Raw genomic sequence first — 72,089 nt, 5'->3', positions numbered from 1 at the left:
TCACTTCTTTTTTTTTTTTTTAAGATTTTATTTATTTGACAGACAGAGACACAGTGAGAGAGGGAACACAAGCAGGGGGAGTGGGAGAGGGAGAAGCAGGCTTCCCGCTGAGCAGGGAGCCCGATGCGGGGCTCCATCCCAGGACCCTGGGATCATGACCTGAGCCGAAGGCAGACGCCTAATGACTGAGCCACCCAGGTGCCCCGAGTCCTCACTTCTTTAGAGAGCACTTCCCAAATTCCTGAACGAGCTCAAACTTCCCACATTTCTTTAGTACCATCCTTGCCATGATTCTTATCACACTTAATTGTGATTAGCTGGTGATAACTCCAAGAGGACAGAGATAACTTCCATAGTAATCAGCTCTAATCCTCAATGCCTACCACAGTGTTAGCACATAGCAGGTACTCAATACTGATTGATTGAATAAATGAATGAATCCGAGGCCTAAAGAACCCTGCAAGGAGCAAACACAGTGTGTTTGCCAACACATCTAATATACTGACTAGCTGCAGCATGATGCTGAGATAGAGACTTCCTTCAGGTTCTGTCGTCAGACTGCCCACCCCATCAGTCCCAGGTTGATCACATTCTAGCTGTGTGACCTTGAAGAAGTTAATTAATCTCTCTGAGCCTCAATTTCTTTACCCATAATAATAATAATAATAATAATAGCAACAATTATATTTTCCCCCTAAGGCTGTTGGGAGAGTTCGATGACATAATCTGTGTGAAGGGTTTATCATAGCTTCCGGAATATAGTAAGGCATCAGTAAAAGCTATCTATAATTGCCACTTATAAGTTCTTAATATTCCTTAAAAAAGAAAAATATTAGGAAAATTTTTTATATTTGTTATTACAATGCATCAAAATAGTGGAAAAATGGGGCACCTGGGTGGCTCAGTCGGTTAAGCGTCTGCCTTCGGCTCAGGTCATGATCCCAGGCTCCTGGGATTGAGCCCCACATCGGGGTCCCCACTCAGCGAGGAGTCTTCTCCCTCTGCCTGCCACTCTCCCCTGCTTGTGCTCTCTCTCTCTCTTGCTATCTCTCTGTGTCAAATAAATAAATAAAATCTTTTAAAAAAGTGGAAAAATTAGAACTTTATTGATTTCCCTAAACTTACTTTATGATTTAGGATTAGTTTTTATTTTATCTGTAGGGGATGGAGAATAGCATTATCTTCTCATTTACTCAGGATTTTCTAAGGTTTTAAATAAGTCCTGTTCCTGTCCTCTCCTCACACAACCGAGGCGCCTAATTCAGTTTACTGACTATCTTGTACCTCACAAATAGTGTTGTGGGGGTGTGGGGGTGTGAAACATGCCTTTGCTTATGTCTAAAACGTCTTTTCCTACCTTAGAAGATATCTGCTTCAGTATGAATTGACTCTTCAGCTCAAAAAACACCTGCTGAATGAAGTCTTCCCTTACTTCTCCCATGGTACTCCGCCTTTTATAGCAGTACAAGCTTTTACAGGTAAATGGCCACAAAACCATTTACACACCTGGACTGTTGTTTTAATTGCCCCAGCATCACATCTCCCCACTAGACTGTGAGCTTCTTGACAGTTGATCTTCTTCATCTTTTGTATCTGGCACATTCAGACACTCAATGTTTGTTGAGTTGATTTGACTTCGAAGAAAAACACTAGATCTCTTCAGAAAGATACAAATGATAAAGAGGCTTAGGTAATCTGTGATATGCTCAAAAAACAAAGTAGAATTTAAAAAGCAAGAAGTCAAATATTTTCTTTTTAATCGAAACATAACACTCATACAAAGAAAAGTGCCTGAAATATTAACGTACTACACAATGAATTATCACAAAATGCTTATTTGACCTCGGACCAAGTTAAGAAATAGAATTGGGGTTAGGGGTTAAATATTTCCCCTAATAAAGAATTTAAAAAACTAATTGTCCCATAGAAACAATTATTTATTTATTTATGGAAATCATTTATGGGAAAAAAATAACTGCCCTACCCTGCTTTCTTTATGGGCTGCCATTGCAACAGGATGTTAGTCACTTACCTGCATCCTTTCACTGGTGTGGACTTTCACATTCTCTCATCCTATAAAGAAATACACTGAGCAGCCCATTTCTATGCCTTTCTGACTCATTTCTGGGGGGTTCTACTTCCTCCTTTGTCTCCTTTTACTGTGTGTTCTCTGTCCCCATGTTCTTCCCAATTGAATCTCTTCACCCGGGAACTGTGACTCATCTGACCTCTCTTCTTTCTAACTCCACCATTTGTTATATGCTTTAAGAAATCTCCAACAGGAATTGAAGTTTTCATGAGTACTTAAAATAAGATCCGAATGTGAATTCCTTATTTAATCCAGCATGTAAAGATTAAGAGAGCACGATATAGGCAGACGGGTCAATGACATAGTAGAAAAGATGACGAATTTGGAGAAAATGATTTATACTTTTCTGAGTGCGAGGTGTAAGAACATGAAGAAACAGAAACCACCAGCAGTCTCAAAAGGGTTAATGGTAAGGGTTGTACTCAAGACACATATGACACAGGGACATAAACAACAGTACTACAGAAAGCTTTAAAAGGTACAATTAACTGAAAATGCTATTTATTAGTCAGCTAGAAGAAAGAAAATTAATAATCAGAAGAACAGACTACTTCTCTGGAAATGTCTCATTTCTTTATGTGTCATTGCATGTTAGTTTTTTAAAATTATTCTTCTCAACGGTTCTTTCCATTTCTTGTCAATCTTATGTCATTTAAAGAACTGGTATTTGCTGAGATTTGCGATTACCTTGCATGCGAGGAATCAAAGTGCATCTTTTAAATCTTAGTGAGATGCCTCTCATTATATTCTTTAAAACATTTGAAAAGTTGCACTGGTATATATGTTTGAGCTATCCTTAAATATTAGGGATAAATAATTGACCTGGGAAATTCAGTGCTGAGAATACATGGTGACTACAATTAAGAATGAATTCTGGGATCTGATAGCACTCACATAATTTGACAATAGTTCAAAGTGTCTTCAAAAACTTATTCCTCCCATTTGAAAAAAAAATCAAGGGTGATGTTACAAAATCCCACCTAATTACAAAAATCCCACCTAGAATAGAAATCTTTCTACTGTGTCTATTCATATAAGTAAATATTTCTCTGATAGATTTTGAAAACTTCAGGGAAGAAAATGTGATGTGTCTTATATTCATCCACAGCACCCAGAATGATGCTTAAAATGTAGGTGTTTCAAGCCTCCTAACCTAAAAATCTCAGTGTCAGCCTCAGGACCTCTCTCTCTCACTAACTACTTCCAACGGCCACAAAATGTTTTATCTTGGAACAGAAGTGTCTTTGAAATCTTCTTCACCATACCCAATTCTATGCTAAAGTCTATGCCCTTAAGGTCAATTACACTGGCCTCCTCCCTGGTGCCTATTCTTCTCTATCTTTCCTAGTCTATCTTCCTCATCGCCCTACCCCACAAGGGAAAAAGGAAACTTTTCAAGTGTCAACTGTGTTAAGTACCATGTCAAGCATTTCAAATACATTATCTCCTTTAATACCCACAATATGCAGCAGAGTTGTATTGCTGTGGTATTTCTACTTGAAGAAATTAAGGGAGATTAAGTAATTTATTCTAGCAAATATGGTTGTTAAGTACTCAAGCTGGCATTTACACTTTCCTCTTTCAATATACTTGAATGCAAGTATATTCTTGCATTCAAAATCACCACTGAAAAGAGTTTTTGCTACCAGATCCTACTTATAGAATAAAATATAAACTCTTTGACTTAACATATAAAGAAAAAGAAATCCTCCCCAATGTAACTCGACTCACATGTCAAGCCTCCTATACGCCTACTCCTGTAGTGTATAAGAAGCCCTAGCTGGTCTGGACTTCTCACAGTTCCTCAAGCTTCCAGGTCCTTCCGCAACTCTGTGCCTATGTATGTTTCTGTCTGGAATGATCTTTCTCACCTTTGCCTGGCACCTTCAACCTTCAAGACTCAACTCATATAAAAATCGATTGCTTAGAGGAGATTTCCTTGACTTTTCAGGCAGCTGTTTGCTCTATCCTATTGATCACATGAATATAAAAACATTCCACATCACATTACAACCCCTTAGAGAGACCTTGTGCTTCTGACCCCTTCACCGTGAGATCTTTATAGCTATAGGCTGTGTGTTTATTCAAATTGGCATCTGGCTTAGTTCAGGCTGCTATAACAAAAATACCAAAGACAGGGTGGCATAAAAACAACAGAAATTTATTTCTCACATTTCTGGAGATTGAGATGTCCCAGATCAAGGTGTCAGATGATTTGGTTGCTAGTGAGAGCCTTCTTCCTGTTTTGCCAAAGGACGCCATGCTGTGTCCTCAAATGCCTGAGAGAAAATTATCTCTCTTCTGTCTCATCTTCTAAGGACACTAATCCCATTCATGAAGGACCACCCTCATGACTTACTGAGCTTCCAAAGGTTCCATCGTCAAATACCATCATAAGAGGGATTGGGCTTCAACATATGAATTTGAGGGTGGGAGGAACATAAACATTTTGCCTATATTAGTATCTCTAATACATGGTTTAGAATTTTTGCTGAAGGATGGAAGGATTAAATAATAGTAATAGAAAAAAATGTTCCTGACTTTCTTTTCTAAACCCCCAGGAAGCAGCTTAGAAACAAGTTGGTTGGTGAAAGCAATCTGCTTAGTTTTCAAAATGTGATTGCTTCAGGAGGAGTTTAGTAAAATCATTAAGAAGACGATACAATTAGCAAAGAATAAAAACTATTAAATCTAAATAAACAATGCCACAATAACAGCAGCTAACATTTATTGCTCAATTACTGCAGAATTCTTCTATTTGTTTTCATGAGCAAACTCATTTAATCCTCACAACAATCCTATTAGGTAGTTATTACTATTGCAAGCTGCCTTTTGAAACTGAGGAAACTGAGGCACTGAAGGTTTTGCTGTGAACACTTGAAGCTAGTAAATGGCACGACTGAAATTTGAACCCACACCGTCCAGTTTGAGAGCCATATGCTTAACTTCCACGGTAGATGAATAAAGAGCCACGGAAAGAAACAGATGTCAGAGAGAGAGATGTTTCAAAAGATTAAAATTTCCCATCTCTGTTCTTAGGGGAACGATTCAAACGAGAAAGACCTATGTACAAACGACTGGTAATGTTATTTAAGACTAAGCTAGGGGGGCGCCTGGGTGGTTCTGTCAGTTAAGCCTCTGACTCTTGGTTTCAGCTCAGGTCATGATCTCGGGTCATGAGATGGAGCCCCACATCAGCTCCGCACTCAGTAGGGTGTCTGCTTGAGGATTCTCTCTCCCTCACCCTCTGCTCCTACCTTTCCTCACACTTGTTCTTTCTCTCTCTAAAATAAATAAATAAATCTTAAAAAAAAAAAAAAAAGACTAAGCTAGGCCAGGAAAATCTGTAATGTTTCTATAAAGTGTGGTTAATGAAGGCAAGTAAGACTCAAATTATAAGAATTAAATTGAAAGAATATCACATAAACACAGATCTATCAAGGGAGATTTTACACATACACATCTAACACTGCAGTAAAGTTTTCAGGGATACAAAATAACTGTAAAATATGATTCCTGCTCCAAAGAACAAACAAACACTGTTGTTGCACAAGATGTGACTGTCATACACAAAGTAATTAGATAATAGATAATAAAATCTTAAATTTTGTGGTACAGGTAATAACTGCAATTATAGAACAACAAATGTACATTAAATAGTCAAGTTATTTATTTTTAAAGGTAATTTTGAAAATTAAACTGGGAATTCTTTTTCTCAAGTGCTTCCAGAATCATCCCCTCAACAGAAATTTTATAAAATAAAATTGCTACTCCTATAAAATTCCACAAAAATTAAGCTTAAGAGACAAAGAACAAAACTGAAATCCACAGTTCTAGACTGAATTTTGATTAAAAAAAAAAAAAACAACAACACAACAAGCTTTGTTTCATGGTCTGAGTAAAATGGAATAGCATTAGGAAAACTGCCTCAGGAAGTCAGAACACAATATAAATCAGTCAAACTTTCCATACCTTTCTAGTTGCAGGAAATCTTAAAATATCACTCCATTCTGCCTGTGTGTGCAGCAAAGGCAAAGTTTTTAAGGCATTCAAAGTATGTTGTTAAGGTAGAGGTTTTAGGTTTTATCAAATTAAAGTAAAAACTTACATGTTAACCTTATTTATAAATGTCATTTCAAGGAAGGGGCATACACTATAAAAGACATAGGAAGTCTTACCGACATGGAATGAAAGAAGAAATCTACAAGAAAAGGAAATTAACGAAAGTAAAGGGAATAAAGGAAAACAAGATATTTTCTGGCTGCTCAGGATGAAAAGGTTTTAAGCTCACTGAAATAATAATTAATTAACTACAAAATCAGAACAACATAGATTTGCCAGTGTACCACTCATGTGGAAGGGAAGAGGGTTTTAGAGACCCAAGGACTCCCAAGACAGACTGGAAAAACAGAGGCAGCCTTGCAAATATGATAGATGATACCTTGGCCAAAAATATTATGGAACTTAACTCTTGAACTGAGAAGTCCAGAGTTATTCGGGTTTAATTAGCTGGCGACCAGATAGTTTGGAATGACTTGCTTAATTAGGCATATCAAAGGTCAGGGTAGTTATTATGTCCTTAACCCCCTGAGAAAACTTGCTAAAATAATTTGATGTCTTTGATTAGAGACCTCTAGGAGTTCATCTTACTTGTCACCTTAATTATCAAGACCTTACCTTCACATATTATTTTATACTTGAATATTCATTGTCATTATTTTTTTATAGGAATATATATGTTTATCTCTCCATATTGTGTGTGTTTATCCTCCAGATAAATTGTAGCTTGTTTCCAGGATGGCTACCATCAATTTCTTCCATCCCTGTATCTACTCCCTTGAACCTGCGCTAGTTTGTAACATTTTTGCCTAAGAGAATACAGTGAAATTGATGCATGACTTCCAACACTAACTCCCAGATCTTGAAGTCTCTCCTTGAATCTCTTGGAATGCTTGCTCTTTAAGTTGTCATGCTGTATGAAGCCAAAGTCAGAAATGTAGAGTGGCCACATAGAAGAGAGAGAAATGCCCCCTCAGTCCCCAGTTCCTGTAGATATCCCAGCCCAGGAGCGAGACACTTGAGTTTCAAAGAAGCTTTCAGATGATTCCTACCTCAGCTGACCCCAACTGAGAAGTGCCCAGCTTTGTCTGTTAGCCCCAAGAGCCGTGAAATGAAATAATAAATTATTTTAAGCTACTAAGCTTTGGGGTCGTTTGTTAACACTGCAATAAATAAGATGTGCAATTAGCATTTACAGACAGATCTAATAATTCTTTACTCATTCATAACAGTATAAAATTCTGCACCACCGTGTTATTCTTAAACGTAACTAATTCTACATCTCTATCATATGTTAAACTGGACCATCATACTCTACTTATTTCATTGGGCCCCAAAATAAGTTTTTATTTTGTTGAAATTTGTAAGGGCTATCAAATAATACAGTAAAATTGATATATACACGAATATACTCCAGAAGTTTATATTAATGAAAAATGGTTATATATTCTTTTTTGTAAATAGACTTTATTTTTTAGAGTGGTTTTAGGTTCACGGCAAAATTGAGCAGAAGGTACAGAGCATTGCCATATTCCCCCACATATTCACAGAACTCTCTCACTATCAACATCGGCGTCACACTAGGGCATTTGTTATAATGGATGAACATACACTGACACATCATTATCACCCAAATCCACAATTTACATTATGATCATTCTTTTTTTTCTTTAAGATTTTATTTATTTATTTGACAGAGAGAGACACAGCGAGAGAAGGAACACAAGCAGCAGGGGTAGGGGAGAGGGAGAAGCAGGCTTCCCACCGAACAGGGAGCCCAATGCGGGGCTCGATCCCAAGACCCTGGGATCATGACCGGAGCCGAAGGCAGATGCTTAACGACTGAGCCACCCAGGTGCCCCCGTTATGATCATTCTGGTGTTGTATGATTTATGGGTTTGACAAATGTACAATAATGACATGTATCCACTATTATGGTATCATACAGGATGGTTTCACTGTCCTAAAAATCCTCTGTGCTCCATCTATTCATCCCCGCCTCCCTTCTAACCCTCAGCAACCACTGATCTTCTTTCTGTCTCTATACTTTTGCCTTTTCCAGAATGTCATACAGCTGGAATCATACAGTATGTAGTCTTTTCACATTGGCTTCTTTCACTTAAAATATGCATGTAGGGTTCTTCCATGTCTCCTCGTGACTTGATTATATATTCTCATTGAAAGAATACTCGGTCATATTTCCTTACCCTTGACTCATTCTTTAAATCCTCTCACATTTAGTTTCTGTTCTTACTCCTCTATGGAAGCCCACTTTCTTAAAGGTCACAGGAGATTTCCTAATTCCAAAATCCAGCCTTTTCTGCAGCATTGACTATTACTGCCCACTACCCCTTTTAAATTCTTGCCTATGGTTTTGTGAGACTGTTCCTTTCCTTCTCTTCAATCTTTCCGTTCTCCTTCCTTTCCAATCACCGTCCTACATAGTCTTCATGGGTAAGTATTCCCCAAAAGGCTGCCCTTGGCCTTGGCTATACTCGCCATTATCACCTCAGCATCTCTTTTTCTCACACCCATATTATCTTCCATGTAAAAATATCTAAGAATAATTTTTGATAGTTTCTCTTCCTTCTCACATTCAGCCAGTTACCAAAACCTCTCAATTCTCCCTCCTTGTTACATCTCCCTCCTTCTTTCCATTTCTTCAATCTCTCCCCTAGTTGAGGACCTCATTAACTCCTGTTTAGATAATGACAATAGAGTTATAGCCACTGTATCTCTGCTTTAAGCCTATTTCCTTCTAACTCATTTTATTCAGTCCTGCTAGATTAATTTTCCTGGACTGCTTTGCTGATTAATGCCTATTTCAGTGTCATTTGAAGTATAAATGTATATTTAGGATGATTGTGTAAACTGTTGTTTTTCTACATAATTATGATAACTTGTAACTAGATGAAAATAGTTAAATAAATTAACATCTGTTGAAAATGTATCAGATGAAGTAAAAGGACATCATATTCAATAAATTGAATATCAGGAGAGGGTGAATTAGATGACACAAAGAAGAATATTATATCCCCATCAAGCCAACAAATATTTATAAAATTTTGAATTATAATGCAAAGCAGAATAATAGATAATAATAATTATAACATTTATAATAGTACTTGTGTACTGGTATTCTAACTTTAATAAAATTTTTGTTATTTTATTCAATTTAGGCCATGAATGTTTTATGAAAATGTCCTCTTTGGTGTTATTTATATCTTGACAGGATGTTTTATAAAGCAAAATTTTATTCCTTCAGAATTTCCTCAAAATATAGAAAAAGCTACAAAGTCATGCACAATATACATAAGTTATCTTTAAGGCCAAATAAAGCCGGTATAAAGAAAAAGAAGTTGAAAAAATTAGAGAAACATCAATATTCAAAATACATTTATAAATTTTTTTAAGTATATGACTAATTTTAGTTTAAGTACGTGGAGGCTACAAATTTAAATTAAAATCTTGCCAAAATTTTATCATTTCTATAGTTGATGAAGACCATTAGAGATTTTTCCCAAATATAAGTGCTAGGTATAAAATTCCTTCTAGAAAATATATACCAGTGAAAACCTTTTTTCCTTAATTGTATTTGGTCTTACACGAAAAGGGTAATGGGGATATTAAATGTGTTACTTCAGCTTCATATGCATCAGACATTTTGATTTTTTTTTAATTTTTATTTTATTTATTTATTTTAAAGATTTTGTTTATTTGACAAAGACAGACACAGCAAGAGAGGGAACACAAGCAGGGGAAGTGGGAGAGGGAGAAGCAGGCTTCCCACTGAGCAGGGAGCCCGATGCGGGGCTCGATCCCAGGACCCTGGGACCATGACCTGAGCTGAAAGCAGACGCTTAATGTCTGAGCCACCCAGGCGCCCCTGCATCAGACATTTTGAAATGAAGAACCAACTAGCAATAATTTTTAATGAACAGTATGGTATATCAAGGATGAATTCAGTTGTACTTCTGCCTTACTTGCTTGCTGAGAGATTTCTGGATCTCAGTCTACTAATAACATAGTGAGTTGGGCTGAAAGAATACTAATCGAATGGAAAATCAGCAAAGAAAAATATCATCTAGTTGTCATCGACACTGAAACAAACATGATTGTCTGCTGTCAACTTGGCATCCCTACTTTCCCATTTATGATCCATGCATCTCAGAGGAAAAATAGAACAAGAGTTCCCAGAATCCTCCTCCCCAGATGGTTCCAGGTCAGTGTCAGCCAGGAACAAGCACTTACGTGACATTGGAAAGGGAAGGAGCCAAAGCTATTATTCAAGGAGGGCAATGACAGATAGATGTGTGGGCTGACAGTAGACATGAGGTTCACAGCAGCTTCTGGATCAGTTCCAGCAAATCCCTCTTTGGGATTGTCCATAGACAACTGAGATGGCTAGTGGTAGCTGCTTGAGAATCACCTGTTTTAGTGCTATAAGTTTATATAGCTGGTAGAGCTTCCTGGAGATTGGGAGAAATAGAGGCTCTCAAGAAAGTTCTTGGAACCAGTCACCTTGGCAATGCAAACTGAGATTATTGGCATAGCTTCCCTGATCTTTAACCTCCTAACCCTTCCAATGGTTGTGGAAGTCACTAATTTCCATATTCAAATTCTTTATATTTCATCTACATACAGTAGCTTTTGTGTTTTATATGAACTTTATTTAAAACAATGTGCAGGTTGTTATGCATAATCGACACTGTTTTGGTAGGGTCTACAAAAATTATGATGCCTTGTAATATAGGAATAGAATTATAACCCAAAACCAACAAAACGTACTCCATATGAGAAATTTTTAAACTGCCTTGTCATACACTTATACAACATATTTAAACAAGATGGAGTAGGAGCTATAACGTTTAAAAGGGCTGTTTGAACAAAAGAAAGCTTTAAGAACTTTCCATATAAAAATATTAACATAGAAGGCCTTACAGAACTAAAAATATTGGCTGCTTTCAGAGAAAGTAACTGCTCTGCTGAAATCTCCTAAAGAAATAACCAAACTGATATGCCTCAAGAACATAAATGTTTCTTAGGTAATATGTGCTAAATATTCTCCTATTAATCTACGGCAGACATAAACTCTAACTTTCTTGATTCTACTGTAAAGGACTTTCTGGACACACTCTAACAATCCATACTTCTACTTGCATCGTTTGAGAATGCCCCTTTCACTATATACTCGTCTTCATTACGATAATTTTTTCTGCTTTTTAGCTAGTAAGATTTCAGAGTCCAGAGTGCTAACCATTACACTAGCTAGTAAGATTTCAATAGCATTTTAAAGTTGTTTCTTTTGGCCTTTGATTTATCTGGCATTTATAATATTAGTCTTATCTAGGTAAGAAAACACAAATATTTGGCCAGGTTGAAAAATCCACATGAGAACCAAGAATAATATCATGTTTCCTGGTTTTTAGATTTGTGTTTTCAGTTAAAAAAAGAAATTTTTAAAAAAAGATTGTTTGCCCTGACTTTTTTTTTTTTAAGTAACCTCTATGCCCAACATGGGGCTCAAACTCACAGCCCTGAGATCAAGAGTCCCACAATCTACCAACGAGGCACCACAGCACTCACTCTTCTTTCTCAAAGTAGCAATATTTGAAAAATAAGAACAGAGGAAAGTTGATACATTTAAATATGTTAACCTGAAAGCAAATGTTCACTGGCTTATTTATATTTGTTGGGTCACTCTAGGCCCTGGGCAGGTACAAGGACCCAAGGCTGACTGGAGGCCTCCCCCTCTGGTGGGGACACAGACTAGCAAGCAGGCACCAGAGGGGCTCCACTGGTCTTTGTCCAAAGCCCTTGGGCCACAGGTGTTTCAGAAGCAATGTTCTTTGTGGAGTTTTAGAAGGGTAAAAGTATATATATAGCATTTAATACATAACACCCTTGATAGAGCCTAGGGCAGCCTCCCATAAACAAATACGACATTTCTGCAGTAAAACATAACATTATAAATAGCTTCATGTTAGTTCAGGTCAGATCTTGCTGCCAAATAAGACTTGGCATTAATCAGAAAATAAACTTTTGGTTTTCAGAAATGCAGATAAAGGACTGTGGACCTGCAAGATGGCATCATATGTTCTAGAATAAAGGGAAGAACAGAGTACTATGGGAATGTGTAGGTATGGTACCCAACCCAGGCTGGCAGGAGGCAGATGCGCTGGTGGAGAGAATGTATAAATTGGCTCATAAGTACCAATGAAATAAAAAGATCTATTGTATTATTGTTCCAGAGAGTAGTGAGAGAAGTTGAGGAAGAGATTATTGCCTGATAATGAACTCTGAGAGACTGCTTTTGAGTTTTCTTACTTTATTATTTATTGTGTTACAAACTGTCAGATACCCTCTATTGTTGTGTTACAAAGTTGACAATGAAAAACATTATTGTCTGGTCTATTCAATTCTCCTACTGATAGAATGAAAAATATTGCAAACAACATATTAAATAGCAATGTCTTCATTTAAACACCCAACTATTCCTTGTGTGTCTAGGCCATAGTTCAAGGTTTTTATACTTTCTTACTGTTCAATGGGTCTCTTTGGCCCTAGCCAAGCTCTCTCCTACCTCACCATACAGTTGATCATCTCACTTTCATGCCTGAAAACTTTAAGAGCTCCTTGTTGGAAAAAATTCTCTCTCTCTGTCTCTCATATATATATATGAGAGAGAGAATTTTATATATATATACACACACACATACACACACATGTATATATAAATGACATATATGACACACATATATGACATGTATCATGTATTACATATATATGACACACACATATATATGATATATATATATATACACAAACACACAAACTTGGGGTAAGAGCACAAGTACTAGGAAGCTTTATCAGGATTGCAAACTGGATGGTAAAAGGGCAGGAAGGGCAAACAGGACAAAAGCCCGAGCTCAAGAGAGATGTACAAAGCAACGTGATCCAGGCCAATCAAAAGCTTTTGTTAAACAGGCCCCTTGGAACTGAAGTATATGGAAAGCAGATTCAGAACTAGAATCCTCTTCACATGAGCTTAGAATATCTCAATGTGTGAAATATTCGTGTGTGAAGAGTCATTTCTAAAGTTTGTTTCCTACAGTATTTTTAACATTCCTTTTTTTCCAATCTTACTTGCACAAATTATTTGCACTGTTTTTCAAGGTGGGCTTTACTAAACAATGCAAATCAAGGACCTGATCAGTTATACATTAATCAATCAAAAGTATCTGTTGCGAATCTATTCAAATTGACCAGCACATAAGAGAAATCCTGAGGGTAATTGTTAGAAAATAAAATCAGGAATATTTGAGCAATATGGTTTTATTGTCTATTCAGCTTATTGGATGCAAAAAGTGTTTTTAAAAAATCATAGAAACCCATAAAACAGCTTAATAGATGTACCTTTCAAACATTTAAAAGCTTCAGGGCATTCCTTGGTTTCTACACTGCAGTGTATTTACAAATACAAAATTCAAAACAAGGCTATTCATTTTTCCTAGTTGGAACAAAGCGAAGGCACCAAATATTAAAACCTCAAAGATGGTCATTTGAATTATGACTATGCAAACTAAAGGAGCTTGGCTAAACATAAAAAATGCAAAGTCTGTTTCATTTCTTGTTCCTTACCTCAACTCGAATCTGTGGGCAAGGACAGAAAGAAGGCATGTGATGCCTATTTCCCATTTTATTTGCTTACACACTAAAAGATGGTGGACCTAAATTCTGTTATAGTCTCTTTACTGCCTCCCATCTCTTAGGTAAGATGTTCACCTAATTGGGACTTTATTTCAGTGATAATTATTAAAAAAAAAAAAATTTGTTCCAAATGAAACCAAATTTTCCTAAGGTAAGGTTGATATCAACCCTGGATTGTGAGTATATGGGGGAGGGGGGACGTGTAAAAGGAGACATTAAATTCCTTCTTCATGCAAACACGGGACTGCAGTCCCTGAAAGAGCTTTGCTTTTGAAGACTGTAATAGTCCGGCAAGATAGGTTTTAAAGATTAGGAGAAGAAGGCTCAGAGGTGGAACTCTATGGGAGACCCAGTTTCTAGGAGGCCCAGTCAAAACCAGGATTCAGATTCCTGACTCCTTGCACCATATGCTTCATACCATATGCAGGAGGAAATGCATTTTCTGCAATGCATTCATGCATTCCCTCAAATGAGTACTTAGTAAGTAATGATTTAATCTTTATATAGTAGTACCTGCCGAAAGTCGGGCACTGCACAGGGACACAGGAGTGAACAAATCATACAACAATCCCCAATATTATGGACTACATTTATGTGGAGAAGAGAGAAAAGAAATAAAAGGAACAAGTAAAATATATAAGAAACCAGATGGTGGAAGTACTATGAAGAAAACTAAAGCAAGAAGGGACCAAAGGTACAAAGCAAAGGGAGACTGTAAATTTAACTAGGTTGGTCAGAAGAACCACACTGACAACGTGCATTTGAACAAAGACTTGAAGGAGATGAGAGACTGATATGTGGATATCCATGTGGAGCATTCTGGGAGGGAAACAAGTACAAAAACCCTGATGTGAGAGTGTGTCTAGCATGTTCAAAGAAAAGCAAGGAGGGCGGTGTGGCTGGAGCAGAGAGGACAATGCAGAGGGTATAGAAGATGCTGCTGGGTTGTGCCAGGCTTGTCTGGTTTTTACTCCATGTGAGGTCGGAAGCCATGGGAGAGTTTTGAGGAGAAGAGTGACAGGATGTGGATTACATTATCATCTCATGTTGGCTACTTTTTGAGAATAGTCTGGAGGTGCAACTGTAGAAGCAAGAAGACTGGCTAAGAATCTCCAACAATAATCAAGGTGAAATGTCAGGGAAGCCAGAGAGACAAAGGGAGACGGTCCTGATAAGTTGTTAATTCTAGATAGATGTTGAAGGTGGGGTCAGTAGGATTTCTTGATGGTTTGCATATGGGTGTGAGAAAGGAGGAGAGGAGTCAAGGATGACTGCAAAGCTTTTAGGTGAGCAACTAAATCATGAAGTTCTCATTTACTGAAATGGGGAAGGCTGTGAGAGAAACAGATGTGTGGAAAGACCAGGGAGGGTTTTGGGTTTTGTTTAAAGATTTTATTTATTTATTTATTTGTTTGTTTATTTATTTATTTATTTGAGAGAGAGAGAGAGAGAGAACGCAAGAGAGTGGCAGAGGGAGAGGGAGAGGGAGAAGCAGGCTCCCCACTGAACAAGGGAGCCCGATGACCTGAGCCGAAGGCAGACGCTTAACTGACTGAGCCACCCAGGTGCCCCTTTTTTGTTTTGTTATTGATATCAAAGATGTCAAGGATTTGTTTGCAGATTTTACTTCACAAGATATAAATATGCGTTAGTTGTTTTTTTTTTTTAAGGATTTGATTTATTTATTTGACAGAGAGAGAGCTAGAGAGCGGCAGGGGGAGAGGGAGAGGATAAGCAGGCTCCCCGCTGAGCAAGGAGCCCAATGGAGGTGGGGCTTGATCCCAGGACCCTGAGATATGACCTGAGCCAAAGGCAGACACACTTAACGACTGAGCCCCCAGGCACCCAGAGTTCAGTTGTAGACATTCCAAATTTAAGGTAGCATTTAAGACAGCCAGATAGAGGTCAAGCAGGCAGTTGAATATACAAGTCTGGTGTTCAGGTGGGAGGTGTGGACTGGACATAGTTGGGAAGTCAGCAGCATATCCATGATATTCAAGCTCTGAGGCTGAACGAAGTCATCAGGGGAGTGATTATGGATGGAGAAGGGGCCGGGGAGCTGAGCCCTGAGCAGAGAAGTCAGGGGAATGCAAGGTGAACTCTTTCAGATGCTGCGGATCGCTCACCTGAGATGAGGATTGAAAACTCACTGCATGTAGCAATGCGAATGTGGTGGGTGGGCTGAGCAAGTGCAGTGTGGGTGGAAGAGCACTTGGCTGGAGTAGAGTGGGTTCGGGGGCAAGGGCAAGGGCAGGGGGAGGAGCGGGAGAGAGTAGTCAGTTCCCATGCACTTGCCATATTTTTGTGTGGCTGGCAAGTATAAAAAAAGTTTTAGTAATTATAACAAGAATTGAATTGTTACTGAATGCCCCTTGTATTATAGGCCCTGTGCAAGGACTTTATACATTAAAAAAGAATTATTCCTTCCAACAAAATGTAGTTCACCAATGAGAAAAGTGATGATTAAAAAAGTTAACTTTCTCAAGGTCCCATGTGTGGCAAGTGGCACAACTGAAATTTGAATTTAGGTCAATTTGACTCCAAGCCTTCATCCTCAAACAGTGTGCAACATGGCCTTCAACTATTACACAGTCACACTATGTAGCCAATTAAATATTAAATAGCCACATAAGAGGGATTCTTTCCTGAGGTTAAAAACTAGTTTGGAAATGTTTAAAAACAAAATTCAACCAAATAAATTTTAAAGATCTTATTGGTTTTGTTCAACAATTCATGAATGAGGTAACATACCATCTAGCAAATAAGGAATTCTGAGGGGCACCTGGGTGGCTCAGTTGGTTAAGGGTCTGACTTTGCCTCAGGTCATGATCTCAGGGTCCTGGGATGGAGCCCCATGTCTGGCTCCCTGCTCAGCGGGGAGCCTGCTTATCCTCTCTCTCTCTCAAATAAATAAATAAAAATCTTAAAAAAAAAAAAAAGAAAAGAAAAGAAAAAAAGGAGCTCTGATGGGGTGCCTGGGTGGCTCAGTTGGTTGAGTGATGGACTCTTGGTTTCGGCTCAAGTCCTGATCTTAGGGATGTGCAATCACACCCCTCATCGGGCTTCACGCTCATGCGGAATCTGCTTGAGTTTCTCTTGCCTCTCCTCCCATGCTTTCTCTCTCAAATAAATAAATAATTCAAAAAAAAAAAAAGGAGCTCTGAGGAGCTGTACAAAATGGAAGATATTTATAGGCAGAAGGAGGCAGGACAAGAAAGTTTCTAGGAAAGAGTGGATTGTTTCAGGCAAGGTCACCTTCCTTGGGGGAAGGCAGAGTTCAATCAGACAGATGACCTCACTACTGCTGACCAGGTAATTCCAGATTGGCCCTAAGTTTCCATTCCTGGGAGAGGTTGAAACTGTAATTAAGATAGGTATTAAGTCTTGGTTTGGGGACATGGGCTTAGCATGAGTGACTCCATTCTGAACCTATTATGTCTTTTTTACAGAAGAAGGAATGCAGAACGGTAGACAAGGGTCTCCCTCCATATTGGTCAAGGTATTCTTAATCTCTGGCAGGCATGAGAGGCAGAACCAAACAGGGCTGTTCATCAGTTCAGCCAACAGCCAGCTCACAGAAGGTCACTGTCTATGTAGCCCTTTTCAATATAAAACGGCTGGATGAACCAATTGCAGCAATATTGCTAAACCAAATAACTTGGAAAGAAATTCAGCCCTATGAACATTAATGAAAAAGGAGGACTGAGGTATGTCTACAAACCTAGTATAGCAAGTACAAGGAAAAAGAAAAGCTTTTTCCTTACCTGGCCATCTGTTTGCATGAAAAGCAGTGGTACTTAGCCCTCTGCAGAGAAAGGTTTTGGGAGGGACAAATTTCATAATGTCCTATAGGCCCCCTCCCTTTCCACACCCGCCATTTAATTTTGACTAGTATTTTAATTTTTTTTTTTTTAAGATTTTATTTATTTGCGAGAGAGAGAATGAGAGACAGAGAGCATGAGAGGGGGGAGGGTCAGAGGGAGAAGCAGACTCCCTGCTGAGCAGGGAGCCCGATGTGGGACTCGATCCTGGGACTCCAGGATCATGACCTGCGCCGAAGGCAGTCGCTTAACCAACTGAGCCACCCAGGCGCCCTGACTAGTATTTTAATTTACCCTTAGAGTCAGCTATTGAACACTCTGAGGTGGGCCCAGTGGGATAAGACAAAAGTAACATCAAACAGAATCCCGATGGAATGCCATATGGCTCTCAAGACAAAAACCTGAGTGTTCTGATGCTCTCTGTTCTGATAGCCCGAGCTTTGTAATTCTGTTACAGCTTGGTCCAGTACTTAGGGAAGAAAGTATTAAAGTGTCAAATAGACCTTCATTAGCAACTACTGAAGAAAACAGCATTGTGGTTTTTGTGTGTGGTACAAGGGAACAAAACCACTGCAATTCAATGTGATAATCACATATTAAGAGAAGAAAATGAGAAGAGCTAAGTAATAAATAATAATAAATAATAAAGTGATCTTACAAATTAGGTAATATAGGTGAAATAATTTTGGGAGTTTTAAAGAGTTTACAGACACGAGCTAGTGTTACCAGGTAAACAAAATCAAGGGATATCATGGCTACAGCACAGAATCTATTGACCAGGCATTTACTTTTAGTATTATGGAAATAAAGACTTCACAGTGAAAATATTTGCATTTGTAAAGCACTTCTCATTCTTTTAAAAAAGCTATATATGTACAAGGAAAGAAATTAAAGTATTACAGTATTATAAACTGCAAAATATCTCTGGCTGCTAGGCCCTCAATTCTTTTCCTCAAAGGCAACCACAGTTTCTAATTTCTTCTGTAGCCTTCCATATCTATCTATCTATCATCTATCTATCTATCTATCTATCTATCTATCTATCTATCTATCTATCATCTATCTATCATCTATCTATCTATTCATATTTCTTACCTATATCTCTGGAATAAAAAGAATCGGTCGTCACCTGACAATTTTCCTTTACTCTTTCACATTTTGTGAATTTTGGTATAGTCATCACACTCTATTCTGAAAAATAAGTAGCATTCATTTTTTTCTCTGAAAATATTCAAACAATTGGTAAATATGTGAACATTTAAGTTGCAGTTTTATCTTCAAAGGTTCACTTTACAATTTACCAAGGCAACCTGCCTGACACTGTTGGAGGTCAGAACTTTAAGATCAGTGCCTGCCCAGACGAAATCCTTAAATGTTTGCTGCCCAGGGTTCCTGCATTCACTGCATTCAGTAGGAAATCAAAACATGCTGAGAAAGCAGTGCTGATGAATTTAACCCTGGGCTTTTGAGGGAGTCTGCTTTCCTGAATACACCCCACAGAAGTTGTGTTAGGTGACTTTCATTTGATTCCTGAGTCTTTCTTTTTTATGTAGTCCTTAAGTATTTTATGAATCCAGGGAACATTTCAATACAAAATTGAAAGACACAAGCTGGAGGAGGAGAAGAAAAAATTTTTTAAAATTTTATTTTATTTAAATTCAATTAATTAACATAAAGTCTATTATTAGTTTCAGAGGTAGAGGTCAGTGATTCATCAGTTGCATATAACACCCAGTGCTCATTCCATCACGTGACCTCCTTAATGCCCATCACGCAGTTACCCGATCCCCCAACCACCTCCCCTGGAAAAATTAAGTTCTTATATCCTTTGAATATGAAGCTTCAACCTGAAGCACAGAAGTGCACTGCATTGTGTTTGCCACTTCATTTCTTCACTGGGTACCATGAATGTGTTTCCCCAACTTACCCGGATGCTCCAGCATGTACAGATCTGGCCAGGAGCTTTTACATACTTCTTCGCCAGCTGGAGAACACTTGGATGACTCAGGACCTTCCCTCTGACTAATGGTCAGTAGTCTCCCCAAATTTGTTTATTTAACAATAATCTGGTAGCTTTTGAGGTCTTTGAAAGGATGAAATGCAACCTGTTAGAAACTGGGGGAGGTGGGGAAGGAATCCTTGAAAAATAAAGATCTGCCATATTTATGTTATCGATTTTATAATTTAATGTGAGAAAGGACAAAAATGCAACTATTACGAATAGTTAAAATAACAGATTACATTTACACATAGCTGAGGTATTTCAGGAAAGTGTGCGCAGAGCCCTCTGACATAGGACTTCCTCTTACTCCAAAGTCCCCACTACCCCCTCTTCCTAAAACAAGAAGCCCATTGACCTCATTTGTTTCTGAAATGGCTATTTCTTAAAAAATGAAACTTTCACACTGAAACCTTTTTGCTGTAGCTACATAATGAGAATGCAACCGTCCGTGTACCAAAAATTTCCCAAAATATTCATATAGGTTGCTTGGGACCAGGCAGATAAAACAATAGGCAATTGAATTTTTCCCTCTTCACCTAATTGTTTTGGTCGTGGAAAGACATAGGCAAAGCTTGGCTGAACACCAATCATTCATTCATACTCTTAAGATTTCATGCTGCAGAGTGTGCTGGAATAAAGAAGTTCAAACTGACATTAGAATTAATGGTACTAATGATAGCATTTTAGCTGGAGAAAAGGATTTCTGGGATTCTGTAAAACTGCAGAAAAAGAACTGAAAATATGGGACGAAATGGAGTTTGTCTGGTACATAGGATATAGGATAAAAAAAGATCATGGACTCAAACAAATATAAAACAATATGAAGCTACTTAAATTAAGTGAAAGAGAGAAAGAAGAGACACAGTCATACCTGAATGAAGACCTCTGCTTCTTGATGCTTATAAATCCAATCCTTACTTAACTGTGCTACAGAACTAAAAAACTGGTCGGCTTCTACTTTGCTCTAAACCGAAGACGGTGTACAATGTAGGGAAAAGGCTCATAATTACTGTTTCCTTTCTTTTCTAGAGTACAGCTCATTGCTCTTCACTGCTCAGGAGAAAAAAACTACCAGATTTGTGGGGGCTTTTTCTCCCTCACCTCATCCCTAGACCCAGTTAAAGCTTTAATCCTATCCCTTCAAAGAGTACAGCATTTCAATTCATTTCAAAGGACCGGATTGGTGCTGATGAGAATGGGACCAAAATTTTGAAAAGAGATTAGTTATGCTGAGAAATGTCCATTGTAAATACTGCAAGAACACTGAACCAACCAGCCCGTATCTACTGCTATTTACAGGAAACTGTACGAAATATAGTACTGGAACAGAAGGGAATAGGGCATGTGCCACACACTTTGAAGATGGAGAAAAAATTCAGTGTAAAATAAATTAAGGACCCTCCAAAGAAAATAAGAGATTAAGACATTCAAATACATATGCGCTTCACACACACATACACACACACACACGCGCACAACTAAGCAAATAAAAATCCTTAAAACCTAATTCAAAAAAATTGTAAAACATTATTGCGGCAATTTCAGGGCTCTATTCTTCTACAAGACAGATAATAAGCTAGACGCTCTGCCCATGACAGCGAATACAATTGTTCCAAAGATCTAGTCACTAAATGCTTTTTTTTAAAAAAAATCTGAAAATAATTACATCAGCATATGGACTCTGGAAAATTTCTTCTACCGTAATAAGTTCAGATGGACATTTCCTGTTTCACATTTCTAGTACACGTTGTCTTTTAGACAATAACAGTGTGAAACAATAGTTTGGCATGAGTTCAATGCAGACTAAGAAATGCCCCAGCCCTTGAAGGCTGGGATGAGTCAGCCTCAAATGGCAAAGAGAATAAGATTCAAGAAGTTGAATCGTTCATCTTTCTTGACCAGTAAAGAGCTCTTAAATTTAACATTTGCCCTTATACAGCCAGCATTCACTCTTGTGTCTGCATAACCTGGATTTATTTTTTTTTAAGATTTTATTTATTTATTTGAGAGGCAGAGGGACAGAGCGCACAAGCCAGGGGAATGGCAGAGGGAGAGGGAGAAGCAGGCTTCCCACTGAGCAGGGAGCCCGATGTGGGGCTCGATCCCAGGACCCCAAGTTCATGACCTGAACTGAAGGCAGACGCTCAACCGACTGAGCCACCCAGGCGCTCCCATAACCTGGCTTTAAAAAAACATTGTTTGTAAGGCAAAACTGCAATCCTGAAAAAAGAATGTGTTGCCAATTCCTCTTAAGTTGTTAACCAGCATTGGCCTTTGCTTCCACTGCTCCTGCTCCTACCTCCTGCTCCTACTCTGAGTGGAGTGTCCAGGTGAAAATGAGCTTCCCTGCCCCTCATGAAATGTGGCAAACCCCTGGCCATCCTTACCCTCTCAATGGGCCTTCCTACTATTTTGAACACCATGAGACAGAGCCAGCAGGTCCCGGACCCCTCTTAAACTTGGTAGTTCACACATCCATCTTCCCTGATGCCAGACTGGGACCATCAGAGCATGTTGGCAACCAAGGAAGCCAGGCCAACTTACAGTATTTGGGTCGGTCATTTCCAACGGCATCCCTCATCTCTAATCTCTGCCACATAGTTAAGAAAGTAGATGAACAGAGCATTCTAAAATCAGCCAGAGCCTGCAGAGGACTCAACAGCGGGACCAGCGTTAGGAGGGGCAGAATGGGAGATGAGAAGTTGCAAAGTGTAAGGAACGACAATGGGGCAAGCAATGGAGGGTTGCCCTTCAAACAGAGCCAGAGAATTGCAAGGAGGAAAGAACCGGAAGTCATCCTTGACCAACCCTTCTCTTTCACTTTCCAGACACAACCAATCACCAAGTTCTCCTCCTTTTTTACTCCGAAGGATAAAAAGACCTGCTGTTTTATTTTTCCCCAATAATAAGGTTTTATTTACTTAAAAATGACAGACGATACATGTTTGTTTTCAAATTTCAAAACAATATAGAAAGATAGAGAGAAAAAGTAAAAATCCTCTCCACATCTACTTATCTAGAAATAGACAGTTTTAATATTTTGTCAAAAACCCTTACAGATATCGCTGTATACTCACATGCACATTCCTGCACACGTGTACAGACTATTTTACAGAAAGTGAGGCATGTTATACAGCGAGTTTGATAATCTTTTTTTTCACTTAGTAGTGGGTCATGGTGTCTATTTCAATTAATATAGATACATACAATGATTGTTAGTGGTTGCATAATATTCCATTGAGGGGATATGTCATAATTTAACAACTTTTCCATTGAAGGAAATTATTATTTTTTTCAATTTTGACTGTTATTGACAGCCCTAATGCTAACACCTTGTGCACACATGTATGCTATTATGAGACCTGCTTTACTAATCTGATAATAAAAATTAGCTCTCATCTTTTCATTTCTATTTTTTGAACTTTGGTGAGGTTTTAACATTTTGCAGACCATTTGTATTCTTTGACAAATTGCTGTGTCCCTGTTTCTTTTGTGTATGTGTGTGTGATTTATTTTTCATTTTTCTATTTTTTTTTAAAGACTCTATTTATTTGAGAAAGAGAAAGTGAGAGAGAACATGAGATGGGAGAGGTCAGAGGGAGAAGCAGATGCCCTGCTGAGCAGAGAGCCTGATGTGGGACTGGATCCTGGGACGTTTAACCAACTGAGCCACCCAGGCACCCTCCATTTTTCTATTAGAACGCTTTCTCTTATGGAGTCATAGATGTCTTTGTATATTAGGGAAACCAACCCTTTCATCATTCATAAATGTGACACCCATTTTTTTTCCAGTTTGTCCTTGCCTTTTAAACTTAATTTTATGGGGGCGCCTGGGTGGCTCAGTTGGTTAAGCGACTGCCTTCGGCTCAGGTCATGATCCTGGAGTCCCGGGATCGAGTCCCATATTGGGCTCCTTGCTCAGCAGGGGGTCTGCTTCTCCCTCTGACCCTCCCCCCCTCTCATGTGCTCTTTCTCTCTCATTCTCTCTCTCAAATAAATAAATAAAATCTTTAAAAAAAACAAAAACTTAATTTTATGATGTGTTTGCTGAAGCATTTAATTTTTACATAGTCCAGTTTATCAATAATTTAGTTTTTGGTTTATCCCTACCGATTTAATCTCCTAACATTGCTACCAGCACTGATCAGATCCTTTGTCATCTTTCCCTCAAATAACTAGAAGAGTCTGAATTGGACTCCCTGCTCTCTGTCTCCTGGAATCTACACTCCACACAGCTGTCAGAGTGGGCTTTTTCAATGGAAACCTGGCCAAGGTCACTCTTCTGCCTAAGACCATTCAGTGGTATGTGTCTCAAACTACTATTCATACAGTTCTTCCAGGAGTCAATGAATGACAACTAACCACAGCAAATATTCCTAGAACATTATTTATTTGTGAAGATGTTTGAAGAAAGAAAGCACAGTATTTTTATATTAAGAAAAACACAAATATATGACAGAGCAGGATTCAAAATTCAAAGGAATTTTTAAAATAAACAGAAGATTTCAAAGGAATATAAGAATTTAAGTGGTAGTGGTTCAAAGGCAACGGGTATGGAGGACAAGTCTTCACCCCCTTCACATTTGCGGCAAGGAGTGCCTCACATTCACCAAAATCCATTGCCTTTTCCTTCCCGTCACATAGATCTCCCTGCCTCCTTTGAGGTGAGGTATGACTATGTGATTGAATTCCGACCAATGGAATGTAGGAGAAATTAGGGTGATCATATGATTTCTTGTCCAAATCAGGACACTACTAAGAGTGGAAGAGGACAGTATGAATTGTTGACTTGGGAATTCGGGCATAAATATGGGCATGTGATCACCACAGGGAGACGTGAAGTGTGCCACGGGGTGGGTCCAGGTCTAACCCCCCCCAGTTCATCTCCAGCCTGCTGGCAGATGCAGAAGGTGCTAGCAGAAGACTCAATGCCCTGGCAAGAACCAGGGGGTGGAAGAAGGCTCGCGTTAACTGTTCCCGGGAGTGAGAACTCCACTTCAGCATTTCAGACCCTTGTTGGTGACAGCAGTTCTTATCCTGCTAGGACAACATGGAGCACAGGGCTTCCCATGGTGTGGCCTCTCCCAAGCCCTTCAGCCTTACCTTTCATCTGTCTCTAGCTGGAAGGTAAGCTCTAGCAAATTGAAGGCTCTCGCTCATACATTTTTAAATACCTGTTTAGGTGTCAATATTTCCCACTGCCAGAGAATTTGACGGCATCATCATCATCATCATCATGATAGATTTCATGAATATCTGTTGGATGAGGAAATATTTAGCCACATAGGATGTAAATCTTCCAACAGTGGCTATTTCATGTCCAGAAACAAAACCATCAGAATTAACACACCACATGGAAGATCTTCTACCTGCAAAGACATGTTTAAACTCAAGATTTGGGAAAAATAAGCTACACATTTTTGTAGCCTTCAAATATGAATGCAAAAATATTCTGCCTCTTAGCCTTCACCATTCCTTTATCTTCACCTCTTCCCCATCACATATACAAACACATACACAAGCACGCACACACAGGCACGCATTTGCTTACTTCCTAGAGGAATATTTGACTTAATTAACAATAGTAGAATAAGTTTGAAGGAAAAGAAAGAATTAAGATTTTAAGTTCAGATCCTAATGCTGGCCAATAATCCCTACATGAGGTGCTTTGGCTCAGCAGGGGGATTTACCTCCTGCTTCCCAAGATGATTAAGAGTTGATGTATAATTGACAATGATGTATACTAGAGCATGTTATCAACTCAAGAAAGGGGCTTTGCCTGCATGATTTAATTAACATTAATGGTAGTTAAGCTGCACACACAGAACATAATGTTCTCTTTGCTCTAAGAAAAAGGAGGGGCTTTCACTACCTAGATTATGGAATATTGATTAATTCATATATACTCAAACATCCACCTAAAAATAGAATCATTCAAGCTGTCAGTCCTTTCCCTTCACCCACATACAAAAACAAAATGGCAGTCCTGAGAAGAACAAGAGTGATGAGGGGGTAGAAATAAGGAAGGAGGGTAAGAACAAACAAAGGAAAATACAGAAAATGAAGTATGGACACCCATGGACAGACACACAACACCCTGACACAATCACACACACACACACACACCACCCACTCTACTAATTAATGCAGCTTTGCTTTCACGCCAAATATTAGGGAAACAATAATTAGAGAGAAATCTCATTAATCCATTTCCCAGTTCATTAATTATGCATCAATGCCAAGTTTTTGTTGGCTTGACACAAGATAATCCTATTCCAATAAAGATCTCATGCTGCATATTACACAACAGCTACGGAGCTTTCCTGACTCTTTGGGATGGTATCCGGGATCTACTCAATTCATATGTTGTATATATTTGTGTCCCCTAATAAGTATTCTGTGATTAAGAGATGTCTGTCCTTTAAGCCGACTGCGACTATTTCTTAGCTAATACTTCATCCATCTTTGTCACAGGCACATTAGGAATTCTGTTCAGCTAAAAAAAAAAGCGACACAACACTGTGAATGTACTTAAGGCCACTGAACTGTACACTTAAGATGGTTAAAATGATAAATTTAATGTGATATATATTTTACCACAATAATATTTTTTTAAAAAACAAGGGAGAATAACTAGATTTTTGAGAATGTTAAGTTATAGGGGGACTATAAATGTAAAAAAATAATTAGGAGTTTACAACAACAAACAGTCTCAAAACACCTAAGAATGTGTTTTCTTTTGTGCAGAGAAAATATTACGCGATGAACTTCAGAGCCCAGACAAGCTCAAATGTGCTGTTTGCAAAGAGATTTTGTAAAAGCAAGGATGCCTGAATGGCCTCAGCAACAAATATTAACTGAGCATCCATAAGATTTCTAGCACTGTACTAGTTAGTCTGGAGTTACCTATATTTAATTAGGTCTCATCTTCTAACATATTATTCCCTATATTCCCAGCTCATTTCTTTATCAATGACTGGATGTCACCACTCCCTCTGACCCAAGAACAAGTAAAGGTTAAAAGGTTTACTAGACTTGGAGTCGTGAGTAGATAGAAGTTATGAGCTTCTTCCACTAATGGATGAGGTCATCCTTTCTACAGGGGTAAGTTTCACTTTTGAGGAGGGTTTCAGATCCATAAATGCCATGTACTTACTAAATACTAGTGTCACACTCTCCATGGGTACGCAGTAAATGTCAGCTGATTCAATAACCTTTCCCAGCCTTTTAATCAAGATCTCCAGTATTAAATGTCATCAAATTCTGTCTTCAAGATGCAAACTGATTGACCCTGGAGTCTGGAAAGGAATTTTCTACTCAATATCACACAACTGAATTTACTGCACCATGGTTATAGAGCATCAAGGCCTTCACTGAGTCACCTAGAAGCTACCATGAGTCTGCCTAGATGCATGTTGGAGGGGCCAAGTCAATGGGTGTGTTGCCTGCTGACCACCTACTGACTGGCTAGACAGAGAAGCAGCAGTAATAGGAGCTGCAGTTGGGCTGAGAGGACAATGGGATCTGGGAGTTCGTGGTGAATCTTTTGAGATCTCAGTTCCTCACTTAGAAGGTCCTAGAAGAAAGGCAGTGGGAAGTAATGGCCAAGTATGAGATCTCATTAAGTTGTCCACTGATCAATCTCCAATTTTTTTTTTTAAAGATTTTATTTATTTTTTTGACAGAGAGAGACATAGCGAGAGCAGGAACACAAGCAGGGGGAGTGGGAGAGGGAGAAGCAGGCTTCCTGCGGAGCAGGGAGCCCAATGTGGGACTCAGGGATCATGACCTGAGCCGAAGGCAGATGCTTAACAACTGAGCCACCCAGGCGCCCCAATCTCCAATTTTTAAATTGAAGATTACTGAGTGATTTGGGGCATATGACTCAGAAGCAATGGAAAGCGTTTAAGTAAATTCTCATTTAAACAAACAAAAAGCCCTCCTTTCCAGAGCTATCTACTTATGTACATGAATAAGTTTCTTAGGATATGCAACTACAAAAATAAAACTAGAGGTTTTATTGATGCTAAACCTGTCTCATTCCAGCAATAAGCAATAACTATTCATGCATCGATATATGAACTAATTGTAAAACAAAATAAAAGCCCCAAAACCAAAGGGAAAAAAGGTAGAATTTAAAATTCACCTCACATCCATCTCACTGAGATGTATCTCTAATAAAATTATGTTTACTTTGAAGTCAACTAGTATAACTTTTTTTGGTCAATGGTGTATTTTTTTTTTTTTTTTTGGTCAGTGGTGTATTAATAATAATTGTAATGGTGACTCACTTCAGAAAAAGTTTGGGCCTCATGGTTACAGGAAATATTTTTAATTTTAAATTTCAATTTATATAAATATTTTTGTTGAAGTAAAACATTATTATCAATAAAAGATAATAAATGTATATTATATTAGAATAAAATTCCATGCGTGAGATGGAATGAAAACATAAGTTTTCATTATAAAGTTGGATGATGGATGCATGGAGATTTAGTATCGTCTAAAGTAAAGTAACATAAATATCTGTAAAGAAAGCTTAATGATTTACTTTTTAAGGGGATGATGGGAGCATTAAATTGCTACGGTATTTAGATCCTATTAGTTACTATTAAAAAAGCAAAATAGCAGATTTCTTTTTCTTTTTTTTTTTTTAAAGATTTTATTTATTTATTTGAGACAGAATGAGAGAGAGAGAGAGCACGTGAGAGGGGGGAGGGTCAGAGGGAAAAGCAGGCTCCCTGCCAAGCAGGAAGCCCGATGCGGGACTCAATCCAGGGACTCCAGGATCATGACCTGAGCCGAAGGCAGTCGCTTAACCAACTGAGCCACCCAGGCGCCCGCAGATTTATTTTTTCAATAGAATATGTACAACATGAAGAAAATTACATCCTCTGCAACTACTTGTACTCACAATAAAAATTTTCAGCTGTAACAATGTGCAACAGGGACACAAACCTTTTCAAAATTCTATTAGGCTCTATGTGAACTGGAAAGTTTAAAGATCCCTCTGCCATAGGAACAAAACATATCAGTATGTCTAATATGCATAAGAAATGCAGATATTTCTAAAATCTACTATAGAAGGCAGAAGATCTACCCAGAGAGTAGAGACTCATAGCAATTCGTTATTCAAGCAAACATAACCTACTAAAGTATTTTTCTCTCGGCTAATTCAGTGTCTCCTACAATTGTCTGCCTGATTCTTCTATTATTACATTTTAAAACCTACTGACCAGCTCACTGGGTATATCAGAAGGAAATAAGAATGTGAGAAGCTGATATAAAATGATTACAGTTTTGTGATCTGTAGTGATAAGCCACGCTATGATAAATGACAATTCTCTTACCTAATAAAGGAACACACATACCCATGATCACACAATCCTTCACCCCTAACATAACTCACCTGGCCGATATGTGGGATTATATTAGTTTTCCAAGAGTTGCTCCTAATGACTAATCAGGAAGTTACTTACCCCCATGGAATGGCGTAAACGTAAATAAAAAGGCTGACATTGTACACAGGAACAACAACACATTGAACGGGAAATGACACTCTCTCTACATATTTTAATTTATCTTTGGGGCAAAGTGACAATAAACCATCAACGTTAAAACAGAACTGAATTTTGGTGAAAATTCAGGGGCAAAAGCATTTAAAACAACTGTGCTGGGGCCATTAGAACATGGAGTTCTGTTACAAAAGTGTTCTGAAAAAGCTTTACAATCTAAACACATTGAAACTCCCTAGTGTAAAATTCTCTAGGCTAAATTATGGGAAAAGCCAATGTCGTATCAGCACCAAACAATCGTACTTCATCAGAATGAAAAGAAGGAAATGTTGTTCTGAATAGCTTGCCAAGGCTAAAGAAAAGTAGAACAGTTGCCGAAGACGGATTGGTTGTGAGGAACAGACTAAAAGGATGCATTCTAATTTGTGTTTGCCACTTCGATTTTGAAATAGGTCATTCTCTTTAAACTTAGGGTAAATATAAATGCATTAGAGAAAAACAGGGAGAGGGGAAGAGAAAGGGAAGGATGAGAAAGGACTTAACAGGTGACAGTGAGAAAAGCATTTTAATTTTTAAGTTTCTCTCAATCAATACATCCTATTACCCATTATAGATGTATGAAAGCTGTTTTCCCTTTTTTAATTCTTGGTGTGAGATAAAGATTAGGTTAAGTGTAAGAACAGTAGATCTGGATACTCCCAGAGTCAACAAGTGATTGACAATGTATCTCTTATGTAGTCTTTAGTAACCTATTTAATCTTTGCTTTGAACAAGTTGCCTGCTTGAGTATCCAATGGAAGAATTTGTAACCAAATTACCTGACAATTTAATATAAAGCAGTGGTTCCCAAACTTTTGGGGTATAATAATTTTTAAGGTTATAATAAGGGAAATTTTCAAAAAAACCCACAAAGTTAAAGGGAAGACGATACTAAATCTCCATGCATCCATCATCCACCTTTATCACCTCATGTCCAATATTATGTCATCTGGACCTCACCTATTCATTCTACCCTGGCTCATTGTGAAGCAAGTTCAAGATATAAGATAATTTATTTTTGTTTTTAATATGAAACATTTGAGGGTTCTCCCCTATCACATTACAGTGGTTGAATTTTTAAGATCACTCAATTAAGAAAATTGACATGTATATATGGATTATTGCCCACCCCACTCCCACTTCTTTGCTGACCCTGTGCTCCCACTCCCCATCTCAGGGGTCAGCAGTCCGTGGTGGGGAAACTTCTGGCATAATGAAAACAGCTGGTAAGGTCGCTTCGAAATGTGTTTATTTATTAGCTCCTTTACACATACTCACAACACAGAGGCCGCTAATATTTCTTTATTTCTTGGGAATGTACTTGTCATTACAGGTTTACAAGCAAATTATAAAAGTATTAGAATTCTTAACAGAACTGTTTTCCTCTTCACCCACTAAACTGAGCATTTCTCTGCTAACACAGAACAAAGAACTAACACAGGCCACTGCTTTCTAAAAGTTGTTCCCCCCAACAGCTGTTTAGGGGCCTTTATGACATTGACATTACCTATGAAAAAAAATCCAGATCTTTGTGGGCTAGAAATCGTTGCACAATGCAGCTTGAGAGTTGGCATGCTTGTTGGCAGTCTCCCCAAGAAGCTAAGGAACAAATGAGCAAAGACTGTGTTCACACACTTGGAAATGACAATTCCACACAAGAAGCCTTGGTACACCCTGTACATTTCCTTTGTATAAAAGACTCATATTCAATGCTATTAAGGCAGAACTCCTCTTACACATGAAATTCACTTTTGTAGGAAGAAAAAAAAAAAAAAGAAAAAAGCATCTGTTTTCTCCATATGGGAGGGATAATTTCTTTAGTTTTCTTGGTAAAGAGCACAAAAGCAAATCTTTCCTGATTTCTGCCTAGTGCACACATGTAGTACTGATTAATGCTAATGTGATTCACATATTTTAAACATAGTATGCTGTATCTCATGATTATAAATATCATTCAGAAAGTTTGTGACTGGATTATTGGTAGGCACTTAATCCAGATCAATTTCAACTCCTAAAAATTTGTGTTTCAATGAACAGAATTATTTCCATTAAATCATATTTAACCCTAATTTTAGATATACCAAGAGAAAAAATTATAGTAATGTTCCACTTACACTTCACTAGAGAAAAGCAATCAACTCAAAATGAATTCTTTTCCTAGTTCCATGTAATATTCTGTTTGGTAATTATAAATATCTGGGGGAAAAAAGGTCATCATTTGAAGATTCCAATTTTGGCTTTATTTTTCTAAACATGTCAATCACGGAGCTGAGCAAATAGAATACACAAGATAACGAAGTCTTGCTTACATAAATCAATGTTTTTCTAAAACATAGTTCAAATGTAAAAGAAGACAATTTAGTTTCAACCAGGGAAATTACTATCTGCTTCCTATGTACCATATTAATTAGATTATACCCAAATCCTAGTAGTTTGCATAATTGTATTTAATTTGCCAGAGGGGTCAAATTATAGCATTGGGCCTCTACTAAGAGGTAATGCTGTTTAGTCAGCAAAAGCATATCACATTCTAAAGAAACTGAAATGCATCTGTAATTTTAGAATAATAAAATGTAGTCTTCTTTTCAAAGTCCCAATTTGAATAGAACCCCCCCAGAAATGCACCTGGCTAAAAATTTAAATTCATGAAATATGGTGAAACATTAATTAGAAGCTTATTAATTGCAGCCCCTTCCAGTTTTCCTGTCAATTCCTCAAATGTATTTTCTGCTCATTCAGCTAAACTATCATTAAAATATAAAATTTCAGACACTAAACTTCTGTCCATTACTTCTTACTATACTTCTTTCTCATGGTATTAACATGTTTTCTCTATATTAAGTAAATCTTTTCACTCTTCACTTCCTCCCCTCAGAAACAGAGTACTCCATTATAAACACACTTGCTATTGCTATCTTAAGGGAAAAAAGAAAGCAACTGAGGAAGAACTTTTCGAACTTGCTTATAATGGAGAAAAGAGGATCACCAAAATTGTAAGGAACAACAAACTTGCCATATGAGAATATTAGGGTGTTTTGGTAAAACAGCATTCTTCCAGATTTTATTGAATGTTACTTTGCTCTTAGACCAACAATGCCCGAGCAAACTTTGTGATCTTGGTATTCAGTGACTGTGACCTACTCTGAGCTACTTGGTCTTCCACCAGCCACCGTGAAAATCATGTTGGTTATAAAGAGCCAGGTCTACTGTTTGGCCCAATTCTGTGCTAGCTCTCAGCTGACGTAACCGCCGTCTAAAGCAGTGATATATTCAGATCTAGATTGTCATCAGAATCACTCAAGGCACCTTTGACAAAATACCTATTTCCAGAGAACCAACCCAGGCTTATTAAATTGGAATCTTAAGAGGTGGAGGTTGACATGGCGGTTGTGGGGAGGCAGAAGTTGGGAATCGGATTTTTTTTTAAATGTTTCCCAGAGGACTTTTTTTAAAGATTATTTATTTATTTATTTGAGAGAGAGAGAAGGAGAGAGAGCACAGAGGGAGAGGGAGAAGCAGACTCCCCACTAAGCAGGGAGCCCAATGTAGGGCTCGATCCCAGGACCCTGAGATCGTGACCTGAGCCGAAGGCAGACGCTTAACTGACTGAGCCACCCAGGCGCCCCCCAGAGGATTTTTAAAAACAGCTTTATTGAGATATAATTTGCATACCATACAATTCATCCTTATAAAGAATACAATTCAGTGGTTTTTATTATATTCACACATATATGTAGTCCTCACCATTGCCAGTCTTAGACCATTTTTATCACCTCACAGAGAACCCCATACTCTTTAGCTGCTATTCTACTTTTCCCCCGTCTGCACCTTCAGATCTAAGACACCATTTCTGATGCTGCAGATGTCCTTAATCTGGACTTTCATATGAATAGAATTATATAATATATGATTTTGTGTGACTGGCTTCTTTCCCTTAGCGTAATGTTCATAAGGTCCATCCAAGATGTAGCATGTACTAGTACTCCATTCCTTTATTGGCCAAATAATATCCCATTGCATGGAGAGACCACATTTTGTTTATCCATTGGTCCACTGATGAACATTTGGGTCCCCAGAAGATTTCATCATTAGCCGTATTTAGTAACTACTGATAGAAGAGGACCGGGTGTTGATCTCAGGGCAGTTCCAAGCTCTCCTCACAAAGCAGCTGAGGGTTTTACACTGAAAGTGGGGAGAAGAGCGTGGCTGGAAAAGCAACACTTAGGATGGAGTTCTGGCTCTGCCCTTAGTCATATGGCCTGGGCAGTGGCTTTCATTCTAACTCCATTTGCTCATTTTTAAAACAGAATAATGATTCTACTTCAAGGAATTGTGAGGATACATGGGACAATCTGAGTCATGTGCCTAAAACTGCCTACATGACAATCTTATTTTATACATTAGGTATTTTATACATGGGAGCTATTCTCATTCTTCTTTTCCTTGTTGAGGAAGGAGGCTCTTAACCATGACACTTGTAAAATATAGTTTTTCCTCATGTGTTTGTATGTAAGATAATGGAAAAGATTTTGTTCATGAACTACAGAATGATGTTTCTACAGCTTGAAGGAGTCTTTGACAGTTACTCGTGAAATCCCCTTGATCTACAGGTGAAAAGACAAAGCGAGGCATTGAAGTAGTAAGCCCGGTATGTTTCATTCAGTCTCCTGTCTTCCAGTCTAGTCTGCACCACACTACACTGTCCAGGCAGCAAGGGTCCATGTTGTTTGTTAAAGGCAATGTAGTATGACAATGCCAAGCTACATGTTTAGGGTAGCTACACTTTTACGTCTGCCTTAAGAGTCCTTACTTCACTCCCCTGCTGGAAAACTCCCAGCCATTCTTTTTTTTTTTTTTTTAATAATTCAAAAGACAGTCTTAACTTTAACTCATTTTCTATAAAAATATTTTTCCATTATATTTTTTATTCTTTTTTAAAATTTAAATTCAATTAATTAACACGTAGTGTATTATTAGTTTCAGAGGTAGAGTTCAGTGATTCATCAGTTGCATATAATACCCAGAGCTCATCACATCACGTGCCCACCCATTCTTAAGGTTCAGCTCAAATGGAACCTTTCCTATGGCAATTCCTTTTCTCTTATAAAGTTCAGTCCTAGTTTCTTTCTTTTTGTTCCCAAAGCATGTTGCACCCCTTACACTATTACATCTTGAACACCGTTTAAAGATTCAGCCAGAGAACAGCAGCTTCGTACCATGCACTGGTTTTCAAATTGAGTTCTGTGGTGCCTCTTCACTGCAGACCGAGGAATTCAGGAGGGAAGGAGCTCTAGGCTTCATACTCTGATTAATCAGAGCAGTTCTGCTTTTATCTACTTGGTTTATTTTCATCTCAGTGTTGATCTATTTGGCTTATTTGCATTTCAATAATAAGATTCTTGACAGGAAAGAAACAATTTGAAAACAACTGGCATAGTTGAGAGACCTTGAGCTTTGGAGTCAGACAGACCTGACTCTGAATCCCAGTTATACCACTGCTATCCCAGCTGTATATCCTTGGTTCAAATACTTAACCACTTTGTGGACTGTCGTTTCTACATCTGTCAAAAAAGGAGAGGACTATCTACAGTGCTGGGGAGGGGGTCAATAAAATGCGTGTAATGGAAGAGTGCTTGACCCATAAAAGCTAGATAAGTTAATTCCCTCCCTTATTTATTATAATCATTTCTTTATTTCCTTACAGTTTGTAGGATCTTTACATTCTTTCTACCTAACATAGCCTAGCTCAAATAGCCACTTAATGCATGTTTTATTGAGGGGAAGCAAATGTGATGGGATACTAGAATGTCTTCTTTTTCTTTTTTAAAATAGCTTAATTTAGGTATATTGGAAGGTTTTAACATCCTGTCTCAGTAATTCATAAAAGGAGGAAAAATTAAGAAGGAGATGGATGCTAGAACAAAACAGGCTCAATATTGGGGATAGAGGTAGATTACCAAGAGCTTTGAAAGCTATGCTAGCATTTTAGACTGAATGTTTTGAAAGGTAGAAGTGCGACAATATTTATTTTTTAGCAAAACAGAAGGTGCGGGATATAGTTTGACTTAGTAGTTGAAAGTGTGGAATCTGAGTTCAAATCACAGCTCTGTCACTTATTAGCTGTATGACTGTGAGCAAGTCACTTAATCTCATTTCCCTCATCTGTAAAACTGGTTTAACAATAGCACTTACCTCAGGGTTGATATGAAGATTAAATAAGTTATAGCATATATAAAGTACTTAGGACAATATCTGGCACATAGTAAGCAGCAGATAAGTGTTATAACAATGATAACAAGGTTTTTTATTATTATAATCACATGCCCCCTAAAAGTGAGTAAAAGGGAGATTGCAGAATCACTTGGTCCACCTTTGGGGGTTCAGAATGGTCTGAGATTCTTTTATAAACTTAATAGAACTTTGTGTTGAAAAGAAGTACCATTATGAGGCACTTACTATGGGAAATGTATTGTATTCCTCGAGTATGTTAGGACAAATAAAAAAGTTGAGAATCTCCTCTGTCCTGATAACATGGAGGAGGGATTGCAGTGGAGAGACTGGAAGTGGGAGCTGAGTGAGAAGGTTACTACAATAGTCCAGGAACTTAAATCAATGGTCCAGACTGAAGTGAAAAATGACCACCAGTAAGTCTGACTTTGAAATATCTAGATTAAATCAGATCCTCATTGGAAGCTACCTAAAAGTAACTTTGAGCCCCTTAGAGAAGCCTGGAACTAGCCCATTCCACTGGTAGGCTACTCCAAGGTTTGGAGTCTCCAGTCAAGCTATGTACTTCTGGAGACTGGCTCTAGTCAAGCTATGTACTTCTGGAGACTGGCTCTAGTTCACCTTAAACATCTGAGGCAGTTTGTAGGATCTGAAGTTCAGGCCATGAAGTCCAGAAGCCAGGAGGCTCTTTATGCTGGTTGATACAGTGTCCCAATAAGGAGAGGCCAACAGAACCTCTAACAACAGAAAACATTTCCAATAAGCCATACTTTATGGTGAAGGTTTTCTTCAATTGGCTTTAGTTATGAACTGTAAATCAGTAAGCATGCAATTTGAAGAGCTATAAATCATCTATAGGGAAAATGTTTGGGAGGAGATTTTACTGAAAAAAAATGCATAAGGTACAGTTCTCTCCTAGGCATTATTCTGTGCCCCCACCCGTGTGCTTCTTTATGTGTGGTAGGCAGAATAATGCCCCCGCCTTTACCCTCAAAGATAACTACATCCTAATCTCTGGAACTTGTAACTATGTTGCCTCACATAGCAAAAGGGAATTTGCAGATGTGATTGAGTTTGGGAGATTATTCATCCAGATTACCTTGGGTAAGCCAGGTGGACCCAATCTAGTCAGAAATTTTCCAGCTGTGATCAGAGATAGGAGCAACAAAGACTTCACCCACCATTGCTAGTTTTTAAGATAGAGGAAGAGGGCCATGAGCCAAAGAATATAGTGGCCTCTAAAAGTCAAGAGTGGCCCTCAGTTTACAGCCAAGAAGAAAATGGGGCCTCAGTCCTTCAACCACATGGAATTGAATTCTGTACACCTGAATGAGCAAGGAAGTGGAAACTCCCCTAGAACCAAGAGAAAAGAATGTAAAGGAGGAAACTTTGATTTTAGCCTGGTGAGACCTGTGCTGGACTTCTGACCTACAGAACTATAAGATAAAAATTTTGCATTGTAAAAAAACAAAACAAAACAAAACAAAAATTTTGCATTGTGTTAAACCACTACATTTTTGATAATTTTTATAGAAGCAGTAGAAAAACTAACATTTCACATTACTAAATTTTGGAATAAAAATGGTTTCCGATGGGCTGTGGAAACATAGAAAATGCAATTTAGAAGTAGTTATTTTATTTTTATTTTTTTTTAAGATTTTATTTATTTAGGGGCGCCTGGGTGGCTCAGTCGTTCAGCGGCTGCCTTCGGCTCAGGTCATGATCCTGGGGTCCTGGGATCGAGCCCCGCATCGGGCTCCCTGCTCGGCAGGAAGCCTGCTTCTCCCTCTCCCACTCCCCCTGCTTGTGTTCCCTCTCTCACTGTGTCTCTCTCTGTCAAATAAATAAATAAAATCTTAAAAAAAAAAGATTTTATTTATTTGAGAGAGAGAGAGAGAGAGAGAGAGAGATCACAAGTGGGGGGAGGGGCCGATGGAGAGAATCTCAAACAGAGTCCCCAGTGAGTGTGAAGCCCAAGGTGGGAGTCTCAATCCCATAACCCTGAGATCATGACCTGAGCCAAAACCAAGAGTCAGAGTCTTAAGTGACAGAGCCACCCAGGCACCCCTAAAAAGTTATTTTCAATCAAATATTAATCTGTTATTGCTACTAAGTGTGACTCTATTTCATTTTAATTAGCTTATGGGACTATGGGGAGCTTTTAACTGTCATGAATAGGTTCCTCTTCTTTCATGGAACACACTCATAGGATGCAGGCATATGCTCTTCTTCTGACTGTTAGGTTAACTAAAGTTAACTAAATACCCAAATGTTTGAGACATATGATATAACTAAAAGGATTAATTAGGACAGGGATTTTTGTGATATTAAATAGCTACAACATGCATAGGCTTAAGGAACGACACTAATACATTGATGATCTTGTTCAAAATGGTGACATAACTGAAACATCAAAGGCAAACAAGGGCACTCAACAAAGTGAGGAAAGTAATATTTTGTGGTACATATGGAGAACTTGATTTTAAAAGCCATGCTGGGGAACTGCATAGGACTGTAATTTTTTACCTCAAACATCACCAGTTCTTATTGATCTTCCTCTGTAGTATTTCACACCCCTATGGACGACACCTTATACAATGAACTTTAAGATCCTATCCTGATAAAGTGTAACAAACTTGATTTTAAATAGACGGCCTATCACCCCAAGATTCGATTTAGATTTTCTTCAATAAAGGAAATAACATTCACTGCAACAAAATTTGAACTATAATGCTCATTCAGTTCCATAATACCCAGAGTTACAATTCCCTTATTTAATCCAGTTGACATTCCATATAGAATTCTGTCCATTTTTAATAAATATTCCATCATGGATTAGATCTCTGCTTAAGCTTATTATCTGATCATAGTTTCCATTATAGTCTGCCTATGTATGTCCCCACAGGACTGCTATGCCCGGCTTTCCTTTGCTTATTCTCAGATGAAGATGAGCAGTGCAGAGCCGTGAATGAATTGCATAATTGGATAAGGTCATCTGTCCTGCCTCCAGGCTGCTCTGTCCCCTTCCAAGGGCCCACTGCCTTTTTGCCCTGCAATTCTCCTCCCCCATCAAAACAGGAATGAATGTGATGTCATCTTTTCTAGCTAAGACTGATTCAGATATTTGTATTTTTAAGTTTCTTATCTCTAATTGTGGAATGAAAGGATTTATCAACAGTTAAAGGGATTTTTTTTTTCCTTTTAGGCAAAACATTTAGTGGAAGGGAAATGCTGAGTTAAATGTTAACCCTAAAGGCAAAACAATTTTAGTTATAGTAGGGTGTGGTGTGTATTGGGGGAGGAAGAATTTGTAGTGAGAGAGATTTGTGTTAGAGAAAGATGATGAGGTATCAGAAAGAACACCAAGAACCCTGCTTATTCTATGTCTTTTCTTCTTTTAGGCCTAATGTCTCTCCTTTCATTCTTTGGCTCAAGAGTCTCAAATTTTGGAGCTCTGGGGTCCATTTATTCCTCAAAAGCAGAGCCTGATGCATGAATTAAGTGATTAACTTTGTATGGGAGGTACAATCCCAGCGTAGTGAGAGTGAGAGAGAAAGAAGGTAAGTGTGAAAAGGGTAAGTAACACAAGATCACCACGCTTGTCACTACTTCATAATAAGCCATGGAGAGACTGAGACAATCACTCACAAGTTTTACCTGTTCTGCCACACTGGGAAACTGTGCCTGAGAATGGATGGGAAGGAAAGAGGAGAAAGAATTGATCAATTTGGCTCCCTCTGGTCTCCCGGCTTCCACTGGTTTAGGATTCTATACTTCTGGATATAGCATCTGACTGATAAGGAAGCCAAATCCCATGCCCCGTGATGAAGTGTTTCATCTGAGCCCATAAATGAGAGAAGCAGCCAGAGACTCTGGACATATGGCTGGTTACCTGGCTACACAGTAGTAACCAAAGTGAAAGGCCAATATTCTTGGACAAGCAATTAGTCCACTCTGCACAGGAGAATCATGTGAGACATAGAGTGGGTATCCCACAGAAGTTTTCACGGAGGAGCCGATGGCCTGGAATGCAGGGCAGGCAAGGCCTGTGGCATCCAAGGGGGCGTATAAGCTATGTCTTCTATTTTTTTCTATTTTATAAAGATCATAAGTTCTTTCAGGACAGGACTGTGTATTTTCATTGTTGACTCCTCTATAACTATAATACTACATGCTGAATCTTAGGTGAGTTTGACCTCAAGGGGTACTATAATTTTAAAGATAGCTAGCAGGGAAGAGCAAGAAGCAGCATTGAGCAAGACAGGAGACACTCAGCAGTTTAAACTGGAGTTAGTAAAGAATCATGTTGGACTAGAGCCTGGATCAAAGACAGAGCTAAGGGGGTCTAATTTTCCTGGGATATGGTAGCAATGGAGATATTAAAAATCAGGTGGTAGCTCATCCTGGCTGCATTGGAAGTGAGTGATCTGTAGCATCCCAGCCAGCAGTTGATGATGTGGGGACAAGATCCAGTTCCCAGGAACAGAGCACAGAGTACTAAAGATCCAGCCATTGGACAAGTGTCCATAGTAGGTTTCAGTTCTAGGCAGGGGACTGGAATTTTTTTAAAAAGGGGGACACGAAGACAAGAGGCCTCATAGCTGGGCTATATAAACATGGCAGGGTTTTTACAGATGGATGAAATTATTAATAGTATTTGTATTAATACCAATAATTTGTAGTCAGTATGGATTAAGTATACTGGCTCTTTCTCTATATTGCTTAATTTTCCCAACAGCTCTCTTAGATATTTTTATTATTTCCATCTTACAGATGCGGAAATGAAGAGGCAGGAAAGTTAAATAACTTGTCCATGGTCACACAGCTAATAAATAAAGGGACTAAGATCTAACCCCAGAGGAGTCTATTCCAGAGCATATCCCTTCAAGAACCACTGAAAATATTAATTGAAATAAAGCTCACAAAGTTCTTTTCTTCTCACAAAGTTCTTGGCCGAGTTTCAGTCATATAGTAAGTACTGGGAGAACACTATCAATTATCAATTATCATCGTTATTATTAGTAGTATTTAATAGGAGCAGAACTATTAGCTGTAGCCGTAGTAGTCAGGAAGCCACCAGTGCTGGGAACCCTCCTTACACATAGGGTCCGAGAGCCAGGTGTGAGGGAGAAGTCCAGATACAGGGACGCACAATGCAGAACACGGCCCTGTTAACAACTGGCATTAAAAGGTAACGTAGGATAGGAGCTAAAAGCATGGACTTTTGAACTACAAAGTCTATGTTCTGTTATTGATTAGCAGCAAGACCTTGGGGAAATTACTCAACAGATGTGAACTTCAAATAACTCACAACTGTACCTGGCAGAGTGCACAGCATATAGTCATAATTTAAGAAAAGATTATAGAATAAACTCACTGCTTCACTTCCATACTTTTCTACTCGAGAAAAACAAAAACAAAACCAAAAACAAACCAAAAAACCAGGGGAGCCTGGCTGGCTCAGTCCGTAGAGCATGCGACTCTTGATCTCGGGGTTGTGAGTTCAAGCCCCACATTGGGCATAGAGCCTACCTAAAAATAAATAAATAAATAAATAAATAAATAAATAAATAAATCATGACATTTAAGCAAGCAGTAAATCCCTACAGTCTCTTAAAAAAAGTAAAAAAACAAAAGCAAAACCCAAAACCAAACCAAAAACTATCCTCAGTACACAGCTGCTATTTAAACTTCTAAATACCAAAGCAAATTCATCCCACTGAGTGTAGCTACTTTTTCAACGAATATAATTTGTCACCCACATCCACCTAACATTTCAGTAGCCTCCTAATCTGTGCCCCTAAACTGTAGCACGACAAAGAAAAATGCGTGATGTGCTCTTCCTCTCATCCTGATTCTGCGTGGCTACAGCAGACATTCTTGTGTTATTCATTTATCTGAAGCTATTTTGATTTGACAAGCAGAAGGAAAATTGAAAAGACTGCGTATTTATTCCCCCCCCCCAAAAAACAGGTCAATTTTAAAGAAACTAGCTCTCATTTTAACTATAGTGCAATTATACATGAAAATACATATGTATTAAAAAGAATGGGTCATCTCTTTCATTAGTAACTTTTCACTGTAAATTTGAATTTCATTTCCTGGGACTCAAAGAAAATAATGCTTTAATTCATGAGGGAGGGAGAACGGAAAGGAGGAAAAGAGGGAGGGGGGTGACAGAGAGAGAGAGAGAGATTGAGAGAGAGAGAAAGGAAAAGAACATTACTGCCACCTCTCGCTCACTTCTCTAGAAATGAGAAAATGTCCAGGAACCCTGGCACTCGCTTGCCAAAGGTTCACATAGACAGTTTGACTTTTGTTTTTACTTCCATGACCTTTGATGGGTCTCAGTGCCGTCGGACCAGCTTTGCATATATATTGACACTATGGAAACCACACAGATAAGCTTTGGGTTTGTGTGCTGTATTTACTTTGGCACTTAACAATGATACACATATTTTCCTGTTAGAGCTCCCAAAGGCTTTGTTCTGATCTTGGGTTGCTTTTCTCTTTTATTCAGCTTTTGAAATTCTTCGTAATTACTTCAAACACGCATGTATTTTTAATCTTTTTGTTTGTTTGTTTTTGTTTTTGTTTTTTTGTTGCTTAACTATAGTTCTATTTTGTTTTGGAGTGCATTGTATGAATGCTTGCTTTAACAGAAGTAGGAAGGGTTCTGTTCAAGCTGGGAAACACACACTCTCCCCCTGAGCTTCTAGAAGGATATAAATAAAGGAATCTGAGTCTCTGGAGGAATAGACACCTCATTAGGGTCACCTTCTCAGTTATAGACATTCTCTTTTTCTTTCTACCCAGGAATTGCTCTTTGACATCTCTGATTGTCTTCTAGAACTGGTCCCTCCTACACTTCTGGCAAAATATCACTTGCTTCAGTTAGTTCACACCCCCTCGTATCATTGAGGACAAAGTCTACACTCCTGGAACTCTACAGAAAGACATTTCAAGAATGACAATTTTTATTAATCTGATAAATATATTCTAATTTTTAAATTGTGGTTTGCTATGGGCTGAATGTTTGTGTCCCCCAAATTCATATGCTGAAGCCTAAATCCCCACTATCAGGGCATTTGGAAGTGGGTCTTTTGGGAGGTAATTCGGTCCTGAGGCTGGAGCCCTCATAAACGGGATTTGTGTTCTTATGAGAAGAGACAGGAGAAAGACAATTTTTCTCTTAGCCACGCGAGGATACAGCAAGAAGGCAGCTGTCTACAAGCCAGAAAGTAGGACCTCACCAGACACCACGTGTGCTGGCACCTTGATTTTGGACATCCTCGCCTCCACGAACCTGGAAAAATAAATTTTTATTATTTAAGCCATCCAGTCTATGTTCTTTTTATTATAGCAGCCTGAGTTGAATAAGATGTTGGTAAAATATGCATAACAAAATTTACTGTTTTAACCATTTTCAAGTGTACCATTCAGTGGCATTAAGTGCATCCATATTATTATGCAACCATCAGTGTTACCCATCTCCAGAACTTTTTCATCATCCCAAAATGAGACTCTGTGCCCATCATATAATAACTCCCTATTATTCCTTTCTTCCATCCCTGGCAACCACCATGCTACTACTTTCTGTCCTATGCATGGGACTACTCCAGGTACCTCATGTATAAGTGGAATCACACAACACTTGTCCTTCTGTACCTGGCTTATTTCACTTAGCATAATATCCTCAAGATTCTTCCATGTTGTACCATGTGTCAGAATTTCATTCCTTTCAACGGGCGCCTGGGTGGCTCAGTTGGTTAAGCGACTGCCTTCGGCTCAGGTCATGATCCCAGGATCCTGGGATCGAGCCCCACATCGGGCTCCCGGCTCAGCGGGGAGCCTGCTTCTCCCTCTGACCCTCTCCCCTCTCGTGCTGTTTCTCGCTCGCTCGCTCTCTAAAAAATAAATAAAATCTTAAAAAAAAAAAAAAAAGAATTACATTCCTTTCAAAACTGAGTAACATTTCATTATGTACATATGCAATATATATTGTATATATATCCCACAGAGTATGTATATTCTAATATATATATTTATATACACATACATATTCACACACATATACAGATATACATACCATTTTGTGAATGGACAATGTCAATGGACACTTAGGGTGTTTCCACATTTTGGCTCTTGTGAATATTGCCACTATGAGCACAGGTTTAAAAATATCTGTTCTAGTGCCTGCTTTCAATTCTTTTATGTACAGACCTAAAGGTGGAATTACTCTATCATATGGTAATTCTATGTTTCATTTGTTGGAACTGCCATAGTATTTCCCACAGTAGTTAGTTACATTCTAACAAACATTGCACAAGGGGTCCAATTTCTCTGCAGATATACATACATAAAAAAGATTTTAGCCCAGAGTGTCAAAGCTGCAGACAGATTAGATAAATAAATAATGAAAACTGCCTACTGGATTTGGCACCTAAGGGCCACAGATAACATTCATAGAGCACTTGCAGTAGAGAGGTGGGGGCAGGAGCCTCTGGTGGGAGAGCGGGGAGAAAGTGGAGAAAGTAAATAAAGCACAGTCTTTCATGAAGCCTGGGAGTGAGTAGGAGAAATTCAGGGTGGCAGCTTAAGAAATGCACTTTTTTTTTTTTAACTGAGAAAGACTTGAGCTTGTTTATAGGCTAAAAGGAAGAGCTGAAGAAGAAAGGGAGGCTGAAGGCACAGGAAAGAAAAGAGACGGCTGATGGATCCAGGTCCTGAAGGAGGTGGGAGGGATTGAGAGCCCCAGCACAGGTGGCTGGATTAGGGGTTTGAAACCTCTGCTTTTGGAATAGGGAAAGGAGGCTAAGTTACAGCATATGCAGATATGTTTTTAGAAGTGAGGGGAAGGGCAGGAAGTTCAGAGCATTCATGCATGATATAGCCTTTATGAAATAGGAAGTAAAGTCATGTACTAAGAAAGGGTGATATTTTAGAAAATCAATATGGTAGAACAGTGCAGTGTATGTTGAATGAGGTAAGAATTAAAAGGAAGAGGGAAACTAACATAATAGTCTAGGCATGAGGTTATATGGGACTTAAGTGGAGTGATAGCAATGAGGTTGGAAAAGTGAGCTAGACATCATGCTTTATCCCCCTCATATTCTTCTGAAAGTTAGAAGAATTACTTTTCTTCTGATGAACAAATCCCAACAGAAAATGCCCATGCCAAGGGACATGCTATATGACACCAACATTTAAAAACATCCAGAGCTGGAACAAAGCATCCTTGGAGCAATAAGACTCTCTAAAGACAAGTTGTTAGATTGCAGAGATGAATACCAATATTAACTTGTCCTACCTATTTCAATCTTGGAGCTGTTCATCTTAGCGCCTTTCCTCCCTCTCTCTCTCCCCTTCTCTCTCTCTCCTTTCTCCCCCTCCCCACATTCTTATGTCTGTACATATACACAGAAGGTAGAACAGTTGATTTAGGAGGAACTAGGGTAAAGGCACAAAAGAGCCTGACATCACTAAAACCCTATGCAAACCAGCAATAAAGATCATGATTATGAATAACTCATTTCTAAAAATTGTAGTAAAAAATGCAGAACATAAAATTTACCATTCTAAAAAAAATTTTAAGTGTACAATCCAGCGGCATTGAGTACACTCATGTCATTGTGCAACCAATAACACAATCCATCTTCAGAACTTTTTCATCATTTCATCTGGCAGTGCATGGGTGGCTCAGTCGGTTGAGTGTCTGCCTTCAGCTCAGGTCATGGTCCCAGAGTCCCAGGATCGAGTCCCGCATCGGGCTCCCTGCTTCTCCTTCTGACCCTCCCCCCTCTCATGCTCTCTCTCTCTCGCAAATAAATAAGTAAAATCTTTTAAAAAATTAATTAAAAAGAAAAAGTAGAAGATCTGGCAACCCTCAGTCCATGTTCTCACCTGTCAAGAAATATATCTTCTTCTTTTTTTTTTTAACTGGATGACCATTTTTCCATCCATTCATGTTGAGAATCCATTCTAGAGAAGTCATTGTGCTAAGCATTAGGGATTATTAAACATTGTCACTGTACAATTTGCTCCAGGCTTTACGGGAATAGGATAAAGCAGAAAACAGATCTGGGTGACCCTGGTCAGGAAAACTAAACTGGCTCTAAGTTCAGCCTTCTTTAACAGAGTGATGAGCATTTCAAAGGGAAAGATTAGGCCCTATTTGATAGAGCACTGATCTTTAAGTTGGGGTAGGAATACAAAGAGGAAGAAAGAGAATTATGGTTCCTATGAAATTCTCCCATTTGGAATAGGCTTCCCAGACAAGTGGATATACAGATCCAGTTTCCAGAGAGTAAGGACTGGCAAGTAAAGCTATTAGGGCTCTAAACAAGTAAGAGTTGTTTTGGGGGGGTGGTGGTGGTGGTGGTGACCGTGGTGGGCAATACATTCACAGGTGGGGTTGAACCCACTGCTGGTTGCTCCAGTGGTAAAGATTAAGCCAAGAAACTGGCAGAGCTGAACCTGCAAACTGAAGGCTCTCAGTTCTTACACCTGAGCAAAGTAAGAGAAAGGCATAACTGATTTCGTAGACTTGTTTATGAACTACTAGGTATCACAGAGAAGAGTGTTCCCCCTAACCTGCTGGAGTCAAGAGGTTTTTCAGAGGTGATATTTTAACCATTTTAATCTTCAAGGATTAAGTCAGAGTTTCACAGATTGAGATGAGGATAAAGGAACAGTTATCCATCAAACATGCATTAACCACCAACTGAGGTCAATATGCTGGGTATAGAAAGATGAATAAATTAGGTACCTACTTTCAAGTAGCATAGTCTTGTGGGGAGAAAAATATACAGCAATCCTTAGAATAAATTTAAATTAGTGTAATAACATAAGTATTAATATAAAATAGGAAGGCAACATAAAAGCAAGAGGAAAGAATTCTTCTAGTAGGAGTAGGGGGAGGCTCCTACAGGAGGGGGGTTTAAGTTGGGTCCTGACAGATGTGGATGAGTTCACCAGGCGAATGTGAGGGCATTCCAAGCTGAAGATAATGTGTGATGGAGCACTGGACCTTGAAAGTACATTTCAGAGAGTTGCAAACAACTCCTCATTGCCGAAGCGTAAGGTAAGAAGAAGGAAGCAATGAAGATAAATTGCAGAAGGATGAGGGCTGGAGAACAGTGGCAGGTTGGAAGAATGCCAAGTAGTCTGCAGTGGCTGGAGTATTAGGTGCTCAGGAAAAAAATGGCTGTTGCTGACATTACCAAGATAGTACAGAACGGATTGTTAAGGCTAATATATATTATGGAGCTAGTCCCCTTTAAGTATAGATTATTTTGGAGGACCCACTCCCAGAAACTAAGGAGGATCACAAATATCCTCAAGTCCATATATTGCTCTCCCAAGGGTTCTCAGGTCTCAATGAAGAAACCTTGCTTTAAAGAGGTGCTTCCAAACCTTTTAAGTGAAGGCCCAAATGAAAACCGGTAATATTTGAATAATATACTGGGGTCACCACAGAAGAAACTGCTTGAGGTTAGAGGCAGTGAACTGGAGATCTGGTTATGCCCTCCCTCCCAGGTATCCAGAAGGCTATAGTGATCTTGTCACACCAGGAATCCACGTGGTGAGCAATGAACCACGCACTATGGGTGATAAATAAAATGATCCGTTCTGCATTTAAAAGATAACTCTAGGGGTGGCTCAGTCGGTTAGGCATCCAGCTCTTGATTTTGGCTCAGGTCATGATCCCAGGGTCCTGGGATCAGCCCCCCATGCTGGACTCCACACCTCCACACTCAATGGGGAGTCTGCTTGAGGATTTCTCTCCCATTCCCTCTGCCCCTCCCCCCGACTTGAGCCTGCACTTTCTCTCTCTCAAACAAATAAATCTTTAAAAAAATAAAAATAAAAAATAAAAAGATAACTCAAGCAGCAAGGTAGAGAGTAGACAGGAGGCAATCGGATCAGTTAGACGTTTTCCTAGTAGAGCACAGAGAAATGGTTATAAAGGCCCATTATGTACCATTGGTGGAGAAGAGTCTGGAGACTTTAAAAGACAAAACCAAAAGAACATTTCAGAGAGTTGCAAACTGGCTCTGCCAGTGATAGCTTCAGAATTTCCACACAGAAAGAGCATGGGGGTATCCACTGGGTTAGAAAAAAAGAGTAGGGGACTTGCAGGACCATCAAATATGCTTATGTAGATTGTTTACTGCACAGGTGAAGTCTTACTGGTGTGTGCAAAATAATTTACCTGAAGTTCATGTTGTTTTAAAAAATCAAATGTAAGCATGATAAAAATCGGTTAAGTCCTCTATTAACATAGATGCTTCAGAAGATTTTAGCTTGATGAGAGGCAACTTGATAAGCAATAATACTGTTTAAAATGCTGCAAACTTATTAAAGAGTCTGATAGATTTCCATTTTGGATATTTTGTGTCTTGTAAATCCTTCTAAACACTGGCTGATGAATATAAGGGTTTTTTTTCTCCCTACGTCATCATATTTTAGCTTTATCTGATCAAAAGGGTGGGGTTCATGATCCGCAATAACCACTAAGCCACCTAAGAAGCAGCAGCATGGCGTGTAAAAATCATTTAGGTGTGCAGTAGTGAGTATAAATGGAGTAAATTATGTTCCGTGCTCTTGTACTTGATGCTGTGAATTTTAATAATCTAGTTTAAAATGTGGTTAAAAATGTCTCCACCAAGTGCTGCTCCTGCATTATTATTTTTACTTATCACCATGAGGGTAGGATAGGTGTGATTTTTTTTTTCTAAATAAAACTGTTGAGGGGATTTCCTACTTCTTTTCTCCTTTGCCTCCCCTTTTTTTTTTTTAAGATTTTATTTGTTTATTTGAGAGAGAGAGGAAGAGAGAAAAAGAGCATGACAGGGGGAACAGCAGAAGGAGAAGCAGACTCCCCGCTGAGCAGGTAGCCCCACGTGGGACCCGATCCCAGGACCCTGGGATCATGACCTGAGCGGAAGGCAGATGCTTAACCGACTAAGGCACCCAGGTGTCCCTCTCCTTTACTCTTAAAGTTTAGAGATTTTTTTTTTTTCTACAAATGATTACCCGGGTACTTTGAATTTTAAACCGATTTTCTTTTTCTACAGAAATCAAAATATCGTCCGATTTCCTTGAACTCTGGCGGTTGAGAACTCAGGAGACCCTCAAAGGAGCAGAGTGCCGCTTAGGAAGGGAAGGACTGACCGACCACACGGCTCTACAAGCCTGCGTTCTGCAGTTCTCTCCTATAGGCAGCTGTTGGACGTTTTGTGCACAATTCATTTGAAGACTGCAAAACACATGCTGAAGTCAGATGCATGGGAACGTAAAGCTGAACGCGTCAATCGAAAGAATGAGTATGAGCAATTCTGTATCTCACTAGGAGTGAAAAAAACAAGGCAGGAAAACAGAGTGGTTTCAGAGAGATTCCCACCCACCTTACTGCCGGAAGGAAACCCAACCCTCAGAGACCCAGAGAGGAAAGCTGCGCTGGATGGATTCTCCTGCACAGAGTGCCCACACATACAGAGAGCGAATTTGCATAGGTATACAGTGCAAGGCGTGCAACGCTTCCGCCTCTTATAAAAGCTATGGTGGGGTTGTGCTTCTCCGCCAAACTAATTGTGGCTGCTCTACAGGGGACTGTAGAATCAGAGGAGACACGGGTCCCCAAACAGAAGGAAGTATGACACTGCTTCCCCAGCCAAGGCCAATGTCAGAACAATTATAATATTGCCCAGAATTGTGTCCCATCAAAAAAAAAAGGGCCTGAAAAAATCTATAGTCTTAAAAAAAAAATCTAATATTAATCTAATTATCACTTGCACCCTTTGGATTTTCCAAATTTGCCAATATTATGCCATGGTTGAGAACAAATTTTTGTTAAGGTATCTGAACTCAGTCCTAAAATAATTTCACCTGGACTTCAGGATAGGATTAACTTCCATCAGAAATTCTTTGTGTTGGTGATACAGTAAATTTTCTATGTAGATTCTCTTAGAAGCAGTGAGATATTAGATCTACGTTCATTAGATCTACTATTACTACACAATAGTACAAACTGTCAATCTATCATAACTAAAATCATAATTTCACTGCAGTGGGAACTCAAGCTCAGTTTTCCTCCTATTTTCTGTTCCTATTTGTAGCATGACCTGAATGAAGATCAGCCATCATAGCCAGTAATACAAATAAAGATCTGATTTTTTTTTAAAGAGAAATAAGAGGGGCACCTGGGTGGCTCAGTTCATTAAGTGTCTGACTCTTGATTTCGGCTCAGGTCATGATCTCAGTGTCATGGGATCAGGCTCTGCGCTCAGCAGAGAGTCTACTTGGGATTCTCTCTCTCCCTCTCCCTCTGCCCCTCCCCCATTCACTCTCCCTCTCTCCCTGTCTCTCTTTCTCAAATAATAAAGAAATACATCTTTAAAAGGAGAAATAAGATTTAATTTCCTTAAGTGGTACATGTCTAAAATCTTCATATTGGAGATTTATGTACTAAAATATTTAAAACAATATTATAAGTATAATTTTTCATTATAAAAATAGAGACCTAGAAATATAGTGATATGTACAGTTTGAGTTTTATCTTTTTCCCAACTAACCAAGAATTATCTATTATACATTTCACCCAGAAAAGCAAGATATCTTACTTTTTTAAAGATTTTTTTATTATTATTGTTTTTAAGTAATCTCTACACCCAACATGGGGTTCAAACTTATGACCCTGAGATGAAGAGTCATACACTCTACTGACTGAGCCATCCGGGTACCCCAGGATATTTTAATTTTGTTTTAATATGACAAATATGATCCTGGGTTAACCTTGGTTAAAATTATCATGTGTTAAGTAACTCCACAATATATAATTGTGGAGAGAGTTGGGGGAAAATGACCAAGAGGAAGTCTAACATATTAATGTAGACTGGGATAACTTTGCTATTTAAGCTGCTTCTTCTTCTGCAGGGCTCCATCTCACAACCCTTAGATCATGTCCTGAGCCAAATCAAGAGTAAATGTTTAACCAACTGAGCCACCCAGGCGCCCTTCATAGAAAGTCTAAAAACTTGAATCACATGTGTTTTTTACCACTACACTTGGGAAATAAATTGTTCTGATTGAATGAATATTCTAGTTTACTGAAAATAAGAAAACTTTTTTGTTTTGACCTATGTAGTGGGAAACTTAGCTAGAATATATTAGTTTACTATCTTCCCTGAGGAGGAAGAATATGACAACCGTGAGTAAATGACTCTGGATCTTAGAATGCTGAGGGTTTTACTTTTCCCCCTTTATTAATTCATTCATTTGACAAATACTTAACAAACATCTACTATATGTCAGGTACTATGCTGGGCAAAAACTCTATTTGGTGGTCATTATATGTGCTATAGAAGAGGTATAGACAAAGAGTTCAATGTGTAGAGATTCCAAGTTATACCTTGGAAACTGCCCTTAAAATTCCTGTCAGCTTGTTTTGGGTAATATTGAGATTTTGCCTAAAAGTTTGCAATGTCTTTTCACTGCAGGCTCTTAAAGTAAAATATGCTAAAGTGAAATGTTTGGTTAATCACATTTTTCCCGCAGTACAAGATAATTCTATAAAGCATTTACTACAGTATTATGGGAACCAGAGATTGTTCACTCGTGTGTGACTGGCAGAAACACACTGCGTACCCAGGAGTCTTTTCTCGCTGTCCACGTGAAGAGGCCCTCTCCTGATAGAAAGGATAGGCAGTGTGATGTAGAAAGAGTACAGCCTCAGAAGTCAGACAAACCTGACCATTCGACTCTGGCCTAAGTTCTTCACTTTAACCTTAGTGCCCTTCCTTGAAAAATGGAATAATACTGTCTAACCTAATGTTATTCTGAACATTTGAGAAGATAATTCATTCAACGAATATTCAGCAAGTGCTTTATCCTGAGAGCAATGGAGAATCACTATAAGGTCGTAAGCAGAAGAAGCAAGATAATTAGATTTGAACTTTCAAAATATCACTCTGGCTGCAGTATGGAGAATGAAGGTGAGGCAAGATTGGAGGGAGGGAAACCAGTTAGGAACCTATTATCATTCAGAAATGAGTGTAGACTTCATTGAAGTAGGGGCAGTGAGGATGAAGAGAAGTTAATGGGTTTGAGCATTATTAAGAAATTAAAGGTACAGCATAGGGAATGTAGTCGAAGGTATTATAATAGCACTGTGTGGTGACAGATGGGAGCTACCCTTGTGGAGAGCACAGCATAACATATAGAGTTGTCCAATCACTATGTTGTCCACCTGAAACGAATGTAACATCGTGGGTCAACTATAGTCAAATAAAAAAAATTTAAGGAAGTAGTATCAAGAAGAGAGGGTGACATGCTGCATGTGGATGGTAGGAGTGTAAGTACGAAGGCACATCTAGGTGGATATCTTGGATATCTTACTCGATCTCTGAGTGGAAGGAGGCGACATTAACTAGGAGAGAAAACATTAGAAAAGCAGCAGGTTGTGGGAATGACAAATTCTGTCCTGGATAGGTAAGGTCTTCTGAGGTGCCTGTGGGGTGCCCAAGTAGTGATAGACAACATAAGGTTGGAAATACGGGTCTGGAGATAATGCAGGGGAACATGCCAAAGAGTAGAAGCTCAATCATCAGTGGCTATTACTGAACAGACCTCCCAAATGGTTGAATATATCTCTGCTTCCCCCACTGGCCTGGAAACATCCTCCTCTCAGGGACTATGAGCTACTCATCATAGTGCAGCGTAAGTAGTTCATCATTTGGAACTTTTCACAACTACTTGCACTACCCGAATGACCTGTCTAGATTGTGTCTCAGCCTCTCAGTTTTCCAAATGCCATTCAAAAAGAATCACTCTATTGTTTCATTTTCAGTGGATTATATGTTAATTTTCCACTGTGGTTTCTGAGAACTTCAAACTTCTGAAACTGTTTTCAAGATGTGCTTAAAGTACATACATACTCTCCCTCATTCTGGTTTTCCATGCAGCCATTGAGTGTACCATGTTGGAGTCATCTAGATAGACGTCATAACTGGGGAAGAGCGTTCATCCCGGAGAAAATACAAGAAGCCCTAAGAAAGAAGACCAATGTGCATTCCAGACCAATGTGAGTGATGGCGCAGCGAGGGGACAGTGCTATGATATGACACTGGGGAGGCAGGCAGGGGTCCGATCACTCTGGGAACATGCTAAGGTCCAAGGTGAGAACATCACTCATTCAGGGAACTGAAGTTTCAGTAATTCAGAGAACCAAGAGGTGAAACTGCAGAAACATATGCGGGAAGAGGTTCAGATCACAAAGGGCTTCATGAACCACACATGAGGAAGTGCAGACTTTATCCTGACAGCAATGGGAAATTATTGAAGTTTTACATGAGGGAGATTTGCAGTTCAGAAAGACCACTTGGGTTCTCAGGAGGAGGATGACTGGATGGGCGGTGGCAGCCCAGAGGCTGTTTCAAAATGCCAGGGGACATAGGTGGCCGAATTTATGCCGGGGAACCAGGGGAAAAAAGAAGTGGATACATTCAAGAACTTCTGAAGAGGAATAATTTGCAGACTGGTGACTATCTGGATGTGGGGAGTCAAGGAAGGCAGAAAGCGTGACTGTCACCCAAGTTTCTGGAGTGGGCACTCATGGCGGCATCATCCTACCCTGTCCCTCTTTCTTCTACAGAGCTGCCTGAGGGCGGGGGCCATTGCTCTATTTTCCTCCACAGCGGTGACTATAAAGATACTTAGGTTCGGAGTGAGTGGATATTAAGTTGATAGGGAAGAAAACACACGCCTGCCGTGGCTGCTACTCATGGATGAAGTTCTGCCGTAAGGAGTCCGTGACAAGCAGAGGCCTGGAAGGGAGGTTAGCAGCAACCACTCCGCTCTGCAGGGACACCATTCGGGACCTCCTTGACACTGATGTTCCCCGGGTGGTCTCCTTTTTAAGGAAATAGCACCAAGGGGGCCAAACCTGATTCCTTAAGAATTTAAGTTCCCTACTCCTTCCGCCAAAGTTTAACAGATGGAGTCACAATTTCTTTAAAGGGATCATAAAGGATATTCCTTTTATCATACACCTGTAAAATTCTACAAATCAGGTTACCATGTAGCAATACCTGTACTCACCAATTCTAGGATTTGATTTATTGAAACTCTAAGCATTTCTAATTCTTCATACACTGACCACTAGCAGGAACCACAACTTTCTGTTTAACAAGTATTTTAAAAACTATTGTGGCTTACCACAGCACCTTGAAGAGGTGATTTTTTCTTTCTATTATTATACTAACACCTATCATATGATATACTCAGAACATACCAGAACTTTTTTTAATGTAAAATACTTTTAAATTCGGTTACCCTGAAGCTCTTGCTTTTAGTTTGATAATAATTTAATTTGATAATAATTCTGCTTCAGACAGGATGCACTTCATTTGAGGAAAAAAAAAATCATAAAGGAACTTCCAAGAATTTATTTCTCTGAAACCATTTTAAGAAGTAATAAAGGTTCATTGCTTTTTCTCCTGAGAACTGAGAATAGTTTTTAGTAAACATCATAAAGAAAATGTGCATACTTTTATGAAAACACAGTATTTTAGGCTATATTAGTTAATAGCTGATGGTATTTGATCATTTTTAGTGAGGAAGAAAAATACCTAGGGGAATTTTAGGTGAACCAAGAAATAGAAACAAGTTGATTAAATTAGGTTGTAGATTTTCTTTTCTTCCATTTCTAAAACGTTTATGTGCAGTGTTACCTATCTGATAGGTGACTAGCTAATATATATATTTTTTTGACTAAAGGTCCTGCGTTTTTCGGTGTTAGAAGCTAGCATATTTTTGTTTAATTTTTGCATTGCAACTTGAATTTACAGGTCTTATATTTGTTTATAAACACAACCAAGGCCCTCCTTTAGTCAATCAGCACCATCATCCAGATCCTCCTTGCACAAAAGGATTTTAAGGAACACAAAATAAATGTTATTTATTTGTTTGTTTGTTTTTATTTATTTATTTGAGAGAGAGCACTTGAGAGAGAGAATGAGTAAGGGGAGGGGCAGGGAGAGAGACAGAGGGAGAGGTGGAGGGAGAAGCAGACTCCCTGCTGAGCAGGGAGCCCAACGTGGGGCTTGATCCCAGGACCCTGGGATCATGACCTGAGCTGAAGGCAGATGCTTAACTGGCTGAGCCATCCAGGTGCCCCACAAAATAAATGTTTTTAAGGAGAGAACCCCATTTGAATGCAGTCTTTTGTTTGCCTATTCACTTGTGGGAGAAAAACTATGAAAAACTCATTTCAGTCCGATGGGTTGTGTATTTTATTTATTTATTTTTTTTTAGGAAAGATGATGTTAGTGACATTGAAACCAGAAAAAGAAAGGTTTTCTGCTGTGTGTGTCATGTTTCCAGTTTTTCATTAAATGAAAATAGTATGATGAAAATAGTATATATTCCACGTTCCTATTTCACTGATAGAGATGGTCAATACATAACAGGTGAGCCTGGCCATTATTAATGTTTTTTGTACTTTAAGCATATTCTCTACATGACAGTACTTTGAATTTTTTTTTTTTCATTCTGGGACTACAAAACAGAAAACCCTGAAGCACTTTATTTCCACTGACAGCAAATATGTCACTTTTAGAATCTTTTTACTTTTTATCACTGCTGAGTTACATTGGAATAGAAAATTTGACATTTGCTGGATGTAATACATAGTTATCCCAAATTTTAAATATAAAAAATTGAAGTTCTTTCTTTATTTGGAAAGGAAACCCTTCTAAGTGTTCAGTAACTAGGAGTAGTTTTAAATATAATACATAATTTGGGGCGCCTGGGTGGCTCAGTCGTTAAGCATCTGCCTTCAGCTCAGGTCATGATCCCAGGATCCTGGGATCGAGCCCCGCATCGGGCTCTCTGCTCAGCGGGAAGCCTGCTTCTCCCTCTCCCACTCCCCCTGCTTGTGTTCCCTCTCTCGCTGTGTCTCTCTCTGTCAAATAAATAAATAAATAAATAAAATCTTAAAAAAAAATACATAGTTTATATCTCCCGTATCACTTGGCATTGCCTCCAAAGGATCTGACATTAGAAAATAAGTATTTTGTCATAAAGAAATAACTGATAGGGGGAGCCTGGGTGGCTCAGTTGGTTAAGCGTCTGCCTTTGGCTTAGGTCATGATCCCAGGGCCCTGGGATCGAGCCCCTGGTCAGGCTCCCTGCTCAGTGGGGAAACTGCTTGTCTCTCTCCCTCTGCCACTCCCCCAGCTTGTGCTTTCTCTCTCTTTCTCTCAAATAAATAAATAAAAACTTTTTTTGAAGATTTTATTTATTTATTTGTCAGAGAGAGAGAGCGCGCACAGCAGGCAGAGGGAGAAGCAGGCTCCCGGCTAAGCAGGGAGCCCAATGCGGGGCTCGATCCCAGGACCCTGAGATCATGACCTGAGCTGAAGGCAGACGCTTAACTGACTGAGCCACCCAGGTGTCCCAATAAATAAAATATTTTTTTAAAAAAGAAATAGCTAATAGTTAAGTTGATTTTCCCCCATTTTGGTCTTCATCATTAGAGTATATGTTAAAGTGCCTTACATTAATATTTACCCATTTTAATAGAGTACTTTCTCTATAACCCTTGATTTCCCTAATACATAGCAGAGCCTAAATACCTATCTACCAGTTAGGAGCACTGTATATGGGATTCCTTGCACTGAAAAGGAGGTTTAACTAGGTGATCTTCCCTAACATTGCACAATCACAAGGAGAATGATGATAAGGTTGTTATATGTTATCTAATTTACTCTCCTAACATTGCTCTGAAGTTGAGGAGTGAGTACACTTATTCTCATCTTATAGCTAGAGAAAAGAGCCATAACTTTTCCTAAATCATACAACTATTCTCTGTAGATCTGGAATCGAAACCTCAGTCTTCTGTCTTTCCTTACAGAATAACCAAAGTTGCTTATAAACAACTTGTCTTTCTGTTTTTCTGAATCTTTTTAGAGGACCTCTCGCTTCCTAAACTCCTGCAGATTTTTTTCAGGAGCCTTACCAGTTCTCTCATATGCTGACAGAGGTATGAAGTCGAGCTAATTGTGGGGCTTTAGGTGAATCATCAAAGCAAGCCAGTGGGAACATGTAAAAAATCAATTGTAATCTTCAACTTAAAATCTGCATGGTTAACCATTCAAGTAAATGAGTGACCACATTTATTAACAATCACTGGCTTAAATCCTCATGACAGTTAACACCACATATTCTTTTGATAAAACAGCATTACATTTTGGAGTTCTTTACCACAAAGTTGAAATTGAAACATGTGAGGCACCAGGGTGGCTCAGTTGGTTAAGCACCTGCCTTTGGCTCAGGTCATGATCTCAGGATCCTGGGATCGAGCGAGTCCTGTGTCACGCTCCCTGCTCAGTGGGGTGTCTGCTTCTCCCTCTGCCTCCCCCTCCCCCCAGCTCATGCTCTCTCTCTCTCTCAAATAAATAAATAAAATCTTAAAAAAAAAAAGAAATTGAAACATGTAAAAATGGGATTTCCAGGATTAAACGAGCTGTAGGGGCATCAAAACACATTGCAGGATGCTGGTTAAATGTAGTTTTGGAATAATTTCACAAATATAAACTATTTGAGAAACTGGAAGTTCTTTGTAATCAGATGCATTATCTTTCAAAACTTAAACATTATAATAACAAAACAGCAGAGTTACTCTCTTATAAAGAGAACTTTCTTTGTTAATAGTTGTTTTACTATCCCTGGAGATACATCTGGGAAGGGTCTAGTTCACAGTAAGCACTCAATAAATATTTGTTGAATGAATAAATACATGAGTCTCAAGTTCTAGAGAGAAGTCTGAAATTCAGAAATAGATTGAGGGCCACAGCTAAAAAGGAGGGAGCTGAATTTATGCCAGATGGATGAAAGACGAGTGTGTAGAAGAGAAATCTCAAGAATGCACATAGATAAGAAGTATGAACTTGGATAGGAGATAAAATCATTTCAATGATACCATGTCATCTATAACTGGAATTCAATAAGGTAATCCATACCAAAGAAATATATAAAAGTCAATAACTGTCAGACACAGAAAATAATTTGGAAAATGTAAAGGAAATTGTGTCATAGATAATATAATATAATATATAATATAATATAATATAATGAGTGGAAATAAATATCACAAAAATATATAGGACTTACATGAAAAAATTATAAATATCCACTTAGAGACATAAAAAAAAAGATTTGAATAATGGAGAGCTAATCCCAAATTAGATGATAAACTTGACAGTCAAGATTCCAACAGCCCACTATGTACCTATTAGAATGGCCCAAATCCAAAATACTGACAACATGCTGACAAAGATGTGGCACAACAGAAGCTCTCAGTCATTGCTGGTGCGAATGGGAAATGGTACAACCACTTTGGAAGAGTGTTTTGCAGTTTCTCATAAAATGAAACATATTCTTATCATATGATCCAGCAATTGTGGTCCTTGGTATTTATCCAAAGGAACTGAAAACTTACGTCCACATAGGGGCACCTGGCTGGCTTAGTTGGTGGAGCATGTGACTCTTGACCTCGGAGTCATGAGTTTGAGCCCCACATTGAAAACGGAGATTACTTCAAAATAAAAGCCTAGACATAGATATTTATGGCAGCTGTATTTATAATTGTTAAAATGTAGAAACAACCAAGATACCTTTTAGTAGGTGAATGGATGAGTAAACTTTTATATCTTAGATAATGGAATATTATTCAGTGCCAAAAGGAAATGAGCTATCAAGCCATAAAAAGATACAGAGGAACCTTAAATGCATATTATTAAATCAAAGAAGCCAATCTGAAAAGGCTACATACTATATGATTCCAACTATATGACATTCTGGAAAAGGCACAACTATACAGACAGTAAAAAGATCAGTGGTTATCAGGGATTGGGGGGCAGGGAGGACTGAATAGGCAGAGCACAGAGGATATTTTTTTAATTTTATTTTATTATGTTATGTTATTCACCATACATTACATCATTAGTTTTTGATGTAGTGATCCATGATTCATTGTTTCCGTATAACACCCAGTTCTCCATTCAATACGTGCCCTCCTTAATACCCATCCCTGGGCTAACCCATCCCCCTCACCTCCCTCCCCTCTAAAACCCTCAGTTTGTTTCTCAGATCCATAGTCTCTCATACTTCATCTCCCCCTCCGATTTCTCCCCCTTCATTTTTCCCCTCCTACTATCTTCTCTTTTTTTTTTTTAACATATAATGTATTATTTGTTTCAGAGGTACAGGTCTGTGATTCAACAGTCTTACACAATTCACAGCGCTCACCATAGCACATACCCTCTCCAATGTCTATCACCCAGACACCCCATCCCTCCCACCCCAACCCCCACTCCAGCAACCCCTCAGTTTGTTTCCTGAGATTAAGAATTCCTCATATCAGTGAGATCATATGATACTTGTCTTTCTCTGACTTATTTTGCTTAGCATAATACCCTCTAGTTCTATCCACGTCGTTGCAAATGGCAAGATTTCGGGGGTTTTTTGATGGCTGCATAATATTCCATTGTATATATATACCACATCTTCTTTATCCATTCATCTGTTGATGGACATCTTGGCTCTTTCCATAGTTTGGCTATTGTGGACATTGCTGCTATAAACATTGGAGTGCATGTACCCCTTCAGATCACTACATTTGTATCTTTGGGGTAAATACCCCATAGGAGCACAGAGGATTTTTTGGGCAGTGAAAGTATTCTGTATGATATTGCAATGATGGATACATGTTATTATACGTTTGTCAAAAGCCAAATGTACAATACCAAGAGTGAACAACGTACACTCCAAAGTACGATACCAAGAAGGAACCCTAATGTGAACTATGCATTTAGGTGATAATGATGCACCAGTGATGCCTCATTCATTATAACAAATGCACCACTCTGGTGCTAGATGACAGGAAGGTTGTGAATGTCTGTCTATGTGTGTGTGTGTGTATGTGTATCTGTGTGTGTTGGGGGAAGTCATGGAGTATATGGAACTCTGTACTTTCCATTCATTTTTGCTGTGAACCTAATAGTGCTTTAAAAAAATAAAGTCTATTAAAAGAATTGTAACAGCTTTAACAAGAAACTTGAATGAAGATTATATTATTTATCTTGTATAATAAAAGTACAAAAATTTCCAGGAAAATTCTGCAAAGGAAGTGTTTTGGGAGTGAAGAATTGAACAGAGAACTGGTCCTGCAATATATCAAAATATAATGTAAAGCTACATTACATAAAACAGTATGGTATTGGTATAGGAAGAAGCAGATGGAACTCTGGGTCAGAAGAGAAAGTCCAGGAAAAGACTCAAATTAATATAAGAATACAGAACATGATGAAAAGAGGCATTTGAAATCAGTGACTCAAAACAAATTTATCATTTAGATACTGTGGTGACTGACTGGCTAGTTGGAAAAAACCTGAAGCTGATTCCTACCTAATTTTTTAAACCAACTATAAATAGATCAAAAAATTTTTATACATTATTGTAAAAAACACGTAACATAAAACTTACCATTTTAAGGTATATAATTCATAATGTTGTATAACCGTCTAGTTCCAGAACATTTTATCACTCCAAAAAGTAAACTCTGTACCCACTAAGCAGTCATTGCCCTCCCTCCAGCCCCTGGCAATCACTAATCTGCTTTCTGAGCCTATGGATTTGCCTGTTCTGTACTTTTCTTTCTGTGCGTGTGTGTGTTACCTTTTCATCTTTTTAAAATTTAAATTCAATTAATTAACATATAATGTATTATTACTTTCAGAGGTAGAGGTCTGTGATTCATCAGACTTATACAATACCCAGTACTCATTACATCACGTGTCCTCCTTAATGTACATCACCCAGTTACCCTATCCCCCCACCTTCCTCCCCTCCAGCAACCCTCAGTTTGTTTCCTATAGTTAAGAGTCTCTTATGGTTTGTCTCCCTCTCCGATTTCATCTTGTTTTATTTTTTCCTCTCTTCCCCTATGATCCTCTGTTTTGTTTCTTAAATTCCACATATTAGTGAGATCATATTATAATTGTCTTTCTATGATTGACTTATTTCACTCAGCATAATACTCTTCAGGTCCATCCACATCAATGTACATGGTAAGATTTCATCCTTTTTGATGCCCGATTAATATTCCATTATATATATATATATATATATATATATATATACACCACATCTTCTTTACCCATTCATCTGTCGATGGACATCTCAGTTCTTCCATAGTTTGGCTATTGTGGACATCGCTGCTATAAACATTGGGGTGCAGGTGTCCCTTCAGATCACTACATTTGTATCTTTGTGGTAAATACCTAATAGTGCAATTGCTGAGTCATGGGGTAGCTCTATTTTCAACTTTTTGAGGAAGCTCCATACTGTTTTCCAGAGTTGCATTCCCACCAACAGTGTAGGAGGGTTCCCCTTTCTCTGGATCCTTGCCAACATCTGTCGTTTCCTGACTTGTTAATTTTAGCCATTCTGACTGGTATGAGGTAGTATCTCATTGTGGTTTGATTTGTATTTCCCTGATGCTGAGTGATGTTGAGCACTTTTTCATGTGTCTGTTGGCCATTTGGATGTCTTCTTTGGAAAAATGTCTGTTCATGTCTTCTGCCCATTTCTTGATTGGATTATTTGTTCTTTGAGTGTTGAGTTTGATAAGTTCTTTATAGATTTTGGATACTAGCCCTTTATCTGATGTCTTTTGCAAATATCTTCTCCCATTCTGTCAGTTGTCTTTTGGTTTTGTCAACTGTTTCCTTCGCCGTGCAAAAGTTTTTTATCTTGATGAAGTCCCAATAGTTCATTTTTGCCCTTGCTTCCCTTGCCTTTGGTGATGTTTCTAGGAAGAAGTTGATGCAGCTGAGGTCGAAGAGGTTGCTACCTGTGTTCTCCTCAAGGATTTTGATGGATTCCTGTCTCACATTGGGGTCTTTCATCCATTTTCAGTCTAATTTTGTGTGTGGTGAAGAGAATGGTCCAGTTTCATTCTTCTGCATGTGGCTGTCCAATTTTCCCAACACCATTTGTTGAAGAGACTGTCTTTTTTTCCATTGGATATCCTTTCCTGCTTCGTCAAAGATTAGTTGACCATAGAGTTGAGGGTCCATTTCTGGGTTCTCTATTCTGTTCCATTGATCTATGTGTCTGTTTTTGTGCCAGTACCATGCTGTCTTGATGATTATGGCTTTGTAATAGAGCTTGAAGTCTGGGATTGTGATGCCACCAGCTTTGGTGTTCTTTTTTTTTTTTTAATTTTTTTTTAAATTTTATTTATTTATTTGAGACAGAGAGAATGAGAGACAGAGAGCATGAGAGGGAGGAGGGTCAGAGGGAGAAGCAGACTCCCTGCCGAGCAGGGAGCCCGATGCGGGACTCGATCCCGGGACTCCAGGATCATGACCTGAGCCGAAGGCAGTCGCTTAACCAACTGAGCCACCCAGGCGCCCCAGCTTTGGTGTTCTTTTTCAACGTCTCTGACTATTCAGAGTCTCTCCTGGTTCCATACAAATTTTAGGATTATTTTTTCCAACTCTGTGAAAAAAGTTGATGGTATTTTGATAGGGACTGCATTGAATGTATACATTGCTCTAGGTAGCATAAACATTTTAACAATATTTATTCTTCCCATCCGTGAGCATGGAATGTTTTTCCATTTCTTTGTGTCTTCCTCAGTTTCTTTCATGAGTGTTCTATAGTTTTCTGAGTACAGATCCTTTGCCTCTTTAGTTAGGTTTATTCCTAGGTATCTTATGGTTTTGGATGCAGTTGTAAATGGGATCAACTCTTTAATCTCTCTTTCTTCTTTCTCTTTCTCATTGTTAAGTGTATAGAGATACTACTGATTTCTGTGCATTTATTTTATATCCTGCCACTTTGCTGAATTCCTGTATGAGTTCTAGCAATTTTGGGGTGGAGTCTTTTAGGTTTTTCACATAGAGTATCATGTCATCTGCAAAGAGTGAGAGTTTGACTTCCTCTTTGCTGATTCAGATGCCTTTTATTTCTTTTCATTGTCTGATTGCTAAGGCTAGGACTTCTAGTACTATGTTGAACAGCAGTGATAAGAGTGGACATTCCTGCCATGTTCCTGACCTTAGAGGAAAAGATTTCCCCACTGAGAATGATACTTGCTGTGGGCTTTTCTATACGGCTTTTATGATACTGAGGTATGTTCCCTCTATCCCTACACTATGAAGAGTTGTAATCAAGTAAGGATGCTGTACTTTGTCAAATGCTTTTTCTGCATCTATTGAGAGGATCATATGTTTCTTGTCCTTTTTTTTATTAATGTAGTGTATCACATTGATTGATTTGCAGATGTTGACCCACACTTGCAGCCCAGGAATAAATCTCACTTGGTCGTGGTGAATAATCCTTTTATTATTATTTTTTAAAGATTTTATTTTTATTGGACAGAGAGAGACACAGCAAGAGAGGGAATACAAGCAGGGGGAGTGGGAGAGGGAGAAGCAGGCTTCCCGATGAGCAGGGAGCCTGATGTGGGGCTCAATCCCAGGTCCCTGGGATCATGACCTAAGCCAAAGGCAGATGCTTAATGACTGAGCCACCTAGGCGCACCATGAATAATCCTTTTAATGTACTGTTGGATCCTATTGGCTAGTATCTTGGTGAGAATTTTTGCATCCATGTTCATCAGAGATACTGGTCTGTAATTCTCCTTTTTGGTGGGGTTTTTTCTAGTTTTGGAATCAAAGTAATGCTGGCCTCATAGAAAGAGTTTGGAAGTTTTCCTTCCATTTCTATTTTTTGAAGCAACTTCAGAAGGGTAGGTATTAATTCTTTTTTAAAAATTATTTATTTATTTATTTGAGAGAGTGAGTGAGAGAGAGCGAGAGAGAGACAGAGAGAGAGCAGGAGGAGGGGCAGAGGGTGAGGAAGCAGACTCTCCACCAAACAGGGAGCCAGATGTGGGGTTCAACCCTGGGACTTCAGGATCATGACCTGAGCTAAAGGCAGACGCTTAACTGACTGAGCCACCCAGGCACCTCTAGGTATTAATTCTTCTTTAAATGTTTGGTAGAATTCCCGTGGGAAGCCTTCTGGCCCTGGACTCTTGTTTGTTGGGAGATTTTTGATTACTGCTTCAATTTCCTTACTGGTTATGGGTCTGTTCAGGTTTTCTATTTCTTCCTGGTTCAGTTTTGGTAGTTTATACATCTCTAGGAATGCATCCATTTCTTCCAGATTGCTTAATTTTTGGCATATAGTTGCTCATAATATGTTCTTATAAATGTTTGTATTTCTTCAGTATTGGTTATGATCTCTCCTCTTTCATACATGATTTTATTTATTTGGGTCGTTTCTCTTTTCTTATTGATAAGTCTGGTCAGGGGTTTATCAATTTTATTAATTCTTTCAAAGAACCAGCTCCTAGTTTCATTGATCTGTTCTACTGTCCTTTGGTTTCTATTTCATTGATTTCTGCTCTAATCTTTATTCATTCTCTTCTTCTGCTGGGTTTAGGCTTTATTTGCTGTTCTTTCTCCAGCTCCTCTAGGTGTAAGGTTAGGTTGTGTATTTGAGACCTTTCTTGTTTCTTGAGAAAGTCTTGTATTGCTATATACTTCCCTCTTAGGACTGCTTCTGCTGCATTCCAAAGATTTTGAAAGTTGTGTTTTCATTTTCATTTGTTTCTGTGAATTTTTAAAATTCTTCTTTAATTTCCTGGTTGACCCATTCATTCTTTAGTAGGATGCTCTTTAGCCTCCTTGTATTTTAATTCTTTCCAAATTTCCTCCTGTGATTGAGTTCAACTTTCAAAGCATTGTGGTCTGAAAATATGCAGGGAATGATCCCAATCTTATGGTACTGTTTGAGGCCTGATTTGTGACCCGAATGCGATCTATTCTGGAGAATATTCCATGTGCACTCAAGAAGAATATATATTCTGTTGCTTTAGGATGGAATGCTCTGAATATGTGAAGTACCTCTTGTCCAGTGTGTCATTCAAAGCCCTTGTTTCCTTGTTGATCTTCTGCTTAGATGATCTGTCTGTTGCAGTGAGGGGGGTGTTGAAGTCCCCTACTATTATTGTATTATTATCAATGTGGGTTTTTTTTTAATTTTGTTATTAATTGGCTTATATAATTGGCTGCTACCATGTTAGGGGCATAAATATTTACAATTGTTAGATCGTCTTGTTAGATAGATTCTTTAATTATGATATAGTGTCCTTCCTCTTCTTTTATTACAGTCTTTGTTTTAAAATCTAATTTGTCTGATATAAGGATTGCCACCCCAGCTTTCTTTTGATGCCCATTAGCGTGATAAATGGTTTTTCACCCCCTCACTTTAAATCTGGACATGTCTTTGGGTCTAAAATGAGTTTCTTTCAGACAGCATATTGATGGGTCTTGCTTTTTTATCTAATCCGAAACCTTGTGTCTTTTGATTAGGGCATTTAGCCCATTTACATTCAGAGTAACTATTAAAAGATATGATTTAGTGCCTTTGTATTACCTATAAAGTCACTGTTTCTGTATATTGTCTCTGTTTCTTTCTGGTCTATGTTGCTTTGGGGCTCTCTCTCAGCTTAAAGGATCTCCTTTAATATTTCTTGCAGGGCTGGTTTAGTGATCACAAATTCTTTTAGTTCCTTTTGTCCTGGAAGCTTTTTATCTCTCCTTTTATTCTGAATGACAGCCTTGCTGGATAAGGTATTCTTGGCTGCATATTTTTCTCTTTTAGCACCCTGAATATATCATGCCAGTCTTTTCTGGACTGCCAGGTCTCTGTGGATAGGTCTGCTGCCAATCCAATGTTTCTACTCTTGTAGGTTACAGACCTCTTGTCCCAAGCTGCAGGATTTTCTCTTTGTCTCTGAGATTTTCAAGTTTCACTATTACAGGTTGAGGTGTTGACCTATTTTTATTGATTTTGAGGGGTGTTCTCTGTGCCTCCTGGACTTGAATGCCTGTTTCCTTCCCCAGGTTACGGAAGTTCTCTGCTATAATTTGCTCCAATAAACCTTCTGCCTCTCTGCCTCCCTCCTTCCCTCTCTTTCTCTCTTTCTCTTTCCTCTTCTTCTGGGATCCCAATTATCCCAAAACAATATTATATTTTGCTTTATGGTATCACTTATCTCCTCATGATCCAGTGGTTGTTTATCTCTCTTTTTCTCAGCTTCTTTATTCTCCATCATTTTGTCTTCTATATCACCAATTCTCTCTTCTGTCTCATTTATAGAAATGTTGCAAGAATAAAAATAATTCAAAGAACATTCATACACTATTCACCCAGATTCACTTATTGTTAACATTTTACCCCATTTGTTATGAATTCAGATTATGGACCTAGGTTTTTCCATTCCCCAGTTCACTATAACAAAAAGGATAGTCTAAGGAACACAGCCCAATGATGATGATGATATTGATGAGACCAGTGGTTGCTGCTGAGCAGTCAATATCATGTGTCAACTGTTGTGCCAGATGCTCTACACAGTTTTATGTAATTTAATCTTCACAACAATCCTTTAAGGGTTTCTTTTTTTTTTTTTTTAAGATTTTATTTATCTATTTGACAGAGAGATAGAGAGCACAAGTAGGCAGAGGGAGAGGGAGAAGCAGGCTCTCTGCTGAGCAGGGAGCTGGACGTGGGGCTCAATCCCAGAACCCCAAGATCATGACCTGAGCTGAAGGCAGCCGCTTAACTGACTGAGCCACCCAGTTGCCCCCTTTAAGGGTTTCTAAATGAGGAAGCTGAAGTTAAGAGAATGTAAATACCTTGCCCACAGTCACAATGTTAATAAGCGGCAGAGCCAGAATTAAAGGGGAGGATACTCAGACTCTAAACCCCATGTTCCATTTCCTATAACAGCTGAATTACCTCTCAAAATAGAAATAGAAGGAAATGTCAATAAAATACATACCTTGAAAGAAAAATTGATTTCTAATGGTAAGAAGTTTAGTGTATCCAGATGAATAACATATAATTTAAATGTAAGAAGCACAACTCGTCTCTTTCATACAATTCTGCCAAAACTCTCCATGTTTGTACTTGAGCTTCACAGCAACTCTGTCCAGTAATTTGTCTTCTAGGCCAATGTATCAAATAAAGATCTAACAGCAATATAAAATCACTTTTGCATCAGTAAAGGGCTCTCAAATGGCAAAAAAAAAAAAAAATTCCCTACCCTGCATACATGTATTTGCACTCCTCAGTCCTTTGTAAAAGCTAATCCAAGCTTCATTACTGTCAGGCTTGTGAACATTTACATAAACAATAGGCTTGTTATCACTTACTACTGGATTCAGCAGATTACATGCAAAATGTGCAAAGACATGATTAAAGAATCTTTGATCTTTTAATCAAAAGAGTAAGCAATATTAATTCACTTTGGCAAGTGTGATACATATACTTTATTACAACACTATTTTGCATTTGAGATTACCACACTACAATAATTACTCTTCATTAACAAAGGTCTGTTGCTATGTAATTTCACTAGGCAATAACGTCTTTTCTAGGGAATTAGTTAAATTTGCTGTGAAGTTATTTTATAAAATAATCATAGTCCTTATAAAATATAAATTTTACCATCATGGTATTTGATTCTGTACAGCTAGTAGACAGAAATATCACTGAAAACTATGTAGATGGGAAGAGTGAACAATCCTCAAATGGAATAAGAAGTAAGATTCAAATTCAAAAGCCTAGTATATTTCTGTCAGTATCAATTTTGTGAAGCCAAAAAAGAAAAAAAAGTGCCCACATCTCATTGCTGCCCCCCTCTAATAATGGAGACAGATGTAGACATAAGTAATTATAACACAAGAAGGATGCACATTAATGGAAGGAAAAAAGAAGTGGTGTGCTAATTATTCCTAGAAGGATTCTGGGAGACTTCATGGAAACTATATAGGAATTCATCTTTGAAGGGTGGGTAGGATTAGGAAGTAGTGGAGGAAAGGAGAGAGGCGAGTAGGGTGTAAAAGGCAAAGTCTTGAATGACAGTCTGAATGTGAATTTTTATTCTCAATAAACAGAAAGTATAGGGTTTTGAGCTCAAAAGTAATATGATCAGAGCTATGAGGAATACTCTGAAGGTACTGTGAAAGGGACAGAAGATTAGGAGAAAATTATGGGCCAAAGTTATTTCAGTGATTGGTCTGTTTATCTGTCTGTTGCCCAGAGAGTTGTCACAGGCTTCTCCAGCCAGTCACCATGTTTTCCATAAGTTTATGTTCTCCAAACCACACATATTTAACAAAGATTCTGCTGAGTGCATAGATGAAAGGAAATGAGTTCTTGTCTATGTCTATGGTGGTGGGAATGAAGTGAAAGAGACACTAAAAAGAGGAGGTGGCATTGTAAAGAGATGGAGATGCTCAGGGAGACAAAGGAATAAAGTCATTACTCAATTTACCCCAATAAAAATTTACTGAGCATTTATCATGTGCCAGAAGTGTGGTAGATGTTAAATATACAAATATGAATTAATATCTGGTCTTTACTATCAAAGAATTAAGGATGACAGTTAAGGAAATAGAATATAATATAGATAAATAATATAATATGCAATAATATGTATGTATATACATATATATGCAATAATGTGTGTGGAAAGTTCACAAATAGTAAAGAAAGAAGGAATCTATTTTGTCTAGGGAAAGTGAGGGAAGACTCCATTGACCAAAAGATGGTGGAATAGGACTTTGAAGAATAAATAGGAGTTTTCAAGGAAAGCAGGTGCAGTGGACCATCTCACCGAGAGGAATTAACATTTGTAAGAATGTGGAGGTTTTAGAAACCTTCTCCTGTATGTATGTGTGTGTGTGTGTGTGTGTGTGTGTGTAAGTATTTTGGAATTGCAAAAGCATAAATTGCAAGAGAGAAGAACTGGGAATTAAAAGGAAATGAGAATGAGGATAGAGAGCTAAGTAGGGGATAAAAAGGCCCTGCACTGCAAGCTAAAGAGTGTGAACTTTATTCTGTGTATGGATGGTAGTCAGTGAAGGTATTTAGGCTGCATAGTAACTGGTAGCTCTATTTACCCTTTAGATGAGAAGCAGGCTCATGAAAGCTTGGCGAATGGATGGGTCACGGGGGAGGAGAGAGGAGGTGAGGAGAGAATGGTAATGGTAAAGAGACTGTTGCAACAGGTCAGACGAAAGAGAACAAAATCCTACTAAGACAACAATAAAAGAGAAAGACTAGATAGAATAAAATCAAGAGATATTCATTGATAAAACTGAACAAGCTCAGTGACATGGGATGTGAAACAGCCAAATCCCAGGCGTTTTGATTGAATTACTCAAGTTGAGAGCTGTGCCACCCAGTGAAGATTCTTTCTGGGACAGGCAGATTCTGAAGCATCTGTGGCATACCCAGAGGCAGGTTTTCTAATGGACAGTAAAATTTATGTCCACAACTTGGGAGAATGTTAGTGCCAGCATTCACATTTCACATGTCAACGAATGGTGACATTATTAATCAAGCTATGGACGACAGGTAGAGATACACAACATTCCATAATCTAGAATGCAAATTATAATTTTGGGCTTTTGATGATTGATTTTGACTAGCTGGTGGGATAACTATGTGAATATATCCATAAAGACTTTAGAAGTCTGGTACTTCCATGCAATGGAATACTATGCAGCCCTTTAAAAGATTAAATAGTTCCATATACATCAATTAGGAAAGATATTCATGATTTGTTATAAAGAAAAAATACCAGTTGTAGAACAATATGTAACATGATCCAACTTCTGTAATAAAATATATATGTAAATACATATATGTATAAATATATTACTGTATGCATATATATGTAAATATGAAAACACACATATATACATACAGGATAAATGTATGGGAGGAGGGAAAGACAGCTAATCTTTTACTGGATAGTCTACTGTATTCTTTATATAGTTACAAAGGACATTAACCGCTTTTTTTTTTAAGGTTCTTTTTAAGGTTAAAAAACTATAGGGAAAAAAACTGTAGAAGAAAATAAGGTTGTCAAGTGAGAGTATAGAGGGAGGAAAGAAAAGGTCCAAAGATAGGAACCTGAGAAATGCACAAAGCACAAATACAATTTTAGAGTCAGAGAGGGAAGAAGAGGGTGGAAAGATAATCTGAGAGTTAACAGTTAGGAGAAGAGGTCATTGGTGTTGAAGGCTTCAGAAAAAAAGTAGATCAAATGATGACCTGAGAGCAATAAATGGGGTTGGAGGATTGGCCAGTTCTGATGAAGCAGTTTCTTGAGGGCAGGGTCAGATTGTATTTGGTGAAGAATGAGATTAAAAAGGGGACGTAAAGAAGTAGTGTAGTTGGTTACCAGGCAAAGTGTGTCAGGCAAAGGGAAACTAGAGCACGTTTGTAATCAAAGGCTGGAGAACCAGTGCTCTGATAAAGGTTGAAAACACAAAAGGAAGAGGGAGTAACTGAGCTATTTCATCACATATATTTAAATTTTCTTTAAAAAGGAATTAATACCGGGGCGCTTGGGTGGCTCAGTCGGTTAAGCGTCTGCCTTCAGCTCAGGTCATGATCCCAGGGTCCTGGGATTGGGCCCTGCATCTGGCTCCCCGCTCAGCAGGCAGCCTGCTTCTCCCTCTGCTCCTCCCCCGGCTCGTGCTCTCTCTCTCACTCACTATCTCTCTCAAATAAATAAATAAAATCTTAAAAAATTATTTAAAAAATAAAAATAAAGAGGAATGGATACTGTATGCACTTTTATATTTGATTTCCAAACCAAGTATGCTTTTGTTTACATTTACATTTGGCTACAAAGAATCACACTGGGGACTTTTACAACTAATTTTTAATTCCCAACTTTGCCATTTTTCAGACAAAAACAGGAACCGGAAAGAAGTGGCTGGGCAGGCTGTCTGTGGTGTGACGCACACTGCTGGCCCAGACACCTAGAGTAGATGTTGTCTTGGTTCTCATGAAACGCAGTCTTCTAACGTTGGATCAAACAAACTTAATTGTTCAAAGTGACAGTAAGTGTTAGAATAAACCACAACAACTAAATCCGTTGGCAGTGATAGAACTCCACCCAAAGGTTGTTTCGAAAATACACTTTGTGAACACTGCTATTGAATATTTCATAGACCTCTCCGGTATAGGAGTTAGACTATTTTTCTGCAAGCTGTTCATATCCTGACTTCACATACACAGACACACACACAAGAACAATGAAAACAGCCCCTTAAACATATATTCGTTTGGGGATTATGCAAGACAAAGTTTAGTCCTCAGACGGTTTCCTTCCTCATCATCCATCAGAAACTTATCAACATTGGCATATGGTTAGAAAAGGCATGTTAATTTTAAATTTTAAATGCTGACACCCAGAAAAAGGGAAAGCCTATAAGGTATACCTCCTAGGTGAGATGATAGAGCAGGAAAGAAAAAAAAAAAAAAAAAATGCATTCTAAATCTAACAATGCACAATTTTAAGGTTATCTGTGAAGCTAAGATTATTTACCATTTGGGACGATACATAATGCTGGTAAGAAGTTGACTATATTTAAGACAAAGCTATTCTATCAAATTTCCTCCCCCAAATAAATCAGCCTTCCTTCACAACCTTGAATTAAAATAATATAAGATAAAAACTAAAGTTCCCGACGAACATCTTCTGTGGTAGTGTCACATCTGGTTGGAGTTTAGAGAGCATAATTGTATAAAGAAATTTAAAAAAAATGAAAGAAAGAAGGTTGGAAAAGTGGGGCAGGTTATGGAAAGCCGTGCATGAAATAATTAACATTTTGGGATTCTGTCAGGTGCTAGATGTCACCTTTAAGATTGTACCCTCTCCTCTGTTACCATTAGACCTGTGCATATTTATTTTGACGTATTTATTTTTTTAAGTTTTATTTATTTATTTTTAAGTAATCTCTACACCCAATGCAGGGCTCAAACTCATGACCCTGAGATCAAGAGTCACACACTCTTCCAACTGAGCCAGCCAGACGCCCCTTTATTTTGACACATTTGTTCTATATTTTATAATTATCATTCATGGAACTATCTCTCCTTCCCAGATTATCAGCAATCTGAAGAGCAGGGAAAATGTCTTTGTTCTAAAATCTTTTTATCCCAGAGCCTAGCATAATGATCAAGCTCAGTAGGTGCCCAAAGAAATAAATGAACAGAAGGATGCATGCATGAGCGCACATGTGTGGTACATATACACAAGGCTATGAAAAGTGGGCTTTAAGACAAACAGATGTTTCCAGATTAAATTGTCAGGTTTGTACTCTGGACTCTCTCCCATGACTCTACTTTTCTTTCTTTTTTTTTTTTTCCTTGAAATCAGGCTGATATTCACTGTGGCATTGCCTAAAATATCCCTCTCTATCTGACCCCAAAGGCAATGTGGACCATCTGGGCCAACACTGAGGCATGGTCCAGGGGTCAAAGGCTGATGCAGGGGTACAGTCACTTGGAAGAGCAGAGAGACAATAGAATAAACTCCATGTAAGGAGATTTACAACAGAGTGGACCAAAACAGTTGTTAGGTCTTCACGGCAAGTCCTGGGCACCCAGGTGCCCCTCGCCATTTTGTATTTTAAAGCATTTAGCATACTGATGCTTATGTAGTAAGTTCCTTCTATTCT

The sequence above is a fragment of the Neomonachus schauinslandi genome, chromosome 4 (genome assembly GCF_002201575.2).
Source record: "Neomonachus schauinslandi chromosome 4, ASM220157v2, whole genome shotgun sequence".
NCBI classification, from domain to species: Eukaryota; Metazoa; Chordata; class Mammalia; order Carnivora; family Phocidae; genus Neomonachus; species Neomonachus schauinslandi.
The sequence above is the reverse complement of the archived record's forward strand: the minus strand, read 5'-3'. Positions refer to the sequence as shown.